The sequence below is a fragment of the Mytilus californianus genome, unplaced genomic scaffold, assembly GCF_021869535.1.
Source record: "Mytilus californianus isolate M0D057914Y unplaced genomic scaffold, xbMytCali1.0.p SCAF_20, whole genome shotgun sequence".
Taxonomy (NCBI): domain Eukaryota; kingdom Metazoa; phylum Mollusca; class Bivalvia; order Mytilida; family Mytilidae; genus Mytilus; species Mytilus californianus.
This window is the reverse complement of record NW_026262669.1, coordinates 2,378,375-2,450,463: the sequence shown is the minus strand read 5'-3', so window position 1 is coordinate 2,450,463 and position 72,089 is coordinate 2,378,375. Positions and strand designations below refer to the sequence as shown.

Genomic DNA, 72,089 nt, shown 5'->3' with positions numbered 1-72,089 from the left:
ATAACAAACCATAACAATTCCACTAAAGATAATGTTTAATTGTATACGCTTGAATAAAAAAAGTAAAGAATAATATTTTGCAAGAATACCATCAGTCCTTTTGTGTGATCTTTATGTGTAACAGTAGTTTTTGTTATATATATATATATACTGCAATAAGTACATTTTAATGATAATTTCCTTTAATATTTGTGTATTCTTTTTCTATTAACACAACACAGAAATAAGGAAACATAAAAAGGTTTAATAGCCCTCATAAAGTCATTTCATTTTCTTTCCACAGAATATACTTAACAACATAAAATACTGGAGCTTAAATGGAACTTTCGATGTGAAAGTTAGAGATCTATACAGAAGGATGTATCAATATGGCACTCATCAGAAAAGATAACATTTATCGTGAACCATGCGATCCCGAGTTTCATACAAGTACCAAAACATAAAAGATAGATGTTGATAATGAGCTCATATTAGAACTAGTATGTCATCTAGAATGACCAATTTACACGTAGCAAAAAATATCACACGTGAGACTGAATTGTGCAGGATTAATACAATGCATTATGTTGAAAGTTTAAAAAAATATTAAAATTAAAATAAAATTAAAGTTTTAATATTTGCAATTGTCTACAGCAATCATGGTGAATACAGTTGACCTGTACGTTTTTTAACGGCACAAGAAACTTGATTTTAGACATCGTGTTATGAAAGTATAATAATATAATAATTGATTTAATAATTTGAAAAAATTCTCAAAGTTATGTAACTTGTATTAATTAAGCGACAGACTAATTTATATAATTTCTGAACAAGTTTTTTCTCAGTAAGTATTTAAAGAGTATATTTTGGTCAGGAATATAGATAAGTCAATCAGGAGAGGTCAGGATAGGTCACGCTTATCTTGTGGTATAAAGAAATTATATATATATAATGCATTCAAATCTATGAAAAAAGTATAGAAAATTAACCAAAGCGTTCTTTTAAATATACATATAAAAATAAGAAGATGTGGTATAATTGCCAAAAGACAAGACAACTCTCCACCTGAGACCAAATAACATAGAAGTTAACAACTATAGGTCACCGTACGGCTTTCAACAATGGGGAAAACTCATACTGCATAGTCAGTTATAAAAATGTAATACAATAATTACGGAAACAGTGATTGAATGTGAACCAACATCCTTTAACACGATACTAACAAAGACGGACTGTATCATTTACTTAAGGACAGGAACAGTAAATTGGTATGTTACAGATTTTGGTAAAACTTTGCATACAACTTTGGCTCATTAAACTATAACTATAAATCAAAAAAAAAAAAAAAATAATGCATTTATCTCTGTTGTTATCTTAAATATCACTGATTGAATTTTCTAAAAATAGGTGAACATTTGTATAGAAACCAACAATCGACGAAAAACGTACTTTGATAATTATGTCTTTAAAGCATCAAATTTCTAATTTTAAATCCAAAGATTTCTCTTCAAAAATATATGTTGGCTACGGAAACTTCCATTTCGATAATGTGAATTGATAATAGATTCACCTACCTAAACAAAATCGAAATGATTGGTGAGCACTAAAAAGTAAGTTTTGATTCGATAGGAAAATAAATCAAAACCTGAAGCACGGGGAGACATAAGAGTTCCTACCCATGCTTCAGGTCTATGCTCTTATAATATACAAGATAAGGAAGTGTGTGCCCTAGCAAGAACTTCTCCATGTCCATTACTTTATGAGCCTTCGTCTGTTTTCTGCTCCTTGGTCGGGTTGTTGTCTCTTTGACACATTCACCATTTCCATTTTTAATTTTACAGTCTATGAAACACACTGAAAAACTGTTTACAGTACTGCAAAAAATCAGTATTGTTACAGTACTGAAAAACTCAGTATTGTTACAATACTGAAAAACTCAGTACTGTTACAGTATTGAAAAAATCGGTATCGTTACAGCACAGCAACAACCAGTACTGCTACAGTATAGAAAAAAAATCAGTATTGTTACAGTATTGTAGAAATCAGTACTGTTACAGTACTGTAGAAATCAGTACTGTTACAGTACAGCAAAAATCAGTATTGTTACTGTACAAAAAATATCAGTACTGAATTTACCAAAGTAGAACATTACAATTTTATCATGTAGCCGTTCAGTACTGATTTACAAGAGGGCAGAAATGTACAATAAACGTGTGGTATAATTCTTGGTAGTGTACTACAAATGTATATGAAGTCCTGCAAGGAAAATCCTAAAATAATATAGATAAAAGTTGACATACATGTGTATTGTAATCATGTTATACATACAATTTAAATTGATCTGTTCAATATCCCTGATAAAGTGTTTCATCAAAATATTGTAGTATACATGCATATCTTAAAATTTATTTTATTTTAGGTGACTGAGAAAGATGAAAAAATCACGAATTGGTTAATCCATACGATGTGCCTGTGTCTAAACTAACTAAGGACATGTTTTGCACGTCTTAAATCATGGTTTACCATTTACGTCGTCTGGTCTTTTAAGTTCCGAACATGACCTATTCCCGAATATGACTGTTTTACTGAGTGTTAATTCACATTGCTACAAGAACTGTCTCGGTATTTGTTTATCTAGCGTTCATGTATTTAGTTACGAAGTTTTATTTGTAGTTCTGATCGGATATTGTATTGTGTCTTATCGTTTGTAGTTGTCATTCTATCTTTTATTTTCTATTCGTATGTACAAGTAAAGATAATTAATTAACCAGTTCATTTATATGATTTTAGTTTAAAGCAACTGTGTGCACAGGATTTATTTGTTTTACACAGTTTGATTTGGAAGAAAGGCCGACATAGTTAGTTGCATTATAAGTAACACAATTCTATATTTATATTCTTGTAATTGTTATAAACGACATCAAATAACATAATTAGATACCTCATCTTGATTTATATCAAATTTTTAGAAATTTACCTGAGTGTTTATTCACATTGCTATAAGAAGTGTCTCGGTATTTGTGTATCTAGCGTTCAAGTATTTAATTACGAAGTTTGATTTGTAGTTCTGATCGGATATTGTTTTGTGTCTTATCGTTTGTAGGTGTAATTCTATATTTTATTTTCTATTCGTATGTACAAGTAAAGATAATTAATTACCCAGATCATTAGTATGATTTTAGTTTAAAGCAACTGTGTGCACAGGGTTTATTTGTTTTACACAGTTTGATTTGGAAGAAAGTCCGACATAGTTAGTTACATTATTAAGAACACAATTCTATATTTATATTCTTGTAATTGTTATAAACGACATCAAATAACATAATTAGAAACCTCATCTTGATTTATATCAAATATTTAGAAATTTACCTGTGACGTTACTTTTTGTGGCGTTGATCCTTTCGTGTTACAGACAAAAACTTCGTAATTATATTAAGTTGTTTTTGTGTACTGTCCGAGATTATTTTATTTATTCGTTGTTATTCTGTAGTTAACATGTCGAAATGTACTATTATATTATTTATTTATGTATTTTTCTGTCTTTGGTGTTTTTGCATTTATTTGTACGCTGTTCCCGTCATGTAATGTTGTCATTTTAGCGGTATATTTAACATTGCCATAAAGCGCGGAGGTTTGGCTAGCAGCAAAACCAGATTCAACCTACCATTTTTTCCTAAAATGGCCGGTACCAAGTAAGGAATATTGCAGTTGTTATCTAATTGTTCGTTTCTATGAATGTTGCATTGTTGTTTGTTTTTCGTTGAACTTCAGTCTTCTGTTATTTCGTTATTTTCCTCTTATAGTTGATGTGTTTCCCTTGGTTTAAGTTTGTAACCCGGATTTGTTTTCTCTCAGTCTATTTATGACTTTTGAACCGTGGTATACTACTGTTGCCTTTATTTGAGGGTCCTAAACTGGAAACAGTTTCATGTGTGTTGTTCATCTTCCTCAGTCACCTGAAATAAAATAAATTTCAAGTTATGCATGTATACTACAATATTTTGATGAAACAATTTTTCAAGGATATTGAACAGATCAATTTAAATTGTATGTATAACATGATTACAATTCACATGTATTTCAACTTTAATCTATATTATTGTAGGATTTCCCTTGCAGGACTTCATATACATTTGTAGTACACTACCAAGAATTATACCACACATGTATTGTACATTTCTACAAATGAGTACTGAATGGCTACATGATAACATTGTAATGTTTTACTTTTGGTAAATTCAGTACTGATGTTTCTTTGTACTGTAACAATACTTATGTTTGCTGTACTGTAGCATTACAGATTTCTACAGTACTGTAACAGTACTCTAACCTTACTGATTTCTACAGTACTGTAACAGTACTGATTTCTACAGTACTGTAACAGAACAGATTTCTACAATACTGTAACAGTACTAATGTTTTCTATATTGTAGCGGTACTGATTGTTGCTGTAATGTAACGGTACCGAGTTTGTCAATACTGTAGCAGTTCTGAATTAATATGCATCCACTTCATTTGAATTTGGGTGGATAGTTGTCTCAATGGCAATCATTCCACATCTTCCTATTTTTGTCTCGACTTGACAGAGTCAAAAAGCAAAAAATAGGTATACTGTTTCCAGCGTCGGCGTCGGCGTCAACAATGTATTAGATTGTGATTAGGTTAAGCTTATGGTGAACTACAAGGATGAGGTCAATGATATGTGGTATGTAGTTGTATTAGCATTGGAACATGTAGACTATTTGGCCCTGCCTTCTCGGTGATGGTCTATTGACTTTGAAACTTTTGCTTGGTTTCCATGTTTTAGTTTGTAATTAGGTCAGTTAATGGGGAACCACTAGTGGTAGGGCTATGATATTTGGTATGCAGTTGTATAAGCATTCAATTTTGCATATCTCATTTCCATGGAAATATTTGGCTACGCCCCTTTAGTCATGGTCTATTGACTTTAAACATTAAGCTTAGTTTACATGTATTAGCTTGTGATTTGTTCAGTTCAAGAGGAACCATTAAGGGTAGGCCTATGTTAATTGGTATTCACATGTATAAGCATTGGAACATCTCATTTCCTCGGAGAATATTTGGCCCCGTCCCCTCAGTCATGGTCTATTGACTTTGAAACGTTTGCTTAGTTTACAGGTATAAGGTTGTGATTAGATCAGTTTAAGATGAACTGGTAATGTTCAGTCAATGATATTTGGTATGCATCTTCACCACTTAGTCTTTATAAAAGTTTGAATGTGACAACAGAAGATTACTGCCATATCTCATAAAAATGGTGCCGATTCACTCTAAGAAGTAATTGTTTTTGTGAATATGGCATCAAGAAAACTGTGGTAGATAGGTATCTCAATGGCAGTAATCTTCTGTTGTCACATTCAAACTTTTATAAAGACTAAGTGGTGAAGATAAAACTGTGGTTCTGTTTCCAAAAGTTTAGGAGAAACTGCAATTGAACAAAATTAAAATAAGAAGATGTAGTATGATTGTTAAGGAGACAGCTATCCACCGTAGACCAAAACGACGTACACGTTAACAGCAATAGGGCACTGCATCGCCTTCAAGAATGAACAAAACCCACCTGCATTGTATGGTTTGGCCAATAGTAAGGGCTTAATCATTTGTAGGATTTGTTACCATAAAATTATGTATGACTGAATAGTAAACAATTGTATATACTAATGTATTAGTGTGGCAGCTTTTACTTTTGCCCTTTTCATAGGCTTGCATGAGGTCAAACCACAAATGAAAGTCATCAAAACCAATTATAAAAAAATTTACAAATCTGCCAAAAGTTAACAAAAAAAGTATGCACTTTACACATTTTGGCGAAAAGCTGTGCTTCAGGTGTAATACCACCAAATCATAGTACGTCACATCCGGTTGCATACGAAAATAGGTCGAAAAAAAATATTTCCTTGAATTTGACAGTTGTAGGTAATTGATCCTACATTTCATTGCAGTAAAACATTTCTGAGTCATAAACATATATCTTGGGTATTTCAAAGCACCATTATTTCTTTATTTGGGGTTTCTATAGAATATTTTGGAAACTTGAGGTTACATGGTTACTAAAGCTTGTACACGGGTTAAAAAAGGGGAAAAATTTGATTGGTTAACTCCCAGTGATGGTTATTTTCTTATATGCAATGCAATGTTATGTGAAACGTTTTCTATAGTACTGGACAGGATAAATCTTTACTCATGCCAAGTAATTCTTTATTTGAAACAAAGATAAATTCTGCACAATTTTTTGAAAAGTGCAAATTTAACAAAGACTAATAGAGGAAAATCAATGGTGGTATTACACCTAATATGGGAAGCTGTACATGCACCTTTGACCTTGTGAGTACTCTCATGTGTTAAAATTTCTTGCTATTTAAGTGAAATATTACAAATAATGAAATATTCTGAGTGGATTGAGTCTCCAAAATACATTTTATGAGAAAATTTCCTTGAAATAGGACTTTACCATGAATATTAGTTGACAGAACAAGCCATATTTAGAGTTTTGGGGAGCTTTTTCTCCTAATTCCTTATATTCTGCTACACTAGAAAATTTTCCTAAGAAATACTTTTATAAATATATAGTTTTAAGTAAATGAAATTATTTTTAAAGCAGTAACAACAAATTATTCACCAAAAGAGAAGTTTGTTTATGTCCCTCTCTGGAACGCGGCGTAAATTTAAGTTTTACGTAAGGACTTATTGAAACCTCCTTGGAGACAGTTAATTTTTATACGGATAGTTCATTCAGCTTGAATACTTCAATTAATCATTTATAATAACATTTCTATCATAAATGAGTGAAAGTTACCCCAAAATGTTTATTTATTGGCCTAAAAAGTAGAAATTTTGAGGAAATGAGAGGTATGAATGGACCAAAAGAGACCTTATAAGGAAGACAAAGAGGTCCATTAGTAGTATTTATCATCCTAAAGTCATCTGTTGTACCATATTCAACTGTTTGTAGGCAGATGAGATAAATATTTGATCATTTATTGGTCCACACTATATTTTATCATGATGCGGCTTGGTTTGGATTTTCGAAGAAATTTTGCTCGAATCGCTGTAGAATTCGTCTTACATTATACTAGATTTTTCTCAAACTATTGAACTGATTATGACAAAACTTTTCAGGAATGCTTGAAATAACCAGTATTACAAAGGAAAAAAGCCACATTCAGTTTATTTAACAAAAAAGTCTTCTTTAGGTGTAATACCACCAAATCATAGTACGTCACATCCAATATTTCTAAATAAGCAGTATTCTCTTGCTTACCATGACAAGACCTTTTCGATGCAACTAAAAATTTGTTCCTTCAGATCATTCCCTTCAGTGGGACGCTCATAAAGTAAATCAATAAATATCTCAAAAATGATACAGATCTTCACCCTTAACCATTCATGGTCTTAATTATCTTGATAAGACTAGTTTATTCCCTCGATGACATGTCCCGCTCCCTTCATACCATATATTGTTAAAGATCTTGAAAACTATTCACATCCTAAATTCTATACTAAGTATATTCTTAATTGCCAATACAACACTGTTTAAGGGCAACATATATATATTTTTTTTTTTCGCTGGGGGCCATACACCTCCCATTCATTTTGTGATTTATATCAAAAACAAAGTAGAGTCTCATGTCGAAACCATATATGTTCTGAACTGCCATCTACCATGACCATAGATCCTGTCCATGGTAAGGGGAGGGGAACATTTCAGCTAATTTGCCCAAGAGCAACTTTAGTTAAAGGATTGACACAATTGAGTTCATTTATTAACCAGTTTCTACCACATCAATAGAAATGTTGATATTCACATTGTGGACTGTTATACATTAGTTCAATTACTAATTAATATGAATTATGCACAATGAGGAGGAATGTTGAAGGTGTAATACCACCATTGATTTTCCTCTATTAGTCTTTGTTAAATTTGCACTTTTCAAAAAAGTGTGCAGAATTTATCTTTGTTTCAAATAAAGAAATACTTGGCATGAGTAAAGATTTATCCTGTCCAGTACTATTGAAAAAATTTCACATAACATTTCATTGCATATAAGAAAATAACCATCACTGGAAGTTAGCCAATCAAATTTTTCCCCTTTTTTAACCCGTGTACAAGCTTTAGTAACCATGTAACCTCAAGTTTCCAAAATATTATATAGAAACCCCAAATAAAGAAATAATGGTGCTTTGAAATACCCAAGATATATGTTTATGACTCAGAAATATTTTACTGCAATGAAATGTAGGATCAATTACCAACAACTGTCAAATTCAAGGAAATATTTTTTTTCGACCTATTTTCGTATGCAACCGGATGTGACGTACTATGATTTGGTGGTATTACACCTAAAGAAGACTTTTTTGTTAAATAAACTGAATGTGGCTTTTTTCCTTTGTAATACTGGTTATTTCAAGCATTCCTGAAAAGTTTTGTCATAATCAGTTCAATAGTTTGAGAAAAATCTAGTATAATGTAAGACGAATTCTACAGCGATTCGAGCAAAATTTCTTCGAAAATCCAAACCAAGCCGCATCATGATAAAATATAGTGTGGACCAATAAATGATCAAATATTTATCTCATCTGCCTACAAACAGTTGAATATGGTACAACAGATGACTTTAGGATGATAAATACTACTAATGGACCTCTTTGTCTTCCTTATAAGGTCTCTTTTGGTCCATTCATACCTCTCATTTCCTCAAAATTTCTACTTTTTAGGCCAATAAATAAACATTTTGGGGTAACTTTCACTCATTTATGATAGAAATGTTATTATAAATGATTAATTGAAGTATTCAAGCTGAATGAACTATCCGTATAAAAGTTAACTGTCTCCAAGGAGGTTTCAATAAGTCCTTACGTAAAACTTAAATTTACGCCGCGTTCCAGAGAGGGACATAAACAAACTTCTCTTTTGGTGAATAATTTGTTGTTACTGCTTTAAAAATAATTTCATTTACTTAAAACTATATATTTATAAAAGTATTTCTTAGGAAAATTTTCTAGTGTAGCAGAATATAAGAAATTAGGAGAAAAAGCTCCCCAAAACTCTAAATATGGCTTGTTCTGTCAACTTATATTCATGGTAAAGTCCTATTTCAAGGAAATTTTCTCATAAAATGTATTTTGGAGACTCAATCCACTCAGAATATTTCATTATTTGTAATATTTCACTTAAATAGCAAGAAATTTTAACACATGAGAGTACTCACAAGGTCAAAGGTGCATGTACAGCTTCCCATATTAGGTGTAATACCACCATTGATTTTCCTCTATTAGTCTTTGTTAAATTTGCACTTTTCAAAAAATTGTGCAGAATTTATCTTTGTTTCAAATAAAGAATTACTTGGCATGAGTAAAGATTTATCCTGTCCAGTACTATAGAAAACGTTTCACATAACATTGCATTGCATATAAGAAAATAACCATCACTGGGAGTTAACCAATCAAATTTTTCCCCTTTTTTAACCCGTGTACAAGCTTTAGTAACCATGTAACCTCAAGTTTCCAAAATATTCTATAGAAACCCCAAATAAAGAAATAATGGTGCTTTGAAATACCCAAGATATATGTTTATGACTCAGAAATGTTTTACTGCAATGAAATGTAGGATCAATTACCTACAACTGTCAAATTCAAGGAAATATTTTTTTTCGACCTATTTTCGTATGCAACCGGATGTGACGTACTATGATTTGGTGGTATTACACCTGAAGCACAGCTTTTCGCCAAAATGTGTAAAGTGCATACTTTTTTGGTTAACTTTTGGCAGATTAGTTAATTGTTTTATAATTGGTTTTGATGACTTTCATTTGTGGTTGAAATTATTGCCCAGTCCTTTGACCTCATGCAAGCCTATGGAAAGGGCAAAAGTAAAAGCTGCCACACTAATACATTAGTGTATACAATTGTTTACTATTCAGTCATACATACTTTTATGGTAACAAATCCTACAAATGATAAAGCCCTTTCTATTGGCCAAACCATACAATGCAGATGGGTTTTGTTCATTATTGAAGGCGGTGCAGTGACCTATTGCTGTTAACTTCTACGTCATTTTGGTCTACGGTGGATAGCTGTCTCCTTATCATTCATACTACATCTTCTTATTTTTATTTTGTTCAATTGCAGTTTCTCCTTAACTTTTGGAAACAGAACCACATTTTTATCTTCACCACTTAGTCTTTATAAAAGTTTGAATGTGACAACAGAAGATTACTGCCAATGAGATACCTATCTACCACAGTTCTCTTGATGTCATATTCACAAAAACAATGACTTCTTAGAATGAATCAGCACCATTTTTATGAGTAATCTTCTGTTGTCACATTCAAACTTTTATAAAGACTAAGTGGTGAAGATGCATATCAAATATCATTGACTGAACATTACCAGTTCATTTTAAACTGATCTAATCACAACCTTATACATGTAAACTAAGCAAAAGTTTCAAAGTCAATAGACCATGACTGAGAGAACAGGGCAAAATATTCTCCATGGAAATGAGCTGTGATAATGCTTATACATCTGAATACCAATTAACATAGGCCTACCCTTAATGGTAACCCTTGAACTGACCTAATCACAAGCTAATGCATGTAAACTAAGATTAATGTTTAAAGTCAATAGACCATGACTAAGGGGGCGTAGCCAAATAATTTCCATGGAAATGAGATATGCAAAATTGAATGCTTATACAACTGCATACCAAATATCATAGCCCTACCACTAGTGGTTCCCCATTAACTGACCTAATCACAAACTTAAACATGTAAATTTCTGTGTTGTGTTAATAGAAAAAGAATGCACAAATATTAAAGGAAATGATCATTAAAATGTACTTATTACTGTATATATATAACAAAAACTACTGTTACACATAAAGATCACACAAAGGGACTGATGGTATTCTTGCAAAATATTCTTCTTTACTTTTTTTATTCAAGCGTATACAATTAAACATTATCTTTGATGGAAATTTTTATGGTTTTGTTATTACTGTAGAATTGTAAATATAAAAGGATGTGTCCGTGAGAGATACATATACATGTATGTCTCTTTGAAAAATTGACCAACTACAATGTACATACAAGTTTACATTTGAATGCTCGCATATTCTTTTAAGTCTTTATGTTTGATCAAGGGTAGTCGAAAACTTTACAGATTTAAATGTAGATTTTTCAAAAGGTGATTTACAGTTTTCTTTTTTTTTCCATTAAAAAGTACCTGTACTTGTATTCATATTTAGATAGTTCATAACAATCCATTGGTTTTGTTTTATTATTAGATATACAATTAATGTAATGTAAAGTAAATAAAACTATTGTTTAATATATAATTTATATAATTATATGCACTGTCTTCTATTTTATAACCTATAACCAAATGTTTTAAGTTATTTTTATGTTTATCAATACAAAACTTTTGTAAAAGAGAACTTATTTTTTTTCCAGAACTCCTTGAAAAAACTACAGTCCGTGTAATTATGAAGAAAAGTGTCTGTCATTTAACTAGTAAGACATAGATTTGTTCGATTTATTTTCCAGAAATACAAATGAGTACCTACTTGAAGGATATAATGCAATAACTTCCATCTAGCCATTTTAAGTTTATCATATTCTAATTAGTTGAAAATAAATTCTTATGTGTGTTTTATATTATAAATTTTTTTTATTTTGAACTCTTTTATCCATTTAGAAAACCCAATGGAAAGTCTTTATCAAAATCATTAAACTGCTATACATATTGATGTTTTTATATTGAGTACTTCATATGTTTTGTCCCTAGTTTAAAAAAACTTTACCCCAACTCTGGACGGTAGTTTTAATTGAGTCTTATGTCTGACATATTTATTTCCACTGTTTTTGGTATGCTATTTTTTATCTGCATTATTTCGGCAATCCGAATTTTATTTTCATTTGACACAACATAATAATGTATACATTATGTTATATTGTCCTTAAACTAGTGATGTATCACTTGTCATTTTAGACAAACATCTAATATAATTGATATTTCCTTTCTCTATTGGTACTGTACACGTGTACCTAACAACACAATTATTTTCATTTACCTGTGTTTAAAGTTATTGCAAATGGATGGTATTTTTGTTCGAGCATATTGTTTTTCTTTTATTGTTTAACATTTCTTACCTATATAACATGTTACTTTTATTATTCTTCCATTAGTTTATTTATTTTGTATTCTAAATTATTTATTTTGTAAAAATATTTCCTTTCTCTATTGGTACTGTACACGTATACCTAACAACACAATTATTTTCATTTACCTGTGTTTAAAGTTATTGCAAATGGATGGTATTTTTGTTCGAGCATATTGTTTTTCTTTAATTGTTTAACATTTCTTACCGATATAATATGTTACTTTTATTATTCTTCCCTTAGTTTATTTATTTTGTATTTACATTGTGTCATAGGTCAAATTTATTTGTTCAGTGTATGTTCAATGGTGTTAATATGTCCTTTGATTGAGTTAAGCTATTTCAGTTGATATTTTATAGTGTGTCTTTCTATGTTGTGATGTTACACTATTGTTTCAGAAAAAGGGTGAAGGTTTGGTACCATTAAAACGTTTAAACCCGCTGCATTTGTTTGCACCTATCCTAAGTCAGCAATCTGATGTTCAGTAGTTGTCGTTTGTTGATGTGGTTCATAAGTGTTTCTCGTTTTTTATATAGATTAGACCGTTGGTTTTTCCGTTTGAATGGTTTTACACTAGTAATTTTTTGGGGCCCTTTATAGCTTACTGTTCGGTGTGAGCCAAGGCTCTGTGTTGAAGACCGTACTGTGACCTATAATGGTTTACTTTTATAAATTTTGATTTGGAGGGAGAGTTGTCTCATTGGCACTCATACCACATCTTCTTATATCTATATAACAAATAATCTAGTTTACTGAAATATAAATGAACATCTTTAAAAATACATTGATGCAACATACAATATCTTCAAATATATATGCTAAACAGACTGATAAATACATGTTGATTCATACCAGTACAAAAACAATTCGATTAGTAGAGTTGAACAACTAGCATTAATTGTGATACCACCTTTCTATTGGGATATCAATCTTCGTAACTAAGCAGACCTTTTCATTTCAATACAAATATCAAAAGATTTGATATGACTGCAACATTTTTAAGACTAAGATGGTAGATATGGCGGTAAATTTACAGAATTACTAATAACCAACAGCTGGTTCAATATACATCACCATCATCAAAATATTTCTGACGCCTATTTATATTACAGAAAAAAATGTGATAATGTTTTCAGAAATAAATGTTTAGTTAAACATCTCGACGATCTGCCTAAAAATGTTCTTGTTTCATTGATTGTGAAGTTAATTTATCTATAATAAAGACTGGACACGTTTATTGTCCTTTTTTTATAATACCAAAGTTGAGAAAGACGGATTTGTAATGTTCTATAATCTTCTTTTTGTAAATGATATTGGTTTAAATGTGAAACTCCAATCTTTGATGTGAATTATGAAGTCTTAAGTGAGAAATTCCAAATAATTATTATTTGCATATACCATAAATACTGTAGAGGCATTGTATTTTTGACCGATAACATATTTACTGTGGAGAGACGATACAAAATCACAATCTCAGATTTCTTAAAATTCGTAAATTTCTTTAACGTCTTTGATTTTAAATGCGCGTTTCAATGTATGACCGAGCGGTCAAATTCAATTTAGACTTATTTATATTTTTTTCGTTTTGGGCTTGTATTATATTTGCCTTCGGGTTTATATGATCCGTTTATCCTATTTCGACTCTTTAAAATTCAAGAGTCTATCCTAAATTGAGGTAAATTATATGGCCTTCCAAATACCGTTTCGATTCCTAACATCATAAAGAGACATTAATTGTCGAAATCCGGATATGGTGTACAAATTTTTGCACCTCATGTTTGCGGTATACCATCTTTTCCGCAAGTTTATTGTTTTCTGTGTGGTATTAAATTAATAAATTAAACAAAGATCCATTTTGTTACATCTTGTGATCCGTTTATTTGGCTATCGCCAATGGCAGTCAGCAGGGTTGTCCGTTGTCCGTTGTTCGACCTGTTAGTCAAATGCGATTTGTTTAAATATACTCTTTTGGAAAATGTTGTTTGTGCTATATATATATATATGAATTAGGTCAATGGTATTTACTGCGTCCACCTCCTCCAACAGCACCCAACTAAAGTTCGACTAAAGTATCCACCAAAACCTAAACAAAGGACGATTAGTTCATCCAAAGTTATCACTAGCCTGTCAACCCGCGTCTGACGTTCAAAATGTCAATCCTAATATATATGATAAATTAGCACTGAACTAGTGAGTTCGAACCATGTTAGCGGCAATGTGCGTTTGACTCCGATCTAAATTGACTAGGATTGACAATATGCCTGTCAAAGAACCATGGTTTTATCTAAGGATTTCAGCTTCTTCCACCAATAAAAACTGGTATCAATGACATAGCCAATAGTGCAGAAATGGGTGTTTAGCATAAAATAGAATTCAATCGATCGAATTAGAATTAAAAGGTGTCATTTATAAACGTTTATCAACTTCAAACAAATTAGTTATACTTGAGTATCTTATAAATCGAAGCAGATATGACACAACTACAACAAGCAGATCTATCTATTTATCTTTGGCACACATTGTAGGAGATTAAATGGTCGTGAATAGTTTATTTCTCGATTTGTACGTACACTGCATGCTAGCCTTTCGAAAATGCCTATTTTTTTCAGCGGTAAGATCTGTTGTTCACTTAAACCTCCAAAACTAACAAAAGATAGTTAGTAACCCACGAAAAATAATGAACTCACAGAAGAATCAAACCATACATTTCTGTGCAGATAATGATTTGTTTTACAATTGTACAACCGTCAATAAATGGTTGTGTCTTCACATTTTTATTTGTATATTTAAAACTAAGGAAACAAAATAACACTTCCTTAGATGGAGCATGATGTTTTTGTGAATTTATATCATTTCCCATTTGTATTCTTATTTTCATGTAACCTTAACAAATATACACTTATAAAGTATCTCATTATCCAATGAATCTATTCTTCATATGATATCATTGATTAGTAGAGGTCTAAGGTACACCGATCAAACACTTAGCTATGAAAAGAAAACAACTTTTAGTAAGCTTCATTTGTGTCCCTTGCAAAACTAAAAACCAAATTCATCTTAAGTCAACTTTGTTTAAGGGAATTAACTGCCTTATGGTGTTAATGATTTCTTAATTCATGGCTAGGTATGTACCAAAACGATCATAATTTATTGTAACCTTCTGATCTGTTGTTCGAATTTGCATGTTTGTTAGTGTTAACGCCACATTCGTCTACATTGGCTATACCGGGGGAAGGGGGGGATTAATTTTTCAATTGATTGATAAAGTCCGAATAACAGGAGAAAACCTCGTGTCCAGAAAGGAAAGGTTGCTACTCGAAACAATCATGTCATAAGTCGAACGCTATTGTTCTTGCGGGTTTGAACTCACTGCCGAAAAGTTGACACAAAAGGTTTTTGTTAATTCACTACATGTGCATGTACAAGTTGGCCAAAGATAACACGGAAATGACTGTTTGTTTTAAAATATCACTTATTCAATACATTTACTATTTATTATGACAAAAGACTAAATAAAGGCATTTTGGATGACATCCAAATGTGACTCAATGTAAAATGCAATCCATATCAACCCATAATTTATCAAGCAATGTTTTATTAACAATTGTTTGAGATTTTAAGTGGTTTTCTTTCATCTCTATGTATATAAAAATATGATATAAAAATGCAATGTATGTAAATTTGTTTTCATTTGTTAGAAGTTTTTTTTTTTTCGAAATAATGTGAAAGAATAATGATACTTGACTAAAGGTTTTCATATAAATCAAGTCTCTGCCAAAAAATGAACCTTTTTTTTTCCTTTTTGTTTCACATTTCTGTTCCTAAATTCAAAAGTGAAAAAAAAATCAAATAATTACCACCAATAAAAATATCTAAAACATACATAATTTTCATGTATAGCATTATACATTGTAAAGTAATTTTAAGTCGTTCAGTATACATATACAGTTGCTTTCGTGTAAATGAGTGATTTCATCACGCATGTAAATAACCTACTCGACTGTGAGTTCTGCCTTATAAATATAAAAAAAAGAAAAAGAACAAATAACTTACGTAAGTACCTGTGTTGAGCGATGTCCATACCTTAAATACAACACAGTACGCCGAATTGCATTAACGTCTACAACAAGTGGGCTATCAAACAATTAAATACATTAATTATTAACTTTGATTTATAAAATTTGATGAATTACAAAGTATCAATAGATATAAGAAAATGTGGTATGAGTGCCAATGAGACAACTCTCCATTTGTCAAACAATTATAGGTCAAAGTACGGTCTTTAACACTGAGCCTTGGCTCACACCGAACAACAAGCTATAAAGGGCCCAAAAAATTACTAGTGCAAAACCATTCAAACGGGACAACCAACGGCCTAATCTATATAAAAAACGAGAATCGAGAAACACTTATGAACCACATCAACAAACGACAACTACTGAACATCAGATTCCTGACTTAGGAAAGGTGCAGCGAGTTTAAACGTTTTAATGGAAGCTTTGTCTTGTAGTTTTTTATAAAAAAAAATGCACAAACACCATTTGGGTCAATATGCACAATTTGTTTCATGAAGGCGAAAATGGAAGCGTTTTCTTCATTGTCTCTGTCCGTATCGCAAATATTTACATATGTAGTTATTTTATCGGGGAACGAAGTGAGGTAACATTTTTCATAATCTGGTATACCCCGAAAAGCCCTTTGTGATGCCGGTTTGCGAGTTTATAAAATACCTATATTTACCCCAAAAAAAATCCTTTGGAAATTTATTTTTTCTCACATTAAATAACTTAATAGTTTTTTATGTCTTTGTTTCACAGTCTTTTGCTCGTCAAAACTTACACTAAACATTATTGAGCAAGGATTTTGTTAAAGAACGTCTTGTCATTTTTACCAAAACGTTCATCGAAAAATACCAAGACCTAAAAGATAGATATTCACTGTCTACTTTACAAATGATATACACTTGTATTGAGTTAGAGATTATATACGCTGAAGTTGTGTTCCTTCTCATTTACTTACCAGTTTTCCTTAATGTGTCTTCGTTCTATTAATTTCTATTGGAATCAGTATTTATGCGTCCCACTATTGGGTTAATATTTTACTTTGGGCTTTCCTTGTTCAGTTTGGTCCTGAAGTCCGATTCGGATGCAGGATGTTTTTTTTATTTATTTTTCCCTTGAATTTAAATTTTACTTAAAAGAAAGGCAGGCGAAAGATATCAAAGGGATATTCAAACTCATCAAAAATAAACTGACAATGCCATGGTTAAAAAGAAAAAAGGCTAACAGACACACAATAGTACACAAAACACAACAAAGTAAACTAACGACTGAGTAACACGAACCCCACCAAAACTGGTGATGATTTCAAGTGCTCCGGAAGGGTAAGCAGATCCTGCTCTGCATGTAGCACCCGTTGGTAATGGTTACTTTAACATGAAAGTGTAAACTATATACGGTACATGTATGTACTACCACCTTCAAACAACTTTCTATCTGCGTCTGTGTCAATATACTTTGACCTACAAGTCTTTTTTTGTTGGCGCCATTGCTACATTTATTTGTATGTTTGTTTGAATTTTTTTGTAGTTGTATATTTACACAGGTTTTGGCTGCTGGTTCCTAATTAATGTCAAATTATCTTATTATGTCTGCTAAAGTTGCTAACCAAATTTTGTCAATATAACAGAGCTACAAACAACTACCTTACAGAAACAAAATCAAAAAAACAAAAATACCGAACTCCTAGGAGAGTTTCAAAACGAGAAGTCCTTTACAAAATGGCAAAATCAAAAGCTCAAGCACATCAAACAAATGGAAAACAACTGTCATATTACCGACTTCATACTGGCATTTCCTATGTAGAAAATAGTGGATTATACAAAGGGTTGTAGCTAGCTAAACCTCTCACTTGTATGACAGTCGCATATATTTCCATTATATTGACAACAAAGTGTAAGCAATACTAGACATAATAGGCAAACATGTCAAAAATTGGGGCACAGCAGTCAGCATTGTGTGATAATCTTAATCACTATAATATAAAAACAATCTTGCATATAGACACTCAAATAGCACAATAGCACAACGGAATGACGTATAAATACCTAGCTACGCCAAAAGAATATTACCAAAAATGAACTAAACAGTAAATGTTGAAAAAGTGCAAGGACAAATAAAAAGAACACTATAACACGTAATTAAGATGATAAAACCTAAACTTCAATACCATTAAGCATTATTTTGAAAGTTGATACGGAATATTTATCCACAAGGTTTTGGTATCTTCCAATGAACTTTTTTAGAAAAAAGGACTAGAAATAAAGGTAACAGTAGTTTACCGCTATTGTAAATTCATAAATCGATTGAAAAAAAAACAAATTCGGGTTACATACTAAAACTAAGGGAAACACATCAAATATAAGAGGAGAACAACGACACAACAGAAACACAACACTAAAATGCAGCACACACATAAGCGAACTATAATATAACAATGGCCATTTTCCTGACGTGGTACAGGACATTTTGAGAAAAAATGGTGGGGGGGGGGGGGGGGGGGGTTGAACCTGGTTTTGTGGCTAGCCAAACCTCCCGCTTTTATGGCAATGTTAAATATAACATTAAAATGACAAGATTACATGACAAGACTACAATACAAATAAATGGGAAAACATACAGGACAGAGACACACACAGATAATAGTTATCAAAAGGTACCAGGCTTATAATTTAAAACACCAGAAGCGCGTTTCGTCTACATCAGTGACCCATCAGTGACGCTTAGATAAAAAAAATTCGAAAGCCAAAACAAGTACAACGTTGAAGAGCATTGAGGACCAAAAGTTCCAAAAAGTTGTGCCAAATACGGCTAAGGTTATATGCCTGGGATAAGAAAATCCGTAGTATTTAGAATAATTCATACTTTGCAAACAGTAAATTCATAAAAATGACTATATAATAGATATACATGTTAACACCGAAGTGTTGACTAACTACAGAATAAAAACGAATGTTAAAACAACTTATATCAGCACATAAAGAAGGCACAGCCGAACAACGTATTGTATTTTAGCCGAAGAGATCGACGCACAATGTAACGTCACATATACATTTTTATAAATTTCAAAAAAATAGGACATAATTCAAGATAAGTTTGTAATACTGATATAACATGTATTAATAACAATGAAAATTACAATACTAATTAATATACAATTGTGATAGTAATTAGATAATTAATTGTATTATCAAGCTATGTCGGTATTTTTTCTAAATCAAACTGTAAACCAAATACATCGTTTAAATTTAGTTGACCCTAACTGAAATCTTATAAATGAACTGGGTGATTAATTATCTTTACTGTAACACACGAATTAAACAGAAAAAAATTAGATTTACCAACTACAAACGATAAGACATTTGACAAAATCCGATGAGAATAACAAATATAACATCAAAACTAAATACATGGATTTTGAATAGAAAAATACCGTAACACGTCTTATAGCAATGCGAATTCACACTCAGCAAAACAGTTACAATCGGGAATAAGTCACGTTCGGTACTTGAAAGATTAGACGACGTAATGGAAAACCACAATTTAACACGTGCTAAAAATGTCCTTTCTTAGTTTGGACAAAGACACATCGTATCAATCAAACAATTTGTGATGGTGTCAATAAAATTTACGGAGTGTCATTTTTAATCTGTCCTCCTCATAACTTTGTTGGAGCAGTTTCTGCGTTAGGAGAACACTCCTGTATATGAAGTCCGTATAGTGTGAACACGCACGAGCATAACGTATCAACTGGGATATGTAAACACTATACGAAGGGGCAGCGGGTATGTTACTGCTGAGAAACGGGAAATTGATAATTGGGAAGTTGAAATCATCCCGTTTATTATAGATTTTCGTGTGAAGTCGTCCATCTGTGTCAATATTGAGGAAAAGATCATGTTATGAAGCAGTCCTTCTAGTATCGGTAGTAGCCTTAATTTCAAGTTCACTGGGATATATGAGATGTAAGTATTGACTGAAATATGGGTTATTCAATGATAGGACATCATCAATATTTCTGAAAGTAAAATTAAAGAATTTCGCAAGTTTTTTTTTTTTTTTTTTGTCTTTTAGAAGGTTCTGAATGAATTCTGCTTCATACGAGTACAAAAACAAATCGACCAGTAGGGGTGCACAATTAATGCCCATTGTTCATCAACTTTCTACTCAGAAAATGGTAACGTTTTATAAAGCCTGAGTAGTAGCTGCAAGCTATTGAATATTCACGTTGGAAATGTAGACCCCACATGCAGGTGAAGTTTGTATATTGCTGCTAAGGTGTGGGAATTTGCAATTTCAAAATTTAAATCGCCTCGTTTGTCAAAGATTTTGGTGAGTGAGAGAAATAGCTAACAATACAAACCGGTTAAACCAACCATCCAAATTATCAGAAAAAAAGTGACCACTGTTGACTGTTAAGGAAAGTATACGGTATTGTTCAAAAATGGTTAAAATTTTGATGGATACAAAGCTATCGAAAAATGAACGATCAACGAAATTAAAAAGAAATAGAACACCCTCAATTGGTGAACAAACAAGACACTCATGATGCAAGAGAAGCTTTAAAAATGGGTATATGCAAAATACATTTTATTTAAGAAAATGCATTATACTGTAATCTTTGATTGTATCCTACAAAAGAGAAGAAAAATTTACTAATGTTTCAACATGTATGTAAATGTGTTGTTTACTTTTACATTAACATTTTTATATATGTTGGTAAGTAACGGAGTTAAGAATTTTGATCGCCATTTTCTATATTGTTGTGCTCAAGGCGTAAGGTGCTAAAATTAAATAAAAAAAAACAAATTAATGTAAGAAAACATTCAACTCAGTGCTTAAGAAAGACAAACAGACAAACTCGTCTAATCTTAAGTTTACCTGAGAAAGATGCTGATTAAATTTCTATGCAATTGAATCTTTACCCTGCACATTTGCAAACAATAAATATATACGAATTTTGGAGAGAAAAAAATATCAGTACAATTAGAATTATACATACCTTTTATTTTAATATGACTTTTTTCCTCCGCCTATTCCACCGCCTAATCCTCCGCCTAAGCCACCGCCTATTCCACCACCTACTCCTCCGCCTATTCCACCACCTACTCCACCACCTACTCCACCACCTACTCCTCCCCCTAAGCCACCGCCTATTACACCACCGATTCCACCACCGATTCCACCACCGATTCCACCACTTAGTCCCCCAGCTAGTCCACCACCGAGTCCACCACCATATCCGTAGTTTCGGTTTGTTACCCACCATGGATACCACTGACAACAGGTATTCCAATTATATGGATACATTGGTGCTTGTCTGCAATTTCTGTCCAAAGTAAGCTCCGATTTACGGCAATAACCGGGGCGGCAGGTACACCACGAACGACCAGCTGTAATGTAACATAAAAAATAGTATTTTACATTGATGAAAAGCCTTTTAACGTTTATAGTAGGATGTATTATGGCGTCGAGTTGAAAGATGTAATGTATAATGAAGAAAGTATTATATATTTATTGTAACTTAGACGTATTTTGTTTTTTAACATATCACATTTAACTTTATTTCTTATTGTGGTAAACTAAGTTGTGGTTGTTTGACCATTTACAATTAGACTAATCTTAAATAGTTTCTCTAATTCATAAGACAAATGTGCCAAATAGTTTTATTCAAAACTCTATTTAAGAGAGTGTCTGCCATAAAATCATGCAAAATCCTCAATATTGTCCAAATGGCATGTCGGAACTGTTGAAATATTCTGAAAATCAAAAAAATGCTAGTGAAAAATGTGCATGGTTTCAACTGAATAAATTCTGATTTTTTACATTTTTACTGGTCATTTAAACTTATATTTGCTAAAAATGACCTGGATATACAAAAATAAACCATGTCAGGAAAGATTAGAATCAAACGATTATTCGGAAAGGGGGGAGGGTATTAAAGAAGGCCTTGTAGGCCAAAATGAATTTTGAAGGAAGTTTGAGTCCATCAATCTTCTTAAGTGGCACTTGTTTTTTCATGAAATAGGCATCAGTGAATGAACACACCGCTATTGTGAAAAATATCAAAAACATCCAATTTTGGCAAATTATTGCAAAATGTTGAAATTTGCATCTAACTTTCTAATATTTTTGATAGATTTCTGAAATATTTAAATGCTAATTAGATCTCATTTAACCTAAGCTATGACCTGATATAAGACCCGTACGTCATAAAATTACTGCATGACACACTGTACATACATAATGTAATTATTTTATGTATTATTGCCAAAAAATCACTGGATTAGGAAATAAACCAGTCACAGGTGTTGTGAAAACATAATTTTACCATAAGTAGTCTGTCCTAGAACGGAAGAACAAGAAATACGACTTATCATATTTACTGGTATTTCTTGTGGAAATTAACCAAATTTTGACAAAAACAATCCCACAATACCCATTTCACAGTGAAATAAGAACACACATATACATTTGATAAGACTGCAGTGTGCTCTCCGAGAGTCGGCAAGGCCTACAGACTATTTGGAGACAAGATAGGCCCTCAACATAGAAACAGGTAAAAATACACCCTCTCTCCATACACATTTACATAGATAGATTCCTGAGGACGATTTGATTTTTTTTTTTTTGGGGGGAAAGGGGGGATGTGGTTTGAGCTTGGAAGTATTTTGAATAAAATACTAATTTTTGGGGTAAATTATTTATTTTAGTCATAGGCTGATTTAAATTGAATGTTTTCATGCCAGGGGAAATGAGATAAAATCTGAAGCAAAGCAATTATTTATTTTATCAAACCTTCTGCAACAAATAATTTATTTTCAACAAATGTACATGTATGGAAAAAATGTTCTTTTAAATATTTTCCACCCGCTCCCCCCTGAAAATCTAACAGCCTTCCCTTAAACTTCTATATGAAAAAGACTGTTATTTTGTGTGGGTATGTCCGACCATTTTTGTATTTCTTAGAGGATGAAATTCATTTCGTCTATTAAACGAGCCTTCATACCTTACATTTTTATGTAATTTCATTACAGAACGGTCGAGAAAAGGCTATTTTAAAAATGTACTGCATAATCATGATAATTGACAGTACATGTTTTCACTCTTTTCTAGGACGATTCCGATACCTGACAATATTTCTGTATATTAAAGAAATCCCACACCTTTAACTTTCTTGAAGAGTATTCTCTGTTCTATTTTTTTTCTAATTAATACAATCATTTCATATGCATATGAAACTGTATTGTGACGACTCTTTCCCATAAAACAAATCTGCCAATGTTTGGTCACACATCAATCGAGTGTTTCGTTTAGTAAATTACAAAAACAAAAACCTCAGAATATCATACAGTTTGTAATATATAAAATTATTGGTTAAAATAAAATCTTTGAAATCAATGGCCCCCTCAGACAACAATTCACCATTGGCTCATAAACATGTTTCTCCTTTGAGTCAATATGCATTGTGTTAGTGGACCAACTTGTTGATGATTTTTGTCTTTGACTATTGTCAGGTCTAGGTCAGTACATATACTGTGACATTGGCTAGAAACAATTTATTAGCACACGTTCATGAATTTGATATGGGTTATCAAATATCTGTATATTTTTATAAATGATCACATAAAACTATGACGATTTGCCTTGGAAGCATAGAGCCATTTTCGCAAGCAATAACATGTCAAAGAGTACTTTATTATAGAATCGTCAAACAAAACAGTTTTTCCAACCAATAAAAAAAAAAAACACTCTTAAAAAAAGTAGAAAAATTAAAATTCCTCACGGGGCATGAACTCATATTTCATTAGAAATATATTCAGAAAGGGAAAGCTTGTTGTGCTCCACTAGTTGTAATCCCTTTTTTTAGATCGGTAAAATCAGTCTGTTTGAGACGACAATATGTCCTTGGACATTTTTGAGAAGAACTTTTCATTGAGCTAGAACACTATTATTCTAACATTTTGTCAATAGTTGAGTACGTTGTGCTTAATCAATTCCATGGAGTATGATGATATTGTTTTGGTTTTTATGTAGGTACAATTTGTCGAGAAGAACTTTGTCCTATCGGCTTCCTTTATTTACTCTTAGAAGCAAAGACAAATTAGATGGAGGATATAATGAATCAGCAGGAACTTTATATTTTGCAAAAACAAATGTAATAGCCGACACTGATGATAATTCAGATGATGATGAACCATTATTTGCTTGTCCTGAAGGAAATTGCATAAAGGCTTGAACAAAAGCCTCACTTCTTTGAATATCATATACGCATAGACAAGCATGAATATGTCAATAAAGAAAATATTTATTACAAAGTCAAACTTTTCTGGGCTGAGACATGTGTAACTGATTTCATGAAGACAAAAGTTTTGCTACAATCATTGTTTACCACTAATTTGAATATTGCAGACGGATGGTCTTTTACGGTTTCTATTAGCCATTGAAACGTTTAAGCAGTAGGGATAATGAATTTTACTCAAGATATATAAGTAGAATCCTGTGCTACAGAAAAAAGACCAATTTGTTAGCTTGAAACTATTCAGAAACGATTATGGAACAAAAAAAAATAATTCTGATGAGTGGTTAACGCATCTCAAGTTTGGAGTATATTTGCCAAATTTGTCAAACTTAGATCTAAACATCAAGCAAAGTCGTCGTTAGTTAAAATTGAAAATTTGAATGTAGTTGATGATGAAAATATGCAAAACACCTTGATAGAATGTCAAGTGATGACATACCGGAACATGCTGTTTCTGCAGACTTGGCAACATATATTATTCTACAGATATCATAGACATTTCAACTTTACATTCATTCTTGTTGCAAAACAGTACAGTGTAATTACAAGCAAATGCCATCGTCATTGTATTAGTGTCTTACTTTCCAGTATTAATTGCCTTAATACATGTTTTGTGAATTAACATAAAATGAAAATGGTTATAACATGTAATTGTATGTACATACAAATCTTACAGTTAAAGTCTAAATAAAGTTAAACAGTGCGGAGGTGTTTAATCTAATTATGATCTTGCAGTGAGGTGTGAGCTTTGTGTACATGGTAAAAGCATCACTGTGACTTTTAGCTGAATAACAGCAACAAAAGCAATGTTAATTTGTTGGATTTTGATCAAAAAAACATAACAATTTTAGTGTCATGAATCTATACAATAAATCCTCCTTTTCAATTTAAATATAGTAATTGGTGGTTTGACAAATTTTCTCCACATGTCTTATTCCGTTGGAAAGATTCATATGAGTATCCAACCATATCCCCTCAGCGTTCTTCTTTTAACAAATCTTTGAACATGCCAGAAGGGATATTTCAACCTGTTATTCATGGCTGCCCTGAATCCATTTTACTCATTTGTAAAGAGACTTATTATACTCATGCTAGTGATAACTGGGAAACATATGATATTCATATTGTCGGTCTGTTTGTCTGTCTGTCCATCTGTTTGTTTGTAATATATCTACAACCCTTAAGTCCTTTCAAAGTACAGAATGGTTTGAAACCAAACTAATGATTTGATTTTTCATTTTTGGTGTATTAACGCCACTTTTAAGCACCGCTTTTGGGCTATTTCGTGGCGGCCAGTTTTTATTGGTGGAGGAAGCTCGAGTGCCCGGAGAAAACCACCGACCTTCGATAGGAAAACTGACAATGCTAGTCAATTAAGATTGGAGTCGAACTACTTAGACCACTCGGCCATCTGTTTGTTTGTAATATATCTACAACCCTTAAGTTCTCTCAAAGTACGGAATGGATTTAAACCAAACTAATGATATGTCTTGTTGTGAAATTGCATACCGTATGCTTGTTTTAACTCTTGAGGAATTATGGTGGAAACTTTGGACCAATAAGGAGAACATTAGTAGTTGTGAAGTGTAACAACTTGTGGTCTGCAACTCCTCTGCAACAACTATAGGGTTTAATATAAAACGTTTTATGATATACTAATTTAATATTTCAGTTGTGCCTCGTGTATTTATTTTCTACAAGGTGGGCCTCAAAGGGGGATTATTGATGTGTCCAAATAAGAGAAAAGTCATTAATATGGGATAAAACCTGCTAAACCAACATTTCTTTCAATGAAATAATCTTACATTGAGTACTCTGATCACTTGCCCATATTGGATTTTGTATATTTTGTAGATTCATGATTAGGTGATTAGGTGATTAGAGTTTAAGAAAAAAAAACAAATGTCATTCGAATATTTTTGCCACTTTAGAAAATATAGACTTTTAAAAATTAGCAAATTTCACCATTTTAGCAGTTTCGTAAAACTTCCGATATTTAGACCAGAATGAGTAAATATAGTTGATAAAATTTAATCTCAGTTATTAACATAGTTTGACAGTGAACATACATTATTCTTACCAATAAAGCAGTAACATTTTGAAAAACACTGGTATTTGTCAGCTTAAAACTGCTGAAAGTTTTAGCTTATGGCTAAATATAGATGGCGTTCAATTAAGAGACTACCATTGAATATTTAAAAAAATGCACAGATAATAGATGCTATGAAGGCATCATGTATGCAAAACTTTATGTCAATATGATAACATTGCATTTGGAGCCTGTTGCATGGTTTTCTGGCAGACTGGCTCTTAAAACAAGAAGAACTCACTCTTGTGATCAATAACATTAAAAAGATACATTAATTCTAAACGATTAGTAAAATTACCTAGTATATTCATTCCCCAAACGCCCAGATATATTTAATGGAATTGGATCTGTTTATAAGAAATTGAAAAATCCAACAAAATAACAAATCGCATTCTATATGAAATGTTTTAAATTTTGAAAAAAAATACAATTGAATTGATTAGGATGTGAAATTTTTTTTTGTTGAAATCTTAATGCAATTTTACTTCTAGTTGAGACCAATATATTACCAATCATATTGATATAAAAATAAGTAGATATTGTATGTTTGCCAATGAGGAAATTATCCAAAAAGTTAAATAACAAAAATACCGAACTCCAAGGAAACTTCAAAACGGAAAGTCCCTTATCAAATGCCAAACAAAGTTCAAATGAAGTGGGTATAAGTAATTATATACAACCGTTAGGCCTTCAATTATGAGAACAACCCATACCGTAAAGTCGGCTTTTAATTATCCCTACGTGGAAAACAGGAAACAATTCAATAGAAAAAAAAACTAGTTCATAACAAAACAGTCAAAATTGGGTAAAGCTGATTGTTCGACATCCTTTACACAATGCATAACACCTTTTAAACGTAAACTTTGAAAAAAATCCTATTAACATCAAAAACCGAAAACGACACTTAATAAATGTGATGCGTTCGAGTCACTTTTCTATCTTTTTCCTTTATCAAGGAACACATATCTAGGAATATTTAAAAGCCAAAGATGTATACAATTCCGCCTATACCACCGCCGTAGCCACTACTATAACCACCATATCCGTAGACAGTTCCAACAACGGCTACCAACAGTACAGTTAAAATTCCCATGGTGACTTACTTTGGATTTATTCAACCTGCTACAATAAGCCTTTGAACAGCTTTATTTATACCATCATTATTACAAACCAAAACAATTGAAGAGATATGTCACCAAAAAGGAAATATCAAAATACATCTAAAGTCAACTTTACTTGAAGGAGTTAGTTATTTAATAAATGTCTTTTTGATCGGCAACACACCCAATCTTTTGAAGAGTCCAATACTATCATGTACTTACGTCCTCTGATAAAACCTCCATATCCTCCTCCACCTCCGATATTACCACCGATAATGCCTCCTCCTCCGCCGCCTCCGCTTACAATAATGGCTCTTCCTCCTCCACCTCCTCCACCTCCGATATTACCACCAACTATGCCTCCTCCCCTTCCGCCACCGCCTCCACCTACAGCAATGCCTGCACCTCCTCCGCCACCACCTGAAGCAACGACCCCTCCTCCAATTCCGCCTATACCACCGCCGTAGCCACTACTATAACCACCATATCCGTAGACAGTTCCAACAACGGCTACCAACAGTACAGTTAAAATTCCCATGGTTACTTACTTTGGATTTATTCAACCTGCTACAATAAGCCTTTGAACAGCTTTATTTATACCATCATTATTTTCAAAAACATGATCATGCACAGTAAAAAAAGCATTGATAAATGATGAATAATTGTGTACTTTTATTTGTTTTTGTGGTTTTAAATTCGATGATTAAGGCAAACATATGACAGAGTAGTAACTTTTTGCTGAAGCCAAAATATGCATTTCAATAGAATAACAGACAAGTAAACCATAAAGAAAAGGACAAACAAATGATACCCAAAGTACTCGCTGACTATTTTCCAGGGCTTTCTTACGTTTACTGTTTAGCTATATTTGAAAAATTGTATTCAAAAATTATTGTTGTAAACAAATGGTAAAATGCTACTTATTTTTAATGTAAGATGAATCGGAATGTTGGTTTAATTTGTTTACAGTTACAACATTATTAAGTTTTAATAACATAACTATTAATAACTTTTGTATTCCACGAACATGGACGTTCCGATTGATATATTTAAATGCATTATGTCCAATCATATGTTGTAGTTTAGTTTGGATGTTTACAATTATTCTCTTTGTTTGGTTGTATGATTAGTTGTTCGGGTTAACAAAGAATATAGAAATAAGATAAGGACAAGCATTAATTAAAGATTTGACATGCATTGTTTAAAACAGTCTATAAGAACCAGATCAGAATTACATTTTGTCGATGGGTCATTATGTTTGAATTATCATAATCTCACCAGAAGAGAACTGATGTTATTTCCATCATAGCTTATATTGCAAGTCAGGAATATGACAGTTGTTGTCCATTCGTTTGATGTGTTTGTGCTTTTGATTTTGCCATTTGATTAGGGACTTTCCGTTTGAATTTTCCTCGGAGTTCAGTTTTTTTTGTGATTTAACTTTTTTTTTCCATATTGTCAATCCCCTTCTAAGTATTGAGTTTGTTTCCTATTGCTTTAAATCGATCACTACTGATACTTTTAGAATAGACTTGACTTGTTCATCGAATTAAAACCTGACTAAGGATATTAAGTAGTTTTGACTTTTATATTTGATAAATCTAAGAAAGTCATTTTTTTTTATGATTGTAACTCCATATTAAACATACACAACAAGATACAATACATAACACTATATAAGGCTGTTTCTTATATCAGATACGTCTTCGTTTTCAAATCATATAAGGAGGAGTGTGTATTTACTACCATTTATCTGTAAGGACCATACTATTTGAATAGGAGGTTGGAAATGCATGTACTTAGGCTTCGGTCATACTTTGTCAAATTACTCGTCTCATCATAAAACATTACTGGAAGAAAAAAAAATGGAAACACTTTGTGTCTTACCATGGTTACGGGAACCATTCAATTTTGTTCTGTTTTAGGCCTGTTTTAAGGGAAAAAAGAACATTTTCCAGTCTAAAAAAAAAACATATATTGAAGGAAATGTATTCCCATGCATGCATTACTACATTGGTAAAGTATCTCATCCATTCAAGTTTAACACATCTGCAAGAAAAAAAATAGAACGAACATGTGCTAATTTAGAAAATCTACAATTTGACTTGATATTGTGTTTTCTAAGTAGGTATACCATGAATAAATTCTGAACAAAAAATAAAAATAAGCGGGGTCTCTATGGATGACCAATTTAAAATCATACTAAAAATACCATGAATCAGTATCTGGTCAAATTGAGCCAATACAACCAAGATCTTTTTTTTTTTTTTTTTTTTTACAATTGCTCATACAAAGGATCAGTTGTAATATGTAACGCTGTGTGGTATTCAAGTTATGAAAAAAAATCAGAATGAAAGAACTACCTTTATGTTTGTATGCATAACAACAATTTGTTACCATAGTAACATATATTTTCGTGTAATCAAGTAATCGTTATGAAGGAAAAGTACAACAATACATAAATAAATCTATGAATGAAATTTCTTTTTTTATTGATAGATAATATTTAGACAAAATGCATATTTCGATACTGAATAACATTTATGTAAAATATATCATAGAAATAGTATATCTCCATAGCAGCAATACAAACATAAACTTTAAAATTCTTGTATCTCTTGATATTTCCCTTCATTAGATTCTCTCTAATCGTGTCTTTTAACAGAACTTGACAAACAGGTGACTCTCAAGGGGTAAAATAAACTGCTTACTTTTCTGACGAATCTGAGTTCAAACACATGATGATGGGATATCGTTTCTGATTTACATTTTGATAGTATTTTGTGTTGTGCCTACCATTGAGTATTTGTTTTGTTTGTTTTTTGTTTGTTTTTTTGTATTTGCTATTGACAAGAACCTTTATGAATAACATTAACAAGTCATCTGTGCACTGGCCAAATCTATTTCCTCGATGCCTTAGTTCTTACCTCAACTGACACCAAGAGTCATGTGAGCTTCTGCTTCTGGGCGTTTTGTTGTCATCAATTTAATAAAGCAGGTAAATGCCCTAACGTTTGAATTTCAATCATGGCATCTATGACTTTAGATGATGACATTCAGTATAACAATCACAATATTAGGGCAAAGCTAATATCATACAGTAGGAAATATTTTCCTTGTCTGATTTAATATTTTTCTCACATACTGCCAGCTGACTGCAACATTATTATTTAGTATACCTACCTTCAGTATTCACTAATCTGCTGACTGTATCCTCATTTGTCCAGTTTTTTTTCACAAGAAGTTCAGTTGACTTGGGTGGAGACTCAAGTTATTTCCACGAAATAAGTTGTCCTAAAATGAAATAAAATTACTCTACAAATAGGAGCTAAATAAACATGTACCCATAGATATGAATGAAACACTTAACAAAGTCACTAATTCATTCATGCATAAAATATAGGTCATACTTATAGTTCTCTAATGACTTGTTATTGCTTAGTTGGGGACAGATAGATTGACAAACAAAACCTAACAGTATATTGCCTCAAAAGCTTTGTTACAAGGTTGAAGTGTTATAAATACTTCTGAAAACATCTCCGGATAAAACATGATATATTATGCCTGAAATCTGAGAAAGTATTTTCATGTAATTCACAGAACGCTTTACCTTTTCCTATTGTGTAAGCTTTCTATACTCTCAATCCACCAGACTCAAACTGGAAGTTATGAAGTTGGGTAATTCCTTGGATTGATTATGTAGTGTTCTTTTCAACATCAATATCAGTTACTGTGTCCACAACTTTTACTCTTAATTGCTAATTTTGTCTTGTTTCTATGGCCTAAAAAATATACATTGTTAATATTATAATGTACACGTCTGAAAACACATTTATATACGACACATAGCAATGTTTATGTAGGGTTTTTATTTTATGAAGTAAAATCTAAACAAGAGCAGTACAAAGTTTGCATCCCCTTTGGTCTGTACCATATGAAATACATGAAAAAATAGACGCAATAAATGATAAACCGAAATCACCCAACTGTTTAGTACCATTTTGTCACTGAAGCGATGTCCTTCATTTCATATTGTAAAGGACCAATGTAGTCTGTTTAGTGTTATCAATTTCTTTTTGCATAATAAAGAAGATCAGATACCAAGATGAAAGGAAATATTTACAAAATCATGATATATACATAATACTTTAATTTCTTCAGCTGAAGTGACATCATGATATTCATTTATGTATCGCTTCACAACTGACTTGATATGGGCGGCTCTACTATTGCATGGCCCTAAAATAAAAGATACAAGATGTAACTTGTTTTTGGCAAATTAATTCGTATCTGCACAGAAACCTGCACACCTGTAATTCAGTGGTGTCGTTTGTTGCTGTGTTTCATATTTGTTTTTCGTTCATTATTTAGTACATAAATTATGCAGTTAGTTTTCTCGTTTGAATCGTTAAGCATTTGTCATTTTGGAGCCTTTTATAGTAGTATGGGCTTAGCTCATTGTTGGAGGCCGGACGGTAACCTACAGTTGTTAATTTCTGTGTCATTTGGTCTCTTATGGAAAGTTGTCTCGCTGGCAATCATACCACATTTTCTTTTTTATATAAATAGTGACATCTTTTCAACGTAATAAATATATAGTTTATAAGATATCTTATATAGTTTATAAGACATCTTATATACTTTATGAGACATCTTAATATAGTTATAGTTTATAAGATATCTTAATATAGTTATAGTTTATAAGATATCTCATATAGTTTATAAGATATCTCATATAATTTTCTTTCTAAAATATGTTATGAATTAAATGAGATATTTTATAAACTATATAAAATATCTTATAAATGTCTTCTTATATATGTCTTTTTTTACCAAGCTAAGCCATTTCAATTGATTTTTAATATTGTGTCTTTTTATGTTGTAATGTTACACTACTGCTTATGGTTAAGGTGAAGGTTGGTACCTGTTAAAACGTTTATACCCGCTGCATTTGTATTCACATGTCCAGGAGCCTGTTGTTCAGTGGTTGTCGTGTTGATGTGGTTCATAAGTGTTTCTCGTTTATCGTTTTTTATATAGATTAGACCGTTTGTTTTCCTATTTGAATTGTTTTAAACTAGTCATTTCGGGGCCTTTGTAGCTTGCTGTTCGTTGTGAGCCATGGTTCCGTGTTGAAGGCCGTACTTTGACCTATACTTGTTTACTTTTTACACATTGTGACTTTGATGGAGAGTTGTCTCATTGGCACTCATACCTCATCTTCTTATTTAAATATAAGATATATTATATACAAATATTTTTAACATATATTATAACTTGATATGATATTTTATATACTCCTATAAACTAGTATAAAAGATATCTTATAAAGTTTATACGATATTTTACAAAAACTATATTATATGAGATAGCTTATACATTATATGAGATACCTTGAAATTAGAATGAATAGTAAAATGGCTTTCCATAAATAATATGAAGTAATGAGGAACATATTGCCCATGTTTGGATCTATTAGCCATTCTAGGGGATTTGTTAACAAATTTCCAATATTATTGTTCAATGTGAAACTTACATGCAACTAGGTGGCAGAAATCTTACTTTATAGATCAACCATTGTTGGCCATCAGCAGTAAACATATTTAGTTCTTTTAGTACCTTAGGCAAAATATTCTAGTTTATTATCATTATACTCCTTACAAAACTGCATACTTTCTATATCTTACCTTAAAGTCTGACTTTAGGTAGCTTTTACCACTTAGAAGAAACGAAGTCATTTCTTTCTCTTCTCATCACTGATCTCCGTTTTTTTTTAATATTTTCAAAGTCTAGGAAAGATCTTCTTCCTTTAGCCACATAGTAATCGATTCCCTCAATACATTTACGAACAGAAGCAAAACAATCATTCAAAATCTTGTATAATGTTGAGGTACCTGTAATATAAAGTGTGAATTGGGAATCTTAAAGTTATGTTCTCAGATAAAAATGCGTATTTTCAGTTAATAACTTACAATAGCATATTGATATTGCTAATTTTGAGCCATTTATTAGGTGGGAGGAAGAAAATTCAAAGATTTATATGGTTAATATATATATATAGGTACAAAGATTAATTGACATCTTGAGGCTTTCTATCCCTGATTAGTGAAATTGAGACATCTGCAAATTTCAAAGAAAAATATGCAAACTTTAGAATATCCAAATTTCAGGAGTTATCCCCATGATTCTCTCGCCATGATGCTTTATGGGTGCTAGTTTCATCTTAAAATTATGTTCTGTGCTAGTTTCATTTAATGTCATATATAAATATATTTTGTCGGGCTGTTGTCTCTTTGACAGATTCCCCATTTCCATTCTCAATTTTACACATTTAGAATTAAAACAAATACTAAAATAAAATGTAAAATTTATGTATTAAAACTTTCGTTTGAGAAAATGTTATTTTTCGGACTATTTCAATAGGAGTAGGGGTAATTTTTCACTTCTGATAAACACTGAATATTAGGAAGGGTGCATATTATCTTGCATTTGTTTGAACAGTTATACACAAAGTTTTCCATCAAAGCTCAAAAAGACAAACTTTTTTACATGTAGATGTCCAAAGAATAAATGTTCCTCCAAAGTATGGTCGATTTGGCCTAGTGGATTGGAGGACAAATCCAATTTGATGACAAAATCTCACATGATCCCTTTTGACCAGGTGAGGTAAACTTTAAGACCAATTGTTACAAGTCATATTTCTTGATACCTAGTAGTTTGATATCCTCTGCCTCACAATATTGTTAGCACTGGGTAATCAGTGAGGATGGTGCTAGGCTGTTTATGAGGTTCGGAACTTTAACAATCTCTCCTGAAGAAAGTTTCATGGTATTTGTACCATAAGGCAAATCCTTTATAACATCAGATAACAGAATGTAATTAATAAAATGCTCCCGTTTTTCATTACCCACCCTGTTCCTAGATTATTTTCTCCTGTACAACTGGCATACCACATCCAACATCATTTTTATGGAAATTCAATAAGGCCAAGAACCATACAAATGATGTTGGATACCACATCCAACATCATTTGTATGGTTCTTGGCCCTATTGAACTTCCAGTCTGACATATTAGGTAATAACTGAAAAAAGTGATTAAGTAGAATGTTTTTATTATTTTGCGAATTAATTTATGTGATAATATTACTGTAAAGCTAGAAGGTAAATTATTAGCCGTTACTACTATAACATCTAAATTAAGATCTGTTAATTCCAGTTATTCTATTTTTTATTGACAAAATCAAACAAAAAAACAACTCTAACAATTTGAGAAAATAAATAGTGTTTCTTGGCAAACGCATTAATGTATTGACAGATGCCAATATATATATATATTTCACACAAAGCAGCTTATACCAAAAATTTTTTTTTCAGTTTCTGTATGACATCCCAAAATAAAAATATCTTCCTTGCTTAATTTCAGCTTGTAAAAATATTTCTTTTGGTGTAAGGCTAGTTTGATCTTATGTTGTAATATACAATAGTAAGAATAGTCAAATACAGGATTCTAGAAATGTGATTCATTATTTACATATAAGTTGCGAGATTCACCATAAAGAACCAACACTGACTAAGGCTAAGCCGAGTTCAATATAAGCATTATTCCTTTTTAGATATATTTATATTTATGCCAAATTATAATAAGAATAGATGTATTTCTGATATAAGTTTAAACAATTTTAGTGATTTTGTTGACTGTTGTTATGTAAGTAAATATAGCTATATAACTGTTAGTTGTAATCATGAAACCTAATGTAGTTTTAATTTAAGACTTTAAGTGAATTTACAATTAATTATTTTTGTTACAAAAAAAGCACATGACAAACAAGAAGCACCTTAATAAGGTTTTATTACCATGATTACCCTCAGTACAGTTGTGTTTTTCAGTCTTTTTTTTTTTAACAAGACTCAGACTTCAAAATAAGATAATGTAATAATCATTTTTGTGGCTGTTGTCATGTCAGTTAAAAAGATAGTTATATACAAAATTAAATTTTAAAAAGTAGAGGTTATTTGGCCAAGTATGATTCAAACTGGTCGAGTATTGATCAGAACCTTGGTCAGGTATGATTCAGACTGAAACAAATAAGTCGAGAACTGGTCAAGAACGGGTTAAGACTGTTTCAGACTGATCTAGTAATAGTTTAGACTTTATTCAATAGAAAAGTTAAGGTTCAAGTACAAATCAGTCGAGTATGGTTAAGATTTGGGTGCTGTAATATCAAGTATCCCTGTACAATTCAGACAAATTCAGACTGGTCGAGTAAAAATCAGTACAGTCACGTACAGATATAAGTCATTTCAGGCTTTTACTGGTTTGTAGTGAGAGCAGCAATAGGAATTGCGTCAAACACTCCTCCTGCTGTGCATGTTTTATTTAACATACAATCCACATCAATGAAAATGTTAAAATTGGGAGTAGGACAAGCAGTTACATTACATATTCAACGACTATTCTGGTACTAATGAAGGACATCTGTAATCGTGTGTCACTTCTCCGTCTTCAAGATCTAATCCATAAATATGGCTCTTTATCCTAATAGACCACTTGCACATTAAATGGCGTTTCGCTTTCAAATCTGCAAAATATATCGACCGTAAATAGGTGGGGCAAAATACGTCACAGTTTTTGCTTGTTTACCATAGCGATTCCGCAAAACAAATTGTTTCATTCTACTATTCTATTACAATCACGATGTTATCTTTTAAATCATTGACAATTTCAAAGATTCAGCTGTATTTACGAGATAGAGGAATAGTGGCAAATGGTTATAAACAGAGAGATTTGGCCAGTTTAGCTGAGGCGGTGGAAAAATTGAAGATTCCGTATGATCCCAATTTTCTAGCAGACGACGTCGACTCTACCCTACAAGATCGCCTGAGAAGAACCGGTTGTAGTTTTTCAGACCCGCTTACCTTAGAAGGGTAATTAAGATAATTTTCCATTCATTTCTATGGCTTTTACCCTCCTCTGCATACTTATTTAAACCGGTTTTTGACCGTTTTTTACTAAGGGGGTCCCAACGCGTGGCTATCCACGTAGAATATGTATGCCCATACTAAACTTGCCATAAAATTAACCAAAATTCGTACCTTTACCTAACTTAAATTTTTTATTAGATCCCTTGTCGTTTGAATGAGTTATACAGTCAAAATAAGTCAGAAAGTCATATTTTCGGCCTTCTTTTAATTTACGTGTTCCAACCCATATAAAAATATGCTCAACTAAACTTTACCCAAACCCATACCTTACCCTGACAGTAGCCCTAAATATAAAACCTTACTTTAACCTAGAACATCACATATATGCTAACAATATTGACCATAAATGAACCCTAAACCGTAAGTTTTTTTTTCATGATTTACCTAACCCATAACCTGAACATAACACTGTCTTCCCTAGAAGCTAACCCTTAGAACCTATTTTCAACCCTAACCCAAAAGTTAAAAGTACCAATAACCACTGAAAATAGGTTAAACCTAATCCTTACACACAGGGCCATGTACCCCAACCATATATAGCATAGCACTAGTCCAAATAATTATGACGTCTTGGAAGGCTATTTTAATTTTTTTCTGTGACACCTTCCTACGACAGAAAAAAATTAAAATAGACTTTCAAGACGTCATAATTATTTGGACTAACAGAGCACCAGTCCAGTCTTTAAACCCTTAAAAGAGGGGGGGTGGGGGGGGGGGGGGGCTAGGATGAAATTTGAAAAAAAATAGGCATGACAGAAGTTTTGAGTAAAAAAAAGGCGGGTTGAGGCACTTTGCAAAAAAAAAAAGGCAGGATATGACAATTCATGTAAAAAAAAAAAGGGCAGTACCGTACAGAGTGAAAAATAAAAAAGCAGGACAGAGATTACAATTTAAAAAAAATGCAGGACAAAATTTTTCACCCCACCCCCTTAACTATCAAATGGTAGCTCCCTAAGAAGATACATCCCTACATGTATGCCAACTTCTAAATATTGAAAACTTTTTAAGACTTTAAACTTTTAAAAAATAATAATATGACAATAACTGTTCAATTTTCTATAAACTTTTTCCATTAGAAGTAAATAGACTCAGTTCAAAAGAATATCCATTTATAGCAATTTTACATTATAATTAAAGGGATAGCCCATGGCCCCTAAAATTTAGTCATTCAAAACATGTAGCTATTAACTTTTTTTTATACAATTTTACTTGATCAATAATATACCAAGTATGCTTTAATATAAATATCAACTGCCAAAAACTTAAGAGTTTTAGGGTTTAATGAAATAAAGTCATTGTATGAGTAAACTTTTGAATTGCAAGAATTAAGCGGATATTATCACAATTATCATAATTTTTCCACATTGATTTTCTTTTTATTTCAAGTCCAACAAATTTATGTTAGTATATAGATTAAGATCTACTTAACATTTTGTTGTACATGTACTATAATATATCTTAGAAAATACTTTATGCATTTTCATATGTATAAGTATATATAACTTTCAACTGTCTGAACTGCATGTACTGGCAAGGGCTCATATTCCCAATCAGTATTTTTCACCTTACTATTATACATGTCTTACTAGAATAATCTGTTAATTTCATACCAGCAATGTATTCTGTAGTGTTAATTTGAAAACCTTTTATTTTTTCAGATATGTTGAAGATTTTTCTGGTGTACCTGACTTTTCCTTGTATGACATTTTCAATTATTTGTTGTTGCACCGTTCGGATTACGATAAAAAGAAGTTGAAAGCTTATAAGAGTGCAGAGGACTACCGCTTGTTTTACGATGGACATGTCCAGGAAATGAAAGTCAACTACTTAAAAGATGACAGCTCAGTTTGTGTTTTTATTGGAAAGGTAAGGCCATCACAGAGGGCAAAGACGTTGACTGGGAAGATGACCTACCAGTGCTGGTTTGTTGTTGAGAAGACTCTAGGTGATGTTAAAGCAGCTTACTGTGAATGTCCAGGAGGGTAAATATAAAAATATTATATTTGACAAATTCTAGACCCACTATAGTTTCTATTGTAATATGAAAATAAGAAGATGTGGTATGATTTCCAATGAAACAACTCTCCACAAGTGACAAAATGACAGGGAAATTAACTTCTGTAGATAACCGTACAATCTTCAACTATGAGAAAAACCCATAGGGAATAGTCAGCTATAAAAATTTTGAAATGACAAATGTAAAACAATCCAAAAAAAAAGCTAATGGTCTGATTTATGTACAAAATAATGAAAGAAAAACAAATATGAAATATTTCAACAAACAATGACCCTTTTATTACAGATTCCTGACTTGGGACATGCACATACACAATGTGGTGGGGTTAAACTAGTTTGTAAGTACATTTGTATGACAGCCTCAAGTGCAGGGTGATGAGGTAATAATTCATTGCTATTAAAGTCAAAACTCAAGGTTGGTTTTCTAGCTTCTGTGTCCAGTATTTGGCAGGTAGCAGTTAACAAGTCTGCTGATGTAATTTGATGACTTGCAATCTAAAACACTCATGTTTAGTAAACCGTAAAAATCTATAAAGATATTAGTATTATACAGATCATTTCACAAATGAACATGTATGCATGTACTAACTTTCTCTAAATACAATTTTATTACAGTGCTGATGGAGCTTGTCGTCATGTTGCAGCATGCTTATACGAGTTGGAGGCATTTGAGAAGAAGTCTGTTACTGACGGTCCTTGCCAGTGGAAGAAACGAAAGAGGGAACACGATGAGCCAGTAGAGGTGGAACGAATGAAGATTATCAAGCCAAGGTTTTAACTTAATCATTTTTATCTTTAGCACTGGTAAAATGCAAAAATTAATAAAAATATTCTAGATTTCCCTCATATATTACAGTATTTAGTATATATAGAATAATACATGGCAAAATCCGTATCGCATGCTGTATCACCACCAGAAACCAATATCAGTCCTGATGGCCGAAGGTCCCGAGGGCTGATATTGGTCAAGTGGTGATACAGCATGCGATACGGATTTTGTCATGTATTATTCTGTTTATCATATATTTAAATAGAATCAGATTAATGTCATATACGTTTTTTTTTTTAAATCGTCCGAAAATATAACAAACAAAAGAACATAAGGATTTTTCTGTATTTTTCCAGGTGACTAAGTTTTTGACTTCCTTATTTGCTTAATATCCACATCGTAATGTCCCCTACAACCTTACTACATGCTCAATATAGAGCTATGAAACTGGCAATAATATACTTTAAGACCATGTATTTAAAAGCATTCACTAACAACAGTGTCAACTGTTCCCTCCTGTAGAATACAACCCACCTTCCCAATATTTGTTGTGAATTTAATCATTATACTACAATCGGAACTCATTTGTATACATAAATATGGACAACAATGTTGCCACGTATCATCTACTCAAAGATTATTAACAGACAAACAGGGGATTCCAATATACACAGTCATTGGACAAAAGTGAGTTCCCACTAAAAAAACTTATTGTATCTATTTTATAAAAAATCGCTTATAAAGTTCTACTGGGTAATATTTTTTTTGAAAAATATAGATTTTAGTTGAAATGATATGACATTTCTTGAGTGGGAACTTACTTTTTTCCTATGCCAGGAAATACAGCAACTGGATGTCATAGGTCAAACGTTGACGTCATTTGATTCATGATGTCACGCCAGGTATGTGATACGGATTTAGCTATGCGATACAGGTTTAGCTATGCGATACAGACTGGAAAAAAGAACCTTTATTAGATATACAAAATTGCTGTATTTTGTACTAAATATATGATAAATACATGTATATCATATATATATATGTTACACACAGATCAACATCTGACCTCGAATCTAAAAAAACATTTCAATGCATATTTTTTTTATTTATTTATTAGGAATAAGTTATTTTAATAAGAACTTTGTTTTCATTTTTCTTGTCGCTAAATAGTCTTCTTGTCGCTAAAATATTCTTCTTGTCGCTTCTTGAAGTTTCTTGTCACTACTGAAAACCTTGAAATCCTAAATACATACAATGCCAACATTTAATGCTTTACCAATAAATACATTTAAATATTGTAATATCCCAAAATAGGAGGATGGAAGCATGTGTATCATCAGCAGACCATGTAGTATCCAGTTTTGATCCTAGACAGATGGTTGACAGAGCTGCAGAAGACGAGAAGATAAAACAGTTTGCAAGTAAATTAGCTCAGGTATAACAACAAATAATTTAACAACACGCCCACCGGTTTTATTGGTAGATACACTATACATTCAAGTACAGCGCCCTCTAGCGACTCCTCTTGAGGTTTGAAATCATATTGTACAGATATCTTTATTATATTTAATTTTTAAACCTCAAAATGAAGTCTTGAGCAGAACTCGTGTCCATTACAAATAGGTATCATGGTGCTTACACATGGTGCATAGTTATAACATACACCAACTATTCTTGAAAAGTTAAAGGACTGACAAAATTGGACAGTAACATTTACAAATTCAAAAATATTAACAGCAAAAAATTAATCAAAATAATTATTTCTGTGCAAGACATTTTTGAAACAATATAACACACTTTAATACTTAAATACTACTCATATTATAATTAATTTTTATTAACAGTGAAAGCTTTATTTAATACTGCATTAGTGTTCTTAAATATTCAATGCAATATCAGTATTTTTTAAAAATTTTGCACTGCAGTACATATATATATATATATGCACCATGTGTAACCTTTTTAATTTACGACTTTAAACAACATTAATTCTTATTTCTAAAAAAAATAGTATAGAAAAGGTAACAATTTAGTTTGTGAAATTTATGCTTTGAATTTTTTTCAAGTTTATCATTGATAGGATTTTGCAATAAATTCACCAATTTCAAAACTAATTTAAAAGGTTTTTAAGACAGTTTATAAAAAAATGAAGTTCTGCTCCTGGCTTTAACAAAACACCACAAAGCCAGTAAAGGTAAAAGTTAAAATTATAAACAAAAAACAAAAAATATCAACAAATCCATTTTTTATTACTTACCAACTCTGAAAAAAATAGCATTAGAAGGAACACACCCTTAAACATTGTGTAAATTTTTCATATTTAATTATCTTTTTCAAATTTTTCACAACTTACTTTTAAGAAAATTCATCATATATAGAAATCATTAAAATGCCAAATTCACATAAAAATTATACATTATATCTTGTACCATTGTCCAGCAGATTCTCAGTTAATATTTTTCTTCAAATTCTTAAATCAACGATGTTATTTTTTTCCTGTAAAATATATATATAATTAATGCTTTGGTTAATTCAAGTGATTTTTTAAATAGATAAATCCTGAGGCCAGAGCACTAGAATTTCTACCCCATGAACCAGTAGATGTGGTACAGATGGACTATTCAGAGGCAATACAGGACTTGACAATTCCTACCAAGGCTAAGTATTTTAAAGATAAGTATGTATGTTTAATTGATAATGAAGAGGACATAGTTGAAAAATTTATGGCTACCTTATCATTCAGTTCAGAAGATGTGATGCTTATATCAAAGGCAACTCAGGGCCAGAGTAGCAACAATTTATGGTTCACTATGAGGAAAGGTTTAATTACTGCTTCTAACTTTCAGGCTATAATGAATAATGAGGACCCAGATCTTATTTGCAGCCGAATTATAGGTAGTGAATCACTTTCTGTAAAGAATAAGTTCCAAGAAATGGCCTTAGACTGGGGTAGACGCAAGGAATCAAAAGCCAGGAACCTATACCAAACAGCTCATGGATTGAAAAGGAATAAATGTATAACTGAAACTGGTTTGGTGGTAAATCCGAAGTATCCATGTATAGGTTGCAGTCCAGATGGAGTGATCACTTGTAAATGCCATGAGAGTAAGATTATTGAAATTAAGTGTCCGTTTTCACTAAGAAACAAATCTGCTAAATCTGTATTACACATGAAAACTAATTCTGATGGTCAAATTGATTTTTCTTCACAGTATTATTGTCAAGTGCAAGGACAAATGGGAATTATGGAGATGAGAAAGTGTGATTTGGTATTCTACACCAAACATGGAATAGAACATGTAGAAGTCAGCTTTGATGAAGATTTTTTTAACAGAATGCTGGTGAAACTGCAAAACTTCTTTACAGATTATATTGCACCATTTCTTCTAGAAATAGTGAGTAAAGACAACTAATAAAAATAAGTCTTCTAAAAATTGGTCAATGGGTACTTTAAATATTTTCTTATATATTTGAATCTATAAGTCATTACTAAATATTAGTTTGATATCTATTAAATTTTTTTCATTCCAAAATACTATACAACTCAAAATAATGGTTATTGGTACTTAAATAATTAATTTCAAGCAAAAGATTAATTTTCTTCTGGGTGGTGGGTTCACTTAGCTAGATGTATGAATTTATGTATTTTAGTATATTTTTAACAATTTTCAATAGATTTCTTCCAAATTTTTGAAAGCACTGACCAGTTTTCAGACTATGTGTGATTTCTACCTTGCCTAATTAAGAGTAATTCCTGCTTTTATAACAGTCTAGTATGTTAAATTTTCAATGGTAATTGTTTCATGCATATTCAGGAAGAACCATGTGCTTGTCCTGGCTTTGTCATCAACATCAAAAATTTCAAACTATATAAAACAAACAAATAGAACTGGAGAAATTTTCACTCACCAAAGGCTTTTTATTATAACCTATTACAACTGATATTCTACAATGATATTTTTAAAACCTTGTAAAAGATTGTAATTTTTAATACACCCATGTCTACTGATGATACTGCATACTGACATGAAGGGCATATGATACAGTTACAGGGGAGGTAATGACTTTGCTAACGTAAAATGTTATTTTTGCGACGTTAAACTGTGACATATCGGGAAAAGATGCAGATTCAACTGTTTTTTTTTTTATGATTTAAACTGACTTAAGGTAGCTAGGGTTTCTTCCTCCATCTTGTATTTTGAAATAGCAGATAACAATCGGTCTAGATCTTTAAAGAAATGTGCAAATTTCGAGAGTAGTATGTAATTCATGTGTAAGACTTTTCACGTTAATATAAAATATTATGTGTTTTATCATATTTACGGCTGTATTTTACAAAAAACAGAATATTTTTGTTTGATTCATTTTTTTTTCAACTTTGCCATATAAGGGGAGATAACTCAGATAAAGTAACTTTTATAATAGAATGTGTTGTGAATTTACCTATTTTATTATGTAGCAAGAAAACCAGTCCGGTGACCTCATTTTTTCTTTTTCTTATCTGAAAGCATATTATTAGAGCTATCTTCTCATATTTTATCTTAAAATTCTATGGTGTAGTTTTCTTTTTATCACACAAAATTGGGTTTTCCATGCATAATTTATACAAAATCTGAAAATTTTGCACTACCTGTAGCGTGAAAAAAGCCCGGTGACCCATACTTTTTATTATATTTTTGGAAAAAGCATGATATGAACTGCCTTTTGACAAATTATCAAAAAATTCTATGGATTTTAATTTAGACCCACTATCTACCTTAACTTGGAAATGAGTAGAAAGGCCCCTCTTTTTTACAATGGCATATTCATTCGGTTTGATTACGTATGAAGATTATTTGTACCAATTTAAATGAAAAGTCAACATTCATTTTTTTTTAGATTTGATAAATATACTGCAAAAAAATCCATTTTTTCCCTAATATCTGAATTAATTATTTCCAAGGAACTGTTGTACTTATTAAGAGCATATTTATTTAAAGATTTTCGTAATGTTTTACAAAAAGCTGCTATTGTTTATCTGGTTTTTGAGAAAATGTCTAAATTTTTACCCCTTTTGTCTCTTAAAGTAGCACATGAAGGTATATTTTTTTCTGACATATTTAAATTGCTTAGGTGAAAAATAGCTTGTATCCAAATCTTCATAAAACATTCATCATGGAATCAAAACTGTATCATATGCCCTTAAAACTAAGTTGTATTAATTTTGTTGTCGGTTTGATGCCTCATTGAGGTTTAACATGTGTCCCTTTTCATTCATGTTTATCTAATTATGTTTGTTGGGTTGATGCTTCATTTATGTTTACCCTGTTACATCCTTTAATTTACTGTCAAGCTTGTTCGGTTGGTGCCTTTTTTAATTAGCTAAGAATGTACCAAATTTACTTTTTGAATTAATCCTAAAATTTTTAAATCCAAGTAGATAAATCATAACGATTCAGATATACACACTTGACCCACTTAAATTAATATTGTTTAACCCTTTTGCCGACGAATGAAGGTTTAATAGTAAATATGAAATTTAACAAAATTAGTACACATTCCGACATATATTGAAAATTCAGCACATTTTTAATGATACCTATGCATTGTTCTATAAAACTGGATGTTAACTTTATTGTTTTCATTGGTTGCTTTCGCTCATAATTGTGTAATGTCCGGATCTGATAATTTTTTTCCTAAATCTTGTTTTTGGTAAATCAACAACTATACAGTGCCATACATGTATAGTTGGTTATATTTACTTCATTTGAATTGGTATTAACAACTGACTCATTGACAAATATAACACAGCTCATTAACTTCATATGCAATACTTTGTACTTATTCTAAAATACTGGTTTTTGTAAGTTTTGAGACAGTAAACCTCAAGTTTTGGTATGACTTAGGTGATTTAAGGTAGTTCAGGGGTATACCACAATCTTGAATAGTACAATCACAGTAAATAATCGGTCTTTTTTTTTGTTGCCCAAATTTGCAATTTATTGGTTACACTATTTTTTTTATATTAGGAAAACTTAGTTATGCATTTCATTAGCGAAAATATTTTAACAAATACCAAATGTTTGTGCTTTTAGAACTAATTATTCATATAGAGAAATTTTATTTTTTTACCCGTCAAAATTTTGACTGGGCGTATTATGGTATACAAATGTGCGGCTGTCTGGGGTAAACATGTCGCACCGTAACTTGAGAACGACTTATCCAAATTTCATGAAACTTAACAAAGTTGTTTCTTATGATGGTCAAACGATCTGTATACTTTTTGGTGAAAATCAGATTAAAACTGTTTATTTACTTGTAGCAAGAAAACAAGGTGACCCATACTTTTTATAATTTTTTTTAAAAGAGCATAGTAAAATCTTCATTTTGGCAAAGTATAAGAAAATTCTGTCATTTTTGTTCTATACCCCTGAACTACCTTAAAGTGTTTATTTGTACTGATATCACTTTCCACTAGTAATCTTATCAGAAAAAGGTTAGCTGGAGATTAAAGCAGAAATGTTTACCATCTAAGAGCACCTTTCTGATAGTGTTGAGGGTGTATTCTTAATAATGCTATTGTTTTTCAGGATAGGTAAGTATTTAAAAAAATGTTCTTGTTCTTTATTTGTTTAATTTTGTTTTAAACAAAGTGTTGTCTGTCCCCTCTGAACATGCAAATTTATTTGTCCATTGTGTCTTCAACTTGCAGAAATAGTGATAATCTTAACTGTTTTATTTAAGTGAGAGCTGTTTTTGGCCATGAAATACCTAAATTATATTTAAAGATGGTAAAAATGAAGAGGTCTTACTTCACAAGTTTAGACCGCAAGTTACACAAAGCACCACAAACAAAAATAATATCATCAAGGATGGGTTTAAGAGTAAGAGGCAATGTGCCCTGTAGTTGCTGAAAAGATTTGATATCTCCTATAGCTCGTTCTACATGGATTCGTGCATTTGCAATACGCCTTGTCCTTGTAACTGCTCTACTGCTCAGCTGTCTGCCATTTGCAAAAGGCGGAATTGCAAGAGTTGCACCCTTTAAAGCCAAGAGATCACTTATGGTGAATCCACGGTCAGCCATAACCTCATCGCCAAACTCCAACATTTCCAAGAACTCAGATGCTTGTGTAATCCTGCGGTCTGAAACTGCCCCTGACCACAACTTTGACAAGAAACAGAATGAACCACTTGGTGTTATACCTACCAGAAGTTTTAATGTATTATTATGCTTATAACTTGACCAAGTGATTCTCTGGGCAGAAGGTAATGAGGGTTTTTGAACAAAAAATTCAGTACAATCTATAACTACTCTGGTTTTAGGGAAATACTTAAAAGATTTTGGCATATTTTCCTTTATTTGTTCTTTAGTGGGCCACTTGATAAGAAAATCCAGTTCCTTCCGCAAAAACACAATCCATGTGGTAAAGATCCTGGAAACAGTTGAAGAACTTATACACAACATATCTGCTAAAACATCTGTGTCCAATCCCTTCCTCAGTCGTACAAGGCTCATCAGGTACTCTTCCCAAAGTTTTAACTCCCTTAATGCTCCCCTTTTCTGTTAAAAAAAATCCAAGAAAAGACTTTATACATCAATTGTCCAATAATGAGATTTGTTAATTTTGTATTGTTTATTACTTATTTTTGTTGATTTTCATCATTTTTCTGGCTTATGAGATTTAACATGTTAAAGCCAGGGGCAAAATATCTAATAAACATATGGAATATGGCATTCTAAATAATATTATTAAAAGCCCAACTGACATGTTTAAGATTACATGTACTATTTTCTGGAACTATTTCACACGGAATGTTAATTTAATCATAACATATGAGATGAATTTTTGTTTGTTTCCACAGAAAATTTCTGTAAATCATATAATATGGCTATTTTTCATAATTTTAATCTTTGCTTTTATCTGCCTTTCTAATTTAAAACAACCAGTTGACATGGTCCTTAGTCTTATATGTAATAATAGTAGGGTATGTTTACACGAGTTCTGCTCATGACTTGGCATAAAGATACACGTGATATTTTTTCAAATAAATTGTAATGTTCAGTAAACCCTGAAAACTGTTACTTTTCATCATTGGTAATTTATTTTAAAAAGTTATATAATGAATACCATTGTAAAAAATATTCAGTTGATTTGATCACAATTTCATGGTACCATCAGTAAGAACAAAAATCAGTTTTTACAAAATCATTATGCCAAGTCGCTAGGGGGCGCTGTTCCAACAGTGTATCCACTAATAAAACCAGTGGACGTTGTAAACAATGCTTGATATATAAAACTTTGATGCAAAACAAAAAATATTTATTGTTACATTTTTCATGTTTTTACAGGTAATAATGAAAACCTTGTAGGGGGATGTGAATCAATGAAGAGACACGTTTTTGAGAAATGACCATGTATTGATTTTTCATATAAAGTATTAACACTGGCCATTGCTTGAATAAGTGCTCAAAATCCATCAAAAAGAACAGATCTGTCAGAGGAAATCTTTCTATTGATGTCAAGGATTTGAATAAAATATAGGTAAGGTTTAAACTAAAGTGAATTATGAGACAGATAACTCACTTGTCCACTGACATCATTCTCTGTATCGTCGAAGCTGTCATCAACCCTAGATGACCCATACCAATACTTCATCCTAGAAGCCTTCAACTCTACATGACTAAAAACAAGTTTCAAGACATCCAGTGTCATTCCTGTAAATTTACAACAATGAGGCTGTAAAAAATGATAATGTGTTAATGCAACAATTTCAATTGATCTTAATTTTACATCTAAATTTGATTATAGTTAATCCTTTTTTTTTTAAATCTCTGAAAAATATTCGAAAAGTCTACATATATTAAATAGACCAATCTTTTTAAATTAAGAATAATACATGTACACCATGCTTTCATTCCAATCTTATATTTATAATACTGAGACCTCTTAAATACCTGTATAGGCTTTAGGCTTCTTTTCCACATCTAAAATAAATAACTGTCTTCTCATGGTCTTCAAGTTGACATTTGTACTGCTGTCAGAATAAGTTGGATGGTAAGTCTGAGATCCTGAATCTGCAATTTCAGTTCAAATATAAATACACATATAAATAACACTTCTTTCCTCTATCCAACCCTATATTTAAATTTTGAAAGGAATTTATTTGTTTTTTTCATGTTCTTGTCCAAAACCAATAAACCAAGAAAATGAGGTCATGGTCAGATGAACGCTGCCAATTGAAACATTGATTATTGGATTAAAAATAATTTTTCCAAATTTTATGCCCCCGCTGTAGCATATGGGGGCATTAAGTTTTACCCTTGTCCGTCAGTTTGTCCCCAAGTTGTTTTCCGTTAGAGCTCTAACTTTAGTTTGCCTCAACCAAAAATTATGAAACTTATACAAAATGCTTTTTACCACAAAACAAAGATCAAGTTTGAATTTTGGTGGTGTCACTTTAACTATTCTAGAGTTATGCCCCTTTACTAATGGAAAATTACATTCTGCAAATAGATCAAAGTAAAAAATCTCAAAATAACAATATAAAGTGATTGTTATTTTACTAGTTAAGTAAAAAACTAAAAAATCTCAAAATAAAACATTTGTTTCGAAGTACATTTTTGTACATTGTGGCTATACAAATTCACTGCAACAAGCATTCTGTGAGTATTGCATGGCAATACATAGTCCCCTACCGGTTAAAAATTCATTGTATTGGAACAAAATTCTAACCTGATCTATAACTTGTCATGGTGTAACCTATATAACAAATATCAAGTCAATATCTTCAAGCATGACGAAAAAAGTGTTGAAAACTGATTATGTAAGTGAATTTATTAAGTCCAAGGACCATAACTCTGCACAAAATCATTCGACCGGAACAAAATTCCAACTTGATCTGTAACTTGTCATGATAAAACTATATACCAATTTTCAAATCAATATCTTAAAGCATGACGGAAAAAAGTGCAGAAAACTGATTATTTTAGTGAATTTTCTAAGTCAAAGGACGATAACTCTGCACAAAATCATCAGACCGGAACAAAATTCGAACTTGATCTGTAACTTGTCATGATAAAACAATACACCAAATATCAAATCAATACCTTCAAGCATGAAGAAAAAAAGTGTGGAAAACTTATTTGCCGGACTGACGGACGTAGGGCAAACCTAAAATCCCCTTCGACTTCGTCGGAAGGGGACTAATAAGGAACACTCTAATATAAGACACTTATTAGATTATGATATGTTTAAATCCAGAAATAGAACAGTGCTGCACTACTTGATTTATTTCATTTGATTGCCAAGGTTGATGTATAAAATTTGTAACTTCACACCTTCCCACATATCCTCCAGTCCATTTATAAACATACAGCTCCTATGTCCAGTCATAAATATATTAATTTACCTGTTGTTTCCACATGTAGAGGAGTAGCAGTAAAGATAGTGGTGTCAATGTCATCTTGTACCTTCCCTTCGTCTCCAGGCCCTAGTTCAATCTCTGCTTCAAAATCTAAAATTATTTAATGAAATCCATTATCTATCATAAATTAATAAAATTATCTTCCCTTCATATTTAAAATGATTTTATTTTTTGAAATACACACTAAATGCTTTTTTTATACTTTCATCTATAAATTTAAAGTTTTAGATGATTTTGTTGTATATTGCAAGATATTTCATGTACTTGGTAAACTATTTTCTACATGTATTTAGCAAAAAAAAATATATTTTTGCAACTTGTCCAACACAGATGCTCAGAAAAAAAATCTACATTAAATTATGATTTCAGCCAGATAAATAATCTAAAGAAAACTTGTCAACAAAAAGAAAAAAGACACTTTTAATTATATTTGTTTATCTGGAGTTCACCTACCTATATACTAAATAAATTTACAGATTTTTACCAATTTGATTTGTCCAGGAATAGTCACATTCAAAACTAAATTTTACAAGGTGGATCCTAAATGGCGGGTAAAAAATGATAGTACTGACCATTATTTTTACTTTGTGTGATGTTATAGGATTAAACGCCTTTTTAAAGGAATTTATTGGTGTATAAACTTGACCAATTCACTCACAAACAATTAAAAGTCTGAAGGACTGTTATGATATGTTTGTGAGCGACTTGGTCCAGTTTATACACTAATAAATTCCTTTAAAAAGGCGTTTAATCCTTATAATTCTTTAAAATTGGAGATAAGGAATATATTTTTCCACACTCGTAACCTTTATCACACGTAAATTGTATATTTGTGTCCTTGAATAGGCCTGGCGTATGAATATATTTGTTGGTTAACGCAAAAATATGTACTCCACGAAATTTGCTATCTGATTAAAAATAAACTACAAAAACTCTTATTATCATTCCAACGAATGATTTTGTGTTTATTATTTAATTTAACGATTAACGTGCAGTGAAAATAATTTTGTTAATATCGGTGTTATTATAGCCGCCATCTTGTTTACATTGGTTACGAAAAGAAGTTTGGTCAACGTCGTCTATCGAAAAATTAACAACGTCAAGATCAACTACCGGAAGTCCTCTCGACCAATTATATCAATGTATTCCGTAATATGCAAATCATATAAGAATTATCAACTTATGAACTTCATGATATGGTTAAAAGATTTTCGATATTGTACTTTTTCATGATCAATTATTTAAAAAAAAATATAATCTGGAAAATTTCAAATACATACATGTAAGCAATAACAAAAAAAAAACATTCAAAATAACTGAAATAACAACCAATATGTTGTTGTTCAAGATAAAATATGAAATCTATAAAAATGAAGTTATTCCAACAAAATTATATGATTTTAAAAAGAGACTGTAATGTGCTGACAATTTTGATACAAATATGTTCGGAAATTGATAATATATCAATTGTAGCCTTTGTACGAGGTGTATAATTTACATTTTAAGATATATTGACTGAGGATGACGTTTTTCTAAATATACATGTTTTAAAAGATTTTACCTGGAACATGAACTATACAATAAGCGTGATCTAGGTCTATTGTTCTCTGATCAGCTGATTTTCCTGAAATTATGAAATGCTTTATTGTATCAAACATTACACATGCAAAAAATATACAGTTTATCATGTTGATAGACATTTTTCTTTTAACTGCACGCCACATCTACATGTAATATTTGACATGAATATAGGGAAATGTTGTGGATTTAAATATGTGCTTTTCACAACAGTCTGTACTGTTAACGACTAGTCTGATGCCCCAGACTAGTAATTAAGTTGTTGTTAAAGTTTGTTTAGACACATAGGGAAAATGTGGGAATATTGGTCTTTGAACTAGTAATCAGATAACATTTTGATGCAGACTGCACAACATGCTTAAGATATTTCTAACATACATGTACATACATTGTATCATGCATATATTTTCTGTTCGTGAATACTATATTTGGACAAACTGGTAGGTCTATATAAATGTACATAGAGTGAGATATACAATTTCTGTTTTATTTGTGTATGTCTTTGGGCGGGTTGAATTGCCTTTTTCATCAGTAAAGCAAATTTTTTGTGATTGGGCATTGTGGCAAGTCGTCATGGATTTTATTCTGCAACTATATGTATGCTATTTGGGCAGTCAATATTCATTGGCCTTATAGCCTTGTTCATACAAATTGACATTTCTATAAGATTGTAAGTTGAACAGTAAAATGTATAAAATATGAAACTGTTTTTTGACAGCGCCTGCATTATTTCACACAGCATTTCCTAGTACCATGAGTACATAAACATGTACAAATGCAGCACCTGAATGTTCAAGTTAAAAGTGTCATTGGTAGATATGTCAAGCATGTCAAATTTGAAACAAGGTAATATGTAAACATTATGAACCTTTATAAAGAAAATACAAGCATTATATTAAATTATATATACATTTCGTACCTGTTTTTTTCACCTTCCTACACACAAGGCTGGGACGGTCTATTGGTGCCCTTCTTTTCCGGTTCTGCAGCATGAAATTCTCCTTTTCAGCTTCACAGGCTCCTGCAGGAATAGGAACCGGATATTCCTCAGTCGGACCGTTTCCCCTTACAAAGTGAAGTGAACATATATAGCTGTATTTTGTCACTTTTTCCACGTTCAAGTCATGTCGTCCGCAAGCTCGTATCCATCTTTCACACTTCACTCTATTCCGTAATGGTTTTGGGAACGGAATAAAGTACACATCCTTCTCCGCGAGTCTCTCTGGGTACCTACTGTCACTCTTACAAACCCCGTACATGCAATTCTTGTTCACCATCGTCAATCTAAAATGCGTTTATTTACCCTGGTTACAATGGCGGATTTGGAAATTCTGCCCGCCTTTTGGTTCAGTCAATATAGATTTCGAAATTCCGAAGTTAGGTACTTCCGGTATGACTAATCACCAAACAATGTGCAAGTGGTCTATTGCAGTATGCACAATAAAGTTTCTATCCTCCTTAAGATAAATAATGTCGGGTTAGTTCGGTTTTTGGTGGAAAAGATAACAATTTCCTGATGTCTTTACCGTCATTACCCAAGGTTTCGATATGTTTGCCTACAGCTTCCGCTTGTAACATTTGCCAACAATATTTGATAGTTATGTGTGTTCAATGGTTTTGATTGAATGACATGAATCGTAAAATTCTCTATCTCCCTGTCTGTAGCTAAGGAAGCCGATATTTTGAATTCCGGAATATATTGACATGCAATTTCTCCAATAATAAGCAAAAAACTCACATTTTGCACCTATACATCTTCTATTATCAAAAATAAATACATTTTGAGGCGAACAGGAAGCAAGAAAACGCATAGTGTTTACGTTTGACATTGGAAGCATACCTCTGATGTCACCTAGTTTTGCCGCCAAATAAGATAACATCATTTTGCTGAATTTTCGTTTAATGAACATTTTACACTGACATCATGACTAAAATATAATGATTTTTTTTTATTTTGCATTAAAATAGAGATAACTGTATTGTATTTGAAGCTTTGCGGAATTCCATTGGTAGTTTTACTGTCGCAAATATCCGTTTATCTGTCTCCACTACGCGTCGTTAGGTAAACTTAATCTGAACTTTATTTGCGACAGTAGAATTACGGATGGACGTCCACAAAGCTTTAGATACAATACATGTATCTCTTAATTCATCCTTGCGATTAGCGAGTAGTAATCTTATAGCCTTGCCTTATTTCTTTTTTTTTTACAATATAGTTATAGTACATGAATAATGTAAAAGAGATGTGCCTTAGTTGTTTTTCCTTGTTAATATAAGGGGAATTGGTCGCCTAGTGATGCAAGTAGTTAATCTACTGTTTCAGAAGCATATCGACACTGAGGTTATAAGTTCTCCAAGGGCTCTCCAGCTACATCCACCAAAACATATTCAATAGTGCTGAAAGAGGCATCCAATACCATAAATTAATATATAGTCCAAACATGAACTAGCTCCTTTTCTATAATTTTTTTTTTTCTTTTTTTTTTTTTGTATGCATGTTGAAATAACAGAACTATTCTAGAGATATTTATGCAAAAGAATTACTTTGATTACTTTCAAAAATCTTTTCAATACACAGGCGAATTTTTTTAGTGACTAAACCAGAAACTGAATATTTGTTTATGAGGTTGTCCGTTTAACTGATCAATCACCACTACTTATTCAGTATTCTCTGGTGTTCTTTTTTCTTATTCGTAGAAGATGTAGACATTAACAAAGATACATAATTTATAGTCAAACCACACACGCGGAAAATTTGTTACTAAATCTACACATATTGTGTCACGTGAAATAGCACCAGGTAACAATACAATTCGATATCTGTCAGTTGTAACTTTTTTGCACTAAAGACTTAAGTGACATTTGATGATTTATCTTTGTTTATGAAACATGACGCCCGAAACAAAGACAATGCAGTTATTACAGGCAATGGTATACTAATTTATTATAGATACCAAGATTCAAATTGGGTAGCCAGAAGCGCGTGTCGTCTAATAAGGACTCATCAGCTCAAATAATTACGTTAAAAGGGCCAAATAAAGAACAAAGTTGAAGAGCATTGAGGACCCACAATTCTGAACGATGCGCCCCAAAACAGTAAGGTTACCTATTTCTTGGGTAAAAAATCCTTAGTATTTTGAAACAATTCAAAATTTCTTAACAGAAACTTTATATTTATGACCATACCAATGATAATATATGTCAACACAGAAGTGCTAACTACTGGGCCGGTAATACCCTTGGGATGGAAACCTGTACAAGCTGTTGACGCAATACTTGTAAAAAACACATCATAGATACCAGGATTCTAATAATGTACGCCACACAAGTGTTTTGTAAACAGAAAAAAAAATATCTGTGACGTTCGAAAAAAAAAATATATACAACGGCCAAATAAATAACGAAGCTGAAGAACTCGAGTCTTTTTTTTTTAGTGTATCTCTTACAGCTGAATCCTTTGATAATTTTATCTAAAATAGTATCTCGTGTTATTGTTTCTCATATTATGATGTTTTTCTTTGTCGTCAATCAGCTGTCGAATAACACTGACACGAAATAACTCAAAAAAAAACTTCAAATTTCAATGAAGCAAGAAAATCATATTAACCGACATGTTTTACCCTAAGCGATACCAGGTAGAGCGTGAAACGAATCTATCAAATTTGGCACTTTATCTAAATGGATCAGAGCTGCTTGGTCTTACATTTAGACGACGTTCAATAAATATACGAGTTTTAAGACATCAAGGATTGCGATGCTCTATCGTCTATCCACAATACATATGTTCTATTCAAACAGATAATGCATCTACAATATTAGTGTAATATGCAAAACATAATAATTTAAAATTCCTAACTAAAGACTTCAGAATTCCTAACAAAGATAGGAATTCCACATATACTTCTAGATCATTCACGAAAAAAGAAGATTCAAGAAATTACAAATCCGTCCTTCTCTATTTTGGTAATATTTCTATAACAAAAAGGACGATGAAAAAGTAAGTAACAAAATTATCGAACACCACGGAAATTTTAAAACGGAAAGTCCCTTGCCAAAAGCGAAAATTAAAAGCTGAAACACATCACACAAATAGAAAAATAAAAGCCATTTTTCCTGGCTTGGTACAGGTATTTCTTTGTGTAGAAAATGGATTAAACCTGGTTTTATAGCTAGCGAAACCTCTCACTTTTATGACAGTCGCATACAATTCGATTATATTGACAAAAATGTGTGAACGAAACAAACAGACATAATAAGAAAAAATGTCAAAAATGTTTTCTGTCTTTAATCGAATACTTAAACTTGATCACAGTTCCTTCTACAATATAAATGGGCTTCAGAAATAGTTGTATGCAGTATATTTATCCAACGATATCAATTAAATGTAATATTTTTACAATTTCTATACATTTACTGCAAAGTCTTAAATCACAGTCTTTAAAATTTAGAAAAAAAAGCGTTCCGAGGATGATATCATCAAAATGCAATTTTTTGTTTATCGACAACATATTTGCTAAAATTGGAAGAATGATATCCAAACAGAAAGTCGGTATCCAATTCATACTAGTTGTTCAACCTTACTTATCGAACTGTTTTTGTACTCATATAAATCAAAATTCATTCATCAATATGTTTAGCGTATATAGTCGAAGATAATGTTATTGCACGTTGTATCATTGTTTTTCTAAAGTTGTTACATTTTTTTTTTTACTACACTGCACTAGTTGTTATATTCTTATATACTGTTACAAAAGAAAAATCAATTTAAGCTATGGTGCGCTAACGTCATATTTATTTTTTATAAATTGAGAAGAAATACGAAAAGTAAGGGAAGTTAACTTAGGTCTCTGTCACTGCATGCTTTAAATTGTGATCTTCTAAATAGCAAAAACAAAATACTTCTAACGATAATATGCCAGTGCATTTACATGACATACAAACTATGAGGTTGCCTCATCGTTACAATATATCACCATATAAACGTTAAGTGTGGTTAAGTGTCGTGCTGAATCACTTAAACCACTAAAGTCATAAACTCGTCAGTTTCATCTTTAAACATGTCAATTGGGCCATACCAAATTAATTTCTAGTTCATCAGACTCTTTACTTTGAAAAAGGGTAGCGAGAGGGCGAAAAATTTTCATTTGTTTTTTTTTCCCCCGAAATTTGATTTTTGGCAGGCGAAATTTTTTTTTACTAGCGAGCGATTATATTTTTGAAACATTTCTTTTTTTCTTCATCTGTGAAAAGAATTTAAAGCAAGCGTGCAATTAGAAATTTTCATAGTTTTGGTGCTTGATTTCTAATATATCTCATATCCTAGTTCTTATTACCCTACTGTGCTTCTCAATTTGTTCTCTGACACCCAGTTTAATCTTTTCACAATATTTCAACGTATACAATGGTTAACTTGTAGCAAAACTTACAACTTTGTGTAGTCTGAGCAAATAAATATGAAAAAATTCAACTGCTTTGAACAGGCATGCATCCATGTTTAATGTAAGTTATAATTGATGCATTGTATGTTGTTTTAAATGAATGTATGCAAAGCATAAATGCATGTACATGTATAAAGCTTGTATATACAACCGTAGATATTTGTTAATACAACAAGCTGAAAATTATTGAAGAACTGTCCTTTAAAAAACAGAACAATATATACCATTCAAATGAACCAGTCAGATGCTATCTACTAACTTAACAAAATGAACATTTCAATACATTTCACTAAAGTCATTGATTTCCTGTAGAATTTAATGACAATCTCTGGTGGAAGTTTGTCTCATTGACAATCATACAAATTCTTATTTTTAGAAGATTTTCTAAATTGTAAAGAAGGATGTATGTGTCAAATTCAATTGCCTTATAAACATTCTTTTCAAGTTCCATGCTTTTAACTAATATACATAATTGTCAGATGAAACCAGCCTCTGGGTGTGGGATTTTCTTGATGTGTTGAAGACCCATTGGTGGCATTAGGCTTTTTTCTGCTATTTGAATGGGTTGCTGTCTCTTTGACACGTTCCCCGTCTCCATTCTCTTTGTTTTTATTATACCTTTGTAATGATACTAGCAAAAATAATTAAAAGATTAAACAAAATCAAGATTAAAAACTTTTATTCTAAAACAGATAAAAAAAAAAGTTTCATTTGCAGTGCCATTTCGACTATGTACCATCAGCTTTGGGATTCTCTTTTATTTTTATGCATGTTATTTCGTCATAATCTAAATCTTTCAATTCGGTGGCGTTGTTCCTTTGTCATTTGATCCTAATAGGTATACGGTGAATCATTCAAGGATATTACTACACTGCATGTGAGTCAAATAACTCACTTAAGTGAGACTCCCCTTAAGTGAAAGTTTTAGGTTGTTCCCCTGCTGTTTGAAACTTGGTGAAAATATCCGGTGGTAGTAGGTTCCAATCGTTAATTGTGTTTGGTATAAAGCAGGTTTTTAATTTATCTGGTTTTGTTTGCAGTCTCATGAAATGTTGAACATAATGCATGTTCTTGGTTGTCCTAGATGTTTTTTCCAGTTCATCAGATGGTAAATTGGCTTCACCGTGTATGCCATTACAGAAGAGGATATTATCTGTTTTGGGTTTGACGAACTTTTAGGGATGGTAGTTGCAGCTGGTCTAAAGATTGCTGTCATATTACCTGTGTCGTAATTGTACTTGTAGTTTGATGTTATGACCGTTTGTGATCTTACAAGGAGTACTTCCAACAAATCGGTAAAATAATTGCCCTTATCATATTTTACTGATGTGTTTGCCTGCGTTACCATTGTAACTACATATAGTCCGCTCATGTCTTACATTAAGAATGCTTATCATACTAAATTTGGCAATAATATCGTAACAACAATGTTGTGAATGTTAAATATAGGTCGTTTTTAATGTCAATTTCCGTGTCTGTATAGTGTCACTTTCAAACGCACAACTGATTAAAATTTGTGTTTCATAAATTTAGAGACAGAGGCGCGCGGCTCCGTACTGCACGCAGGTTTTATATAAAAAGTTCTTTTTTTCTGGTCGACTTTTCACAACACGTGGGGAATCCGACGAACGAGGTATTAGTTTGGCTTGGCCTTAGCAGTAAAAACAATCAAATATCAATTATATTGGATGTTTATTTAAAATGACAGGTGATACATCACTAGTTTAAGGACAATATAACATTATGTATACAAGGTTAAGGTGACTGTAATTGATAACGACCATATTGTCTTATGTCGAATAAAAATAAAGACCTGCTTACAAAAAAGACAGATCAGTTACATCTATAACAATACGTTATGTTTAAGGGTAAAGGGGATTTATCTTTAGATTAGTATTGACACTATAAATGATAAATTGTGGACAAGTAGCAGCATTTGAAGCTTCTTTATTCGCAGATGCATTGTTATATTTTTTTTTATCACACAAACAAATACATTTATAAATATTCTCAATATTATCTATTGCTTGATATATGAGATCGAAGATACCACATTGATATTTTAAACTGACAATTGAAACAAACTGACAACACCATGGTTAAAAACGAAAATCGAATGTAAGACGAGTCAACAGTATACGAAACACAATATGGAAAACTAAAGATTGAGAAACATGAACCCCACCTTCTACAATTACGACAGTTAGAACATATGTGTCGTCATGAGCGTGACATGAGGCATACATCAAATAATAGATTTCAATCGATCGAATTTATATTAAAAGGTGTCATTTATAAACGTTTACAAACTTGAAACCCTCCCGCTTAACCGGGACAGTGGTATAACAGTACAACATATACACAAACTTTAAAAAATCAGTTGAAAAAGGCTTACCTTATCAGATCGATACAAAGCAGAAAAACTTGTAACAAAAACAAAGACAAGACTTGCAGGGTATTCATACATTCCTACAACAACGAACAAACTACATACAGATCGTTTGGCACCATTTTACGTTGTTAATATTTCACAACTGGTTCGCTATGCCCGTGTCTGTATTGACGTTTAAGGTTTCAATGAACGCTATCTATAATATATTACTGGTGAATTATAAAGTAATGGATTTCGTTACAACACATAACTTAAAATCTTTATTAAATTCTTTTATGTTTACAAAGATTTGGTTTGCTAGTTTGGCTGTACTTTGAAAAAACGTATTTCAACCGGCATAGCACGTTTTTTACGGATATGGTGTCTATCGAGCCCAGAAATGTATACTGTTGGAACTATAAGGGTTTATGAAGAAATGGTATAACTATATATATATTGATTTCACTATCCGAAAAGGAAAATAAACAATATGGAAGAAAAATCGTCCATTTTGTCGTACATTTTAGTGAAGAGTTTCTCGTGTAAAACTGACATAACTGAAAAATCTGAATATTGGAAGGGACAGTTATATTTGTTTCATTAGATCTTTAAACTTGTTCGTCAAAAGACCTATTGATTTTGTTCTTTTTATTATTTGTTTTTCCGGCACTTTCATTTCTTCCGGGAAGATTAGATAATTGGTATATGATATCGAACAATTTATACCCTTTTGAAACTGACAACTTTAACGGAACAATTTTCCTTGCGAGTTATCTCCCCAAACACTGTTTTGTCTTGTTGTTATTGCTACTCCTTCGCAACCGTGAAAGAAACTGACAAAATTGTTAGACCAAATTCATGAAATTGTTCGTTACATCGTCAAAAGCGATCCAGAGACTCCAAATGAGAGTTATTTCCCCTCCTGTATTTGATACTGGTAAATCATAATTGATAAAGACATGGGTTTCTTCTGATTTGATGTCCTGTGTCAATCAAAAAGAAAATGAGGTCAAGGTCAAAGGTCACCGTCATGTTCTAAATTTTGACATTTGCTTCAAATGTCTTCTACTCAGAGAAAGTTTTAGACATCGACAAACAAATTTAGCCAACGTTTAGTCTCGACTTATTGCAACTGGAACTTGTTTGTCAAAATGGGACGCGACTTTTTATTGAGGGGTCAGTGTCCCTGAAAAAGTCAAATCAACAAAGTGTCTTAAACTTCAAACTATGAAGCTATCATTATGAAAAGGAACCTGATGTTCAGTGGTTGTCGTTTGTTGATGTGGTTCATAAGTGTTTTTCGTTTTTTATATTATAGATTAGACCGTTGGTTTTCCTGTTTGTATGGTTTAACACTAGTCATTTTTTGGGGGCCCTTTATAGCTTACTGTTCGGTGTGAGCCAAGGCATCGTGTTGAAGGTCGTACTTTGACCTATAATGGTTTACTTTTACAAATTGTGACTTGGATGGAGAGTTGTCTCATTAGCACTCATACCACATCTTCTTATATCTAAGCGTCTTATCTCAATCAATCAATCAACCAACGAACTAACAAAGTACCCGCCATCTATCCCCCACCTCAATTCTCCCCCCTGATTTTTTTCTGAGGGATCACAATTCTATTGAATTGAAAGTCGCCCTCTGTCTCGTTGATTTTACTGTAAAAGTGCAATGCGATACATGTAGACAAAAATCTGAAAAAAAAATCCGTCCTGCAAAAATCTGCTCAAATTCATGTTTTTTTTTTCTGCAAATAATAAAAAAAACGTGTTTTCAAACTACACACTTTAAAATTGCCTAAAGGAAAGGCGAAAGAAACCAGCGGGACAATTAAACTCATAAGTCGAAAATAAACTGACAACGCCTTGGTCAAAAAAGAAAAAGACCAGCAAACAAACAATAGTACACAAAAAACAACATAAAAAACTGAAGCCTGAGCAACACGAACTCCACCAAAAACTGGCCATAATAGAGCCATGCAATGCACGAACGCTCTTAATCAAGGACCACACATCCATTTACCTGTAAATAAAAGAAAATTAAGTCCGTTGGCACTATGTGTATACGCGTGACCTGTCCCGACGAAGTCTTTATCTTTAAAAGATTAAAGCAGGCATTCAGTTTGAGTATATGTGCTTCTTAGTGACGTCACAATCACATCACAAATAGCGCTTACTACTTTAAAATAAAACAGAGGGTTTTTACTATTCGGATAGAATTAGAAATGTATTCCTAGATTATATAAATGTAAAAATCAAGGTCCAATTTCCTTAAAAAACATAAAATTCGAGGTTCCGTCTAGAATAGAGAAAATTTATGAAAGAATGATGCACGGATTTTCTCATTAGAGCATTCAAAGCGTCCGTATGGCTGTGCGGGATAAGTAAATTTGCAGCAATGTTCGGCCAGAAATGGGACGTTAAATCTGATGTATTGCGCAGAGTGCCATGCAACTCAATTAATTATTCAACAAACCAACCAACAAACTAACCAATCAATCAATCATCCGTGCATGAATGCATACATGTTTCGGCCCCCTATGGTAATTTTTTTTTTTGTATTCTTGTCTTTCATTATTGCTTTAGTGCTTTGTCTATATGTCATTTTGATTTACTTTGTTGACATATTTGTTTGTTGTTATAGTGATTAAGATTATAACACAATGTTGACTGCTGTATCCCATTTTTTGAAATTTTTACCTATCATGTCTGCTTGTTTTGTTCATACATTGTTGTCATTATAATGAAATTTTATGCGACTGTTATACAAGTCAAAGGTTAAGCTAACTATAAAACAAGGTGTTATCCAGCATTTTCTCTATAAGGAAATGCCTGTACCAAGTCAGGAATATGACAGTTGTTTTCCGTCCATTTCATATGTTTAGGCTTTTGATTATGCAATTTGATAAGAGACTTTCCGTTTTGAATTTTCCTTGGAGTTCGGTATTTTTGTTATTTTACTTTTTCCAATGTGTTTACAATGGGATGCAGTGTCTCCATTCTCCATATTCCATACTAATGATTTCATTTTTCACATGTTTTTGTTTGCGTTTTTTTTTTTTTTTTTTTTTTTTTTTTTTGGAAGAATGCCTGTACCAAGTTAGGAATATGACAGTTGTTTTACATTCATTTGATGATTTTTTAACTTTTTATTAGACATTTAATAAAGGCCTTTGGTTTTGAATTTGGAGTACTTCTACTTTAGCGGACCCCATAAAAAGTACAGGAAACTATAGTCAAAGTTAAAAACGAAAATAGCCCAAAAATCGAATTCCCCAGGTGAAGGTTGTTTAAAAGACTGTTGTTTTAAACAGTTTTTTAAATAAGAATTACAATATTTAACAGAAAGACGTCTTGGTAAGTGTACAAAATGTCCACGCTTCCGTTACTCAGTTAGGTATATCACGTGATAAAATTCCTTTATCGGTGACCTCTACGTCATGAAATAAGTTACTTCATTGTCAACTGTAACGTAAAATCAGCTGTGTTTGTTTACAAACATTACAATGTAAATACGGAAATGCCGATCAAGTTAAAAGATTTTTTTATTATTTGTGAAAGTATTGAGAAAAATATTCAGTGGTGTATTTCTACAGGTTTGATTCTAGATTTAACTGGAGGGGTATGTAAAAAGTGTAGCCATGGACATTTTGGATTAAGAAAAGACAGTTCTTTTTCAAACGACATTTTTTATTGGAAGTGCAGCAACAAAATATCGCAGTAAAAAATTTTCTATCAGAAACAGATCCTGGTTTCAAGGACATAATTTAAGTTTGGAAAAAGTATTATTCATATCGTATTTCTGGATTTACAAAATAGACCAAGAATTTGTAAAGCATGAACTTTACATTTGTAACCAAACAATCGTAGATTGGTAAAATTATTGCCTTGAAGTCTGTATAGACATTTTGAAAATAGACAGTGAAAAAAAGGAGGAGATAGCGTAATTGTTGAAATAGATGAAAATAAATTTGGCAAAAAAAAATACCACAAAGGGCGTCAAGTAGAAGGTCAGTGGGTGTTTCGAGGTATTGAAAGAGACAGCAAAAAAAGATTGTTTGCCACAGTGGAAAATCGAACAAACGAAACATCACTAAAATTAATAAAAGACAATATAAAACCAAGAACAACAATAATAAGTGACTGTTGGAAAGCATATGATTGTCTAGGTTCAGAGGGATTTGAGCATTTGAAAGTCAATCATTTCGTGAATTTTGTAGACCCAGAAACAGGGGCGCATACATGTACAAATACCATTGACAGTATCTGGCGTGCACTTAAAACTTCACTACCAAAATACGGCACGGTAAACTCACTTTATGATACTTATTTCAGTCAATATTGTGTACGAAAGAAATATATAATCGGCTCGGAAAACCCTTTCATAGCATTTATAACCCTCTTTAAAAAAGTATACAATCCAGAAAAACAAAAACAAACATTGATAACGACAGAAATTATCACCATCAGTGAATCACAACCTGTAACTAAAAAAACAGAGTACTACACGAAATAACAAACACATTAAATTCTAGTCTGGATCATTGTCAAGCTTAAATGGGTAAGTGCTTTAGATTTATTTTAAATTGTTCAGTTACACTAGTTAAAAGCAATCTTTGAAAATCATTTGCATCTTCGTCATTTGAAGTGGTAACAAAAATGACCGCTGTTTATATTCTAGCATAGCAACGTAAATTGGGGTTATCGATTATGCGCATTAAAAGGTGCATCTTCAAACTTCCAGGGTCCGCTAAAACAGATTCTACCCTTGAATTTTCCTCGGAGAATGGTATTTTTATTATTTTACTTTTTAAAAGTTGACAACTTCAATAGTCATTTGTTTTTTGTTGAAAACTGTATGCTAACCTATTGAATTCAAAAGGGTTTTGTATGTATGTCGGCGGTATGTTATCCTTTATATTTTTGTTTGGCTTTATTTATGTGTTAAGACTGAATCACATACTTTCAAATTTAATAGGATTTTTTTCCTCCATTTAATCCACTGTTCTTTCCGCCTTTAGAACTACTTCCACCAGAACTACCACCTAATCCACCTCCATTATCGGATCCGCTGCCTACTCCAGCTCCCAGTCCTCCACTACCAGATCCACCATCTAATCCACCATCACTATTAGATCCACCACTTGATCCACCGCCACCACTAGATCCACCACCGAACCGACCACCGTATCCGAATCCCATATAATTACGACTTGTTGCCCACCATGGGAACCACTGACAGCAGGTCCTCCAATACCATGGGAACAATTGTATTCTGCAATTTTTGTCGACAGTAAGCTCCCATTTACGGCACAATTTGGACCGACAGGAACACCACCATCCACCATCTGTAATGTAGGATGTACATAATACAAATTGATTTAATGATGATCAAGAACAATAAGTAAAATAAACTTAACTTCGTTAATGCGATATGCTGATATGGCGAAAACCTGAAGGCATTTAAATCGATCCTAAATTTCAAAAGAGCATCGAATTCTTAAATGACAGACAGTAAGTTTGTGCCCCATTACTATTACGATTTGTTTTGCCATTGACATGTACGAAAGATTTCAATCTCAAACTCAAATCATTCAGAATTAAACAAAAATAATTTTACATATGTATGATCTCAAATATTGTTAATTGTTGTTTTTTTTTGTTTTTGTTTGTCTGTTTTTTTTATTTAAGCTTTTGTGTTTTCAATCATATTACACATAATTCTATAAATATTGTTTTCTTACGATTTTATTTTCACTGATCAATTAGATTTTGGATTAATATGATGTGTTATTTTTCATAGATATGTACATATGGCATCATGAATTGGTTGACCGTTATTGAATGTTATGTTTTAGAACGATAACTTCATATATATTAAACAGTTTGGTGCAGACCAAGTGTTACGTAAAATAAACGCACTTTAATGTTACGCGCACATATAATGTGTATGTGCTTCATATCCTCGTTTTCTATTATACAGACATAAACTTCACCTACTTTAATAATGCCAAAAATGGAAATTTGTAAGGTTTACCGGAGTTTATCGCGCGTTTACTTTGTGTCCGTTTAATCAGCTATTATTGTTTTTTAATTAATTTCTGTCAAATTTAAATGAGATGTTAAAATTGATTACAGCGATTCTGTTCCATCACACAATACCGCTCATATTTTTTACATCTGCAATGCCTTTCTCAATTTCAAACAATATTTTTGGACATCATTCAAAAAACAATATACTGCTAAGGTGTGTACAAAAATAAGTTATAAATGTAGTTAACATACATAATGAAAAATCTAACTTGGCTTTTACCAATATGACATCTAGTCTTTGAAAAAGTTGTCTGAAAACATTGCAACCATTTCAAACTGTTAAAATTGGAGCACATTGGTACGAGGTACACATTTAAAACGTATTTTTATTCCTATCGGTGGGTATCACACCATCAATTTATCATTTAGTTTCCATACCATTGAACTTTGTTTTTCTCATTTAAAATTCAGAATTCAATTGATAGTTTTAGTAACCACACAATAAAAAAAATATCATTGCTTAACCAAAATCCTGTGTAAAACATTCCAACCTGACGAACCAACCAACAATTTAATTTTAACGCTGGTACATGATATTCAAGAGCAATAAAAAAATAACCGAACTATCAGTAGAGGCACACAAACTATTCATTCGTTTGTAAGCTTATTTTGATTTTCTTTTTATGTCATCCTGAGGTAGACATATGTGTTTGTCTTTATAGTGATTAAAATCATCCTGAGGTAGACATATGTGTTTGTCTTTATAGTGATTAAAATCATCCTGAGGTAGACATATGTGTTTGTCTTTATAGTGATTAAAATCATCCTGAGGTAGACATATGTGTTTGTCTTTATAGTGATTAAAATCATCCTGAGGTAGACATATGTGTTTGTCTTTATAGTGATTAAAATCATCCTGAGGTAGACATATGTGTTTGTCTTTATAGTGATTAAAATCATCCTGAGGTAGACATATGTGTTTGTCTTTATAGTGATTAAGATCATCCTGAGGTAGACATATGTGATTGTCTTTATAGTGATTAAAATCATCCTGAGGTAGACATATGTGTTTGTCTTTATAGTGATTAAGATCATCCTGAGGTAGACATATGTGATTGTCTTTATAGTGATTAAGATCATCCTGAGGTAGACATATGTGTTTGTCTTTATAGTGATTAAAATCATCCTGAGGTAGACATATGTGTTTGTCTTTATAGTGATTAAGATCATCCTGAGGTAGACATATGTGTTTGTCTTTATAGTGATTAAAATCATCCTGAGGTAGATAAAGTAGGCAGTCATATTGCTTGTACATGCATTTCATTCCAAAAAAAAAAGAGTTAATTTAAATGTTTCCGACATAATCCCAAGAAATTGTACACACGTTGTGCTCACCAATTATTGAAACGGCCCTTTTCCCGGGTACTGAAAGAAATGAATTTCAGTACGAATCATAGTATTCCAGAAAAAGAGAAAGACTTTAACAACACGTTTTACAGTCTTACATTTCAATATCTTCTCTTTTTGTTAACGATCAATTATAAGTTATACAAATCATACTGCCAGTACATTGATTTCATGAAAACGAAGAAATATAGGCACTTTGCAAAGTTGGCGATAAAAAGATTAAGTAAACGTTGACCAATATAGCTCACAATTTGAATGACACAATCAATATTGAGGTACCAAAAGAACAGAATGTTATTCAATGTTTTTTTTTTTTTTTGTTGTTTTTTTTTTTTTTTTTTATTTTGAAGGACAAAAAGATGGCATTGTTTATCAAAAAAGAGTCGAAAAGGACATTTGAACTCATAAGTAAAAAAATAAACTGACAACGCCATGTCAAAAATACACAAGGACCAACAATACAAAACACAGTATATAAGACAAAACATAAAAAAAACTCTAAACACAGAACCATTATTCTTGTCGACACCACTTTTAATAACCATAAACACATAGTATTAGAATATGTTTAAACCAACCCATCTGGGGTATCAAAATAAGTAAATGATTAGGCCAGGATAAAATATTACCATCTTTAAACGGAGTTACAACAACACTAGTTTCAATTTTAAAACTGAAAATGGTTCGATTTTATGTCAAACAATCCATCCTTAGGTATGAAAAGTACTCAATCATAATTCCAGTGCAAAAAAATTCAGAAGATTTTTGTAGTTTGCATTGTTGTGAACAAAAATTTAAGTAACCGTTGACCTTTTTCGTGCTAATAGCTCAGAATTTGTGTTAAACAATCCAGCATGAGGTGTCAATCGAACAGAATGTAAATGCAGGAACTTGGATTTAAAGAATGTTGGCACAATTGGTTATTGCTCACAAAGATTTAAGTCACCATAGACTTTCAAATCTCAGAGTTTGTATAATACTATCTATCTTTGGATAACCCCAAGAACTGCATTTTCATACCGGTACATAAAATTTTAAAAAAAAACATACTGGAAACTATAATAGATACCTACAACACATCTACCTATCTAAAATTTAAATTGCTTTCCTTCTATATCAAACAATAAGTCATAAGATAAACACAGTACTCAAGTATAATGCCTGTACGTGAAATATGAGAGAAAAACAAAATATTGGAACTTGTTATCGTTGTCGACACAAGGTTTAGTTTTTGCAAGATCATAGTTTAACGATACACAAAAATAGTTTTACTTTTTTTCAATTTAAATATTCCTGACAACAGTTTTAATTACTGTAGATTTATATAGCACATGATTTGTATAAAATATTCATCCTGAGGAACAAACAGTGCTTGGTAGATATCCATGCAAAGCAGGAGACGCTTATTAACTGTTTTGGTTCTCCTCGGCTTTCAAATATTCGGCTTTCAGCGTTCCTGACGAAGGTAAATCTTGAAAAGCGCTTCGGAAGCATGGAATTAATAACGTGTTGTTTTCATTTTTTACAGCACTGGGTCGATACCTCTGTTGGTAGAATATCAGTCCCCAAGGGTATCAACAGCTCAGTAGTCAGTATTTAAGTACTGACATGATTAATAACAAACCTTTCTAAAATTGTCCGTTTATAAATTTTAAAATTATAAAGAAACTAAGGTTTTAACTCCCTCAGGTAAAGTTGACCTTAGATGGATTTGGCTATGTTTTAGGTACTTTTTGATTATACAACTCTTCAATTGTTTTGGTTCCTATACATCCACGGCTTTCAAATATTCGGCTTTGAGCGTTCCTGATGAAGCTTAATTCAGAAAAGCGCGTCGGACGCCTGAAATTAATAACGCGTTGTATTAATTGTTTACCCTGTCGACGCACATTTGAAGTTTCGGTCTGTTTCATTGACATGTCTTTTCCGAATCGATTTACGAAATTTGAACATAGGTAAAATACTATTGCTTTCATTGAGATCTGCTATGTAAATAACTATAATGTCTAGTGGAATGATTTTCAGTAGTGATTATTGTATTTTATATTGAGTATGTGATGTGTTTCAAATATACACAGACTAAGAACACCTGGGTTTACTGTGCTCGAAAAACAAAGTTGCCTAATATAGTTTTTCAACTGCGTGCTCTTAGTATCTCTTAGCGGTGTCATTTGTAAACATCTGCTCATTCTAGGCGCAAATTGAATAGCTTTTTGTAAGAGATCATTTTAGTTTGCATAACACTCTCTTATCTGGCAATAGTTCTTTTGATTCGGATGATAATGCATTTAATTTGAGCCTCAGACTGTTTTGCATCTAGCAGATGAATTTTCAGTTATAGAGATCTATACCAATACTGTAAATTTCGTCTGAAATTATTAAAAAAAGCCAGCATTTATACCTTTTTTAGAACTTTTGTTACCTCAGAATGAATTGTTTTACACGAAGTGAGAGCTATATGGATATATTGTTATCTTACAATTATCGCATCCGATACCTTTCAGTCAGTTGCCAAAGGCCTCAGCATAAAAAGATAGAGGGAGATGATAACAAGGGGTATTAAAAAACATTTAAACAATAAAAACAATATCATGACAAAAAAAAAACAAGGATGAAAGGATACTAATAACAAAACATCACATGGAAAATTACAGAATGAGCAACACGAACAGCATAAAAAACCGAAGGTGAACCCAGTTGCTACGAAACTAAAAACAAAATGAAAAATTAAAATTAACAGGCTCATTTTGCCAACCAGTTATCGTGGATTGCGGACATACTGTATTTTTGTATATATTTGGCTTTGTCAAAGTTTGCCTATAAGCGTGTGTAAAAGTTGTAATGTGTTGCACATTTAAAACCTCTCTGTTAAATTCGTGACTTTCCTTTACCCTTCAAATCCACGAAAAAGTGTACCCACTAATTTTTAGATATTAACAGTAAACCAAAGATGAGCAACATTAAAATGTTGACAGACATATTTAAGATTTATGACAGATATAACTCAGAAAATGTGAAACTAATAAATGGTAAGTGCATATTTTGTCATTGTCCACTGGAAACTACACAATTCTAGATACTAAAATTATGCTTGATAATGCATACCTGTTGTCATCATACTAAGTCCTCCACCACCTCCTCCCATCATACTAAGTCCTCCACCACCTCGTCCCATCATACTAAGTCCTCTACCACCTCCTCCCATTATATTAGGTCCTCCACCACCTCCTCCCATCATACTAAGTCCTCCAACACCTCCTCCCATCATACTAAGTTCTCTACCAACTCCAGCTGAAAGCCCACTAAATCCTCGACCGACTCCGGTTGAAAGTCTACCAAATCCTGCATAACCCCCATATCCTTCATGATAAGACTGTCCGTAAACATTACCAACCATGGATAACAATAGCACAATCAAAACTCCCATGGTTGCCTACTTTGGTTTGATTTGAACTGCAGTGACGACAAGTCTCTGATCAGTTCTATTTATTTCCTCTGAACCTTTAAAAAAAGACCATTGAATTGATTGATGATGAATAATGGTATTTATTTCTGTTTTCCTTGTCGTTTTAAAATCGATAATTGAAGCTAAACGATGACAAATTTGAATTTAAAAACAAACAATTTATTGTTTTTTCTTTCTTTTTTTCTAATGCTTGAATTTTTATGTGCATTTTTATTCATACTAATACATTATACTTATAGTACAGTCATTCGGACCAAGCCATATACTTGCAAACATACCTTTCCGTGGCTAGGTAAATAAACACAATATGGATACATAAGACATGCATATGCCATTTAAAGAAATTTACGAATATCTAAGGCAAATTATTAAATGAAAATCAGAAATATAAAAGACTTAAGCACATACAATTGTGTAAATAATCCTCATTTCATAGAATTGTGATTCAAGTACTGAATCATGTTTTCTGAAATTCACATTGATTTTGATATATCAAGAAACAAAACTTTGAAATAAAAGTTTTAATTCCCTCGGGAGATTTCGTGTTATCAAAAATTGAACGAATGTTAAGTAATTAAAACAAATAACAATTAATGAATATGAATTTAAGTGGCTTTTTAAAAGTTTACTTATTTGTATAGTTTGATTGCAGTCTGACGTATTAGGTTTAATGTACAAGTAAAGAGCAAAATACGTACAACATTCTCAACCTGGACTATCTTTGAAAATGTTAAGAATGGCAAATAACCAAACATTTATGAAACCCATGGGCAGTTTTGCGTATATATTTATGAATTTTATTTCAGATTGATCGGAAGTTTAATTTCAGATAAATTGGAAGTTTAATTAGGAATTATATAGTATCCATTATCTCATAAATTGAAATTAAACTTCATGTGTATTTAAATTAAAATGCATAGATACTTAACATCAAAAGGATATTTTTGGCTTATTTCGCAGTGAAGATAAAACTGCAAAATAGATCTGTGCGTTAATTTGATTTGATGGATTATCATAATTAGGGGCAATATAATCGCAAAGTTTAAACATCGCAAAGAGATATTGTCTTGGAAATTGCTTTATTGAAATACCGCGAAAAACAAACCACATTAAAGACTTCGAATTTAAACAACCGATATATTTGAAATCATCCCTCCTGTGTATTTAAACATTAAACATCAAATAAGTCATAAATTGACTATCCTATAATATATAACTGAGCCTTTGCGGAGGCTTTGATAGAGAGCTTAATTCAGCTAAATTACTCGGACTCCAATGCCCCAGTTTCAATAGAGAAACAGCTAATTCAGACAAAATTAATAGTATGGTAATAACATACCCTACAACATACGTTTAACACTTCTGTTGTTGTGATTAAAATATTCAAGACGTTTAAATACAGATATAACGGAAGATAATTTTCAGATATCAAGGAAGCTAAATTTAAAGCTTTCTTGATATATGAAAATAATCTTCCGTTATATCTGTATATTAACATGATAGAATTTTCTTTGGTATTTTCAAATGTTTAGATGAACAAAACTCATATTTCGCAAAGGATTGCGTGCAGAATTTAATAGTCCTCAATGTACGGTTAAAGGTTCCATAAATATATATAAACGAGTTACTCCACAGGGTGCTGAAATGAAGTTTAAAAAACCAACAATTAATCAATCAATCAATAGAATGGAATTGAAATGAAATTTGCAATGTATTTTTCAATAAATCGTCAGTAGTGTTAGATCTGCTTCGATGAATTATACCAAAAGGATTGTGTTTTCTTGTTCCTAACTCAAGTAATTGTTTTCAAATTTGCAAACGTTTGTAAACGACTAATTTTTCCTTTCAATTCGATCAATGGATTGCTTCCTTGTGTCCAACTTCTATTTCAGCACTAATGGCTGTTTAATTCTGG

At 31.8% G+C, this 72,089-nt stretch overlaps 2 protein-coding genes and 1 long non-coding RNA gene across 4 annotated transcripts; all 3 read right to left on the bottom strand.

Annotated features, from left to right (window-relative positions):
- Positions 1-20,789: 20,789 nt before the first annotated feature.
- LOC127731698 (uncharacterized) lies at positions 20,790-27,970 on the bottom strand. 2 transcript variants are annotated; one of them, XR_007995691.1, is made up of 4 exons: positions 27,930-27,970; positions 21,334-21,609; positions 21,219-21,297; positions 20,790-20,848 (listed from the first exon to the last, which is right to left on the bottom strand). It is a non-coding gene; the product is annotated as an uncharacterized LOC127731698 (long non-coding RNA). The 2 variants fall into 2 exon arrangements; XR_007995692.1 differs by having other exon boundaries at positions 21,219-21,261.
- Positions 27,971-45,565: 17,595 nt separating this feature from the next.
- LOC127731804 (uncharacterized) lies at positions 45,566-52,854 on the bottom strand. The gene is made up of 6 exons (XM_052240645.1): positions 52,379-52,854; positions 51,443-51,505; positions 49,867-49,971; positions 48,413-48,532; positions 48,042-48,172; positions 45,566-47,017 (listed from the first exon to the last, which is right to left on the bottom strand). Exons 1-6 carry the CDS (start codon positions 52,734-52,736, stop codon positions 46,262-46,264), a joined length of 1,533 nt encoding a protein of 510 aa, XP_052096605.1. The 5' UTR covers positions 52,737-52,854; the 3' UTR covers positions 45,566-46,261.
- An 11,385-nt stretch (positions 52,855-64,239) lies between these two features.
- On the bottom strand, positions 64,240-70,151 carry LOC127731803 (uncharacterized). Its single transcript, XM_052240644.1, has 2 exons — positions 69,814-70,151; positions 64,240-64,616 (listed from the first exon to the last, which is right to left on the bottom strand). The coding sequence occupies exons 1-2, from the start codon at positions 70,133-70,135 to the stop codon at positions 64,240-64,242; spliced, it is 699 nt and encodes a 232-aa protein (XP_052096604.1). The 5' UTR covers positions 70,136-70,151.
- Positions 70,152-72,089: the final 1,938 nt, after the last annotated feature.

Coding starts and splice junctions, on each gene's coding strand:
- LOC127731804 (XM_052240645.1), bottom strand. CDS start 52,736: ATGGTGAACAAGAATTGCATGTACGGGGTTTGTAAGAGTGACAGTAGG. Junction 49,972..51,442: donor TTGTATAGTTCATGTTCCAG/GTAAAATCTTTT, acceptor AAATAATTTTAG/ATTTTGAAGCAGAGATTGAA. Junction 47,018..48,041: donor AGAATGATGTCAGTGGACAA/GTGAGTTATCTG, acceptor TTTTTTTAACAG/AAAAGGGGAGCATTAAGGGA.
- LOC127731803 (XM_052240644.1), bottom strand. CDS start 70,135: ATGGGAGTTTTGATTGTGCTATTGTTATCCATGGTTGGTAATGTTTAC. Junction 64,617..69,813: donor ACTTAGTATGATGACAACAG/GTATGCATTATC, acceptor CCTACATTACAG/ATGGTGGATGGTGGTGTTCC.